Source organism: Puma concolor, chromosome C1, assembly GCF_028749965.1.
Source record: "Puma concolor isolate L17-30 chromosome C1, mPumCon1.1.hap2, whole genome shotgun sequence".
Classification (NCBI taxonomy): Eukaryota; Metazoa; Chordata; class Mammalia; order Carnivora; family Felidae; genus Puma; species Puma concolor.
Window position 1 is genome coordinate 178,765,039 of NC_141674.1, and position 68,839 is coordinate 178,833,877.

Sequence of the window (68,839 nt, forward strand, 5' to 3'; positions counted from 1 at the left end):
TCTCCGGCTGTCCTGTCATGCCGCTTGGTGTTGCTGGGTGTCCTGGAAATCACAGCATCACAGTGTGTCAGAGCTCAGTGACTTCGGACTGGCTTCTTTTACACCACTGAACATTTGCTGATTATTGCCTTTATTTTAGACTTCACATTTCATCATCCAAAAGGGCTCAGAGAAGGTACTGGGATCAGCAAATTGCTGCAATATCTTGCAGTTAGCCTCCTCTTCTTATTTTATTTTATTTTTTTAACGTTTATTTTATTTTTGGGACAGAGAGAGACAGAGCATGAACGGGCGAGGGGCAGAGAGAGAGGGAGACACAGAATCGGAAACAGGCTCCAGGCTCTGAGCCATCAGCCCAGAGCCCGACGCGGGGCTCGAACTCACGGACCGCGAGATCGTGACCTGGCTGAAGTCGGACGCTTAACCGACTGCGCCACCCAGGCGCCCCAGCCTCCTCTTCTTAAAGCGGAGGTCAAGAGAAGGTTCTAGGTGCCTGGAGAGATGGAGTCAATGGAGAAGGCCTGTCTGTTACTGCTCTTCACCCTGCAAGGAAGGAAATCCTCGAGACTCCTGAGAGTATAGAGCCCAACAGTGTAACATGGTTTTAAGTAGCAATGGGGCGCCTGGGTGGCGCAGTCGGTTGAGCGTCCGACTTCAGCCAGGTCACGATCTCGCGCTCCGTGAGTTCGAGCCCCGCGTCGGGCTCTGGGCTGATGGCTCAGAGCCTGGAGCCTGTTTCCGGTTCTGTGTCTCCCTCTCTCTCTGCCCCTCCCCCGTTCATGCTCTGTCTCTCTCTGTCCCCAAAATGAATAAACGTTGAAAAAAAAAAAAAAATTTAAGTAGCAATGTAAGCAGTACACATATTTCCTTAGAAAATATAAAATCAGGTTTGTAATGCCTTTTGCCCCAGACTGTTATCACACAAAACACTGAGTAAAGAGTGTCCCCTGGCCTGAGCTGGGCAGATCAGTCACTCTCACTGGAGTTTGGAATCGAGACAGAAATGCTCATCTGCCTGTGCACTGGGGAGGTGTGGATTAGCAGTGTTTGGGGCTATGCACCCGAAGGCAGTGAAAACATCTGCAGGGGAGAGAGGAAAAGAAAAACAAACCTACAGAGAGAAAAACAGAGAGGAGAACAAGAGAGAGAGCATGCTTCCTGGCTTCCTACGGGCTTGCTGGCTCTTGGGGCTAGTCCCTCAGGATACTGGGCTGCCTCCAACATTTGGCCTGAAGTTCACCTCTCTAATATGCAACAAAAAGTCTTTCCTAAAACATTGACTTTGCAAGTGTTTTGACAACAAAGCACAATCATAATCCTTTTACCAAGTTCAATTATCCAAACTCGCAAGAATTTGAACTACAAGAACCCAGAAGTAATCACAACACATATCCAAGTAGCAGAAAGCTGTGCTTTCGGTCCAGAATGGTGAAGAGTATCACTCCTAGCTGTGCCCAACACTTCCAGCTATCCCCTCCTCAAAACACAGTAATTCACCAAATATCTATCGGGCAGCTGCGACACGTTCTATATCAGGTCAAATGCTGAAGGTCTGAAAGCCATCACGACACAGCCCCTGTCTCCTAGGAGCTTTCAATCTAATGAAGAAGTTGGATAAGCAGAGTGCGCCATATTTCCCCAATGCACACTGGTGAGAGAATTCAGTCTTCTCTAACATCACTCTCAATGAAAACTTCAGTGTTGATTAAGAAATAATAATACTACTTTGCAGATTTTATTTTCATATTTCAAGAGGACAAGCATGAGCATTAGCTACAAAAATCTCAAGAATTTTGAAGGCATGACTAGCTTAAATTCTTTAGAAAATTTTGGACGGATGCTGCAGGGTTCTAGACAAGGAAGAAACAGTATCTTTCAAGATGCTTATGCATCCAACCTGATGAAGCAGATTACACACAATTTAACTTCCCTCTGCTGGTTGTAAGGAATGGGGCATACGGTACACTTCCAACTTTGATAGGATCATGTTGGATTTTTTATCAGGTTCTCTATGTTTACAGTATAGCAAAGTCCTTAATGTGAAGGAAACAAACCTTACTTAGACACTGTCAAAGATCACTTATAACATCAACTGATTTTATTAGATCAATGTAATGTAACTCTTCATATTAATATTTTACTATTTTTATACTAATTATGCACCAAAGGTCATATGCAGTTTTTAAGTTAATTTGGTATTCAGAGTAGGACTTATAAAAGTAACTTTTACCTGATTAGGAATTAACAAATATTTATTGCAGAATATTTAAATAAATATTGTATGACTTAATCCACAAAACCATTTTATTGCGATAGTCATAATTTTTATTTTTATGTTTTTTAGACCTTTACTTGCTCTATCAGCACAAAATCTAATACAGACTCTCCCCAAATTGTCTAAAGACTCCAGGGGCTTAGTCCAAATGTAGATAAGGCTGAGTTACAGTTCCAATGCCAGGCCTAAAGGGAATTGGTCTAGACCCTTTCACTGTTGCACAGTCCATGCTGTGGCAATGCCCATGATGGTTCTGGCCATTGTCCAGACGTAGTGGGGCCTGACCTGGGGCTCTGCAGTTACAGCTTTCTTAGAGTCCCATACTTAGAGCTTTCTTAGAGTCACATACTCACACATTGGGCCAGGGTGGCTGTGTCCTAAGGAACTTCCAGCTCAGCTGTGTGCTAAGCTTCCTCCAGTAAGGCATAGGCCCTTATGTTTAAGCCAGAACACCAACTTAGGTCTGATCATTTCTAGAGATAATTTTATTTCAGGGCTTCATTATTCTTATATGATAATGAGCTTTAACCAGATTTGGTAAATCTCAAAAAGAGCAGGAATAAGCATTTGTCCCTGCCTTCCCAGATGGTCAAAGCTCCATACTCAAACTGTCCTGCTATTTCATCAGAAATCAGTTTTATTAAGGTCACTGTAATGTGTGCCAATAGGTGGCCACCATAGAATAAGTTGACTATATAGAATATTACAACGAAAAACATCAAAATTATCCATAATTCCAACCATAGATAACCACTGTTGTGTAAAAAGATTCTTGTCCTAACTTACCTTCCCAACTCCCTATTGTACTGCTCTTCCATATCCATCCTTGACACAATTTGGACAGGTTGCTGGCTCTTTGAATGCTCTCTACTTTCTCTGTCCACTGTATTTCCTTTTCCTGGAATGCTTTCCTTACTGTTTCCCCCATTGATACATACTTCTTTCAAGGCCCAGATTGAATGTCACTTCACTCTGATCTCATCCTCTGGTGGAGGCTCTGAATATTCTAACCCCCCAATCTGTACCTCTCTGGAGGCACTTATTTTATGCCCTTGTATTCTTATTTTTGCTCTCAAGTAAGAATTTTGTTTTACTCAAATTTTCATCCTCCATGTCAATTGTGGCAATGTCTTCCTTGCAAATACTGCATACTTGACATTTATTGGAAAATATATGTATGCACAAGCTATAGAAAGATGACATACCAATTTAGTTAGCCCAAATTCTTTAACTTCATTAAAATCAAAATGATAAGTATCAAGTGCCTACTACGTGTAAGACACCAGGTATTTATTATTTCAAACTTTTCTTAAATTTACTTGGAAAAAGCGTAGATATGAAAAATTATGAAGAATAACATAATACTCATATACCCACCACCCATATTAAGAAAGAACGCTGAGGGTTATTCTTTCCAGTCATTTGTTTTAGCCATATTACACATGTATTTATAATCTGTGTTTGCTGAATTATTTAAGAATACTAGATTCTGATAGGGGCACCTGGGTGGCTCAGTTGGTTGCGTGAATGATTTCAGCTCAGGTCACGACCTCATGGTTTGTGAATTTGAGCCCCACATTGGACTCACTGCTGTCAGCACAGAGCCTGCTTTGGATCCTCTGTTCCCCTCTCTCTCTGCCCCTCTCCCGCTTGTGCTCTCAGTCAAAAATAAATATTAAAAAAAAAAGAGTATCGGATTCTGATATAGAAAATAAGAGAAGTGAATACATAGGAAGAAGAATGAAACTAAAATTGAAGCAAATAGCTAAAGGGGCGAGCAAAATATTAATATATGTTCAATAAGTAAGTTAGTAACCTATTAGATACGTTAGGTAAAGTAAGTAGAGCATTTGTGTAACGAACATAATTACAAAGGGATGGAAAGAGGAAGAGATTCCTAGTAGTCATGACACAGTAAACATATATGAGATCGTGAATCATCAAATATTCATGACACACTGAAGATAACATGAGGAATATGAGGCACTTGCTATTAACAAGGTCTTAATTCAGGCAACCACTGGCTCCTCACATCCGCTGCACAAGGAATGCAAAATAAAATCCATAGCTGCTCATCAGGCTTACATGTGAGCTACAGCCATCAAGCAGATGCACTTGATTCCAAACCTATAGAGGAAGTGTGTGTTTTGACTCCAAACACCTTCTGAGTGTAGTGTCCACTTGGTTCAAATCTCAGTTCTGGTCCTTGCAAGCATACCCTTAGCAAGGAAGACAGAAAGGACTGAAGACCGGGGAGTGTCATTTTTCCACCCTGCCTACATCATGTTTTGAATGTGTTGACCTAACCTATCTCTTTCACCTTGCCTCTTGCTGTATGTTTTCAATTGATTTAATAAACCATGAGATTTAATCATCTCCTTTTGGTCTGGAAGCCTTTCTGTTCGGCGATGTCTTGGATAGCTTGCCTGTTACTGTACTTAAAGACTTCCGTAGTGCAAAGGTAATTTCCCACACATTTGTATTTACAAATTTTAACCTGGATATAAATGGCATCACACTGTACATATTCATCTGCAACTAGATTTTTTACTCAATATCATATTTGTGAGAATCTTCCAGAGAGATATGTAGATCTATTTCATTTATTTTCACACTATATCCACTATATAAATACATCATGATCTGTTCATGAATTCTTCTGTTCATCTAATGTAGGTTGTTTACAACTTTTTACTATGGAGACCAAGGCTGCTGTGAATATTCTTGTACATATCTGCTTAGGCACATAACTCCTGAGGTTGATCTCAGAATATACCCAAGAGTACAAATTTCTGGGTCAAAGAGCATACATATCTTTAACTAGACTAAATATTGCTAAATGGCTCTGTAAAGTGATTGTTTCAATTTATACTCTTACCAGAAATATATGAGTCCCTATGTTCTTAATCCTAGCCAACATTTTGTGTTGTCAGACTTTGACATTTTTGCTAATCTGATGAATGGGTGCACTTTGGTTACAAAGAAATAATAACTGTGGCAATTAAAAACCTTTACGGTATTTCCTCAGTACTTCAATTATGAGGAAAAAATATGTGCAAATTTTGTCTCAGCTTTTTGAACTGTCCCAAGTAAAGTTTCCCCTTCCTCTTTCCAACTCTGTGAACACCAAAGAAAAAAACAGCTTTCAAACAAAAGTTGCCATTTTTTTTTTCTCTGTAGGGATTAGGGTTTGGAGGAATACTATGTTGGTTGTTTTATGTCACAAAAATATCCCTCTGGTTATAAAGAGCACAAGAAAAAGAATTTAGCTGTATCCCTGTAAATCGGCTATCCCTAAGCACATGCCACAATGATGGTGGGTCAGTAACTCAACAACTATTACTCACAGGCTGGGAATGCATTCATTCAAAAACTTCTTGAAAGCTGCTCCTTGTCCCACAATATCTATTGCAGGGGCTTCTTCCATGCCTTAAATTAGACTATTATAAATTAATGTACTGGGGGTCAAAAAATTTCATATTTAAGAAACCTCCCAAAGAAACGACATCTCAAAAAAATACATTCAGTACTTAGAAATTGCTATGCCTTATTTGTCACATATCTTTCAATAGCACAGATGGATGAGACATAGGACTTATAAGTTCTATTGGATCTAAGATGAAAGTCATCCTCAGCATCTTTCTTTTCCTAATCTAGCACATTCAGACAGGCAAATCTTTGTTCTTCATTTCTTGCTTAAACTTTTGGATCACTCCCTGACAGCCCTAGCATTCTCAAATGTGGTTTAGGGGTCCCTTTTGGCTTTAGATCCTCTAACATAATTGTTTTAAAAATGCAGATTCCTAAATCCCAGCCCAGGCCTACTCAATCAGAATGTCTGAGCCCTGGAATTTCATTTTCTACAAACTACCCAGCTTGATTTTTTTTTCTTTTTTGCAACTGAGAAATAGAACACACATTAAGAACCAAAAACAGAAATATGCAGCTCAACAAATTATTTTTTTAATTTTTTAATGTTTATTTATTTATGAGAGAGAGAGACAGAGCATGAGCAGGGGAAGGGCACAGAGAGAGGGAGACACAGAATCCGAAGCAGGCTTCAGGCTCCAAGTTGTCAGCACAGAGCCCAACGCGGGGCCCGAACCCACAAACTGAGATCATGACCTGAGCTGAAGTCAGAAGCTCAACCAACTGAGCCACCCAGGCACCCCAATAAATCATTACAAAGTAAACACCCATGGGAGTGCCCTGCCAGCGCTTCAGAATCACCCCCCCATCCCCCCACCCCCCCTTGTTCCCCTTCCAATCACCTCCCTCTTCCCAGTTCCAACTACTCACCTAATGTCTAGCACTAGTTGACTCCGGTACTCTCTGAAGCCTAGAACTACAGTGACAGACTAAAATCCATACTGGTTTGGTCTTGCAACCGTGACTTCTGCCTCTGCCCTCTTCACAAGTCATTCTCAAGTCCTTTCGAGCCAGTTACGTTTCATTTTACAATTACTGCCCTAATTCACTGCTTCTGCTTCATGCTGTTTCACTGCCTCTGTACTTGCTGGGGAGTGCCTGTATTTCCCAAGTCCTACTATTAAATCGATCCTTCAAGACCTGTCCAATTGTCACTTTCTTATAAGCCTCCTGATGTTTGCCCCTCTGCCCCATCCGGAGCAGAACCATCATAGTTTCCATTGTGTGACTAGGAACATCTTATATGTGGATTAACTATTCTTTTGCATGTCTGTTCCCCTTCCTAGACCAGGAATTAGGGCAGAGGATTTTTTTTAAATGTTTATTTATTTTGAGAGAGGGAGAGAGAGAGAGAGAGCAGGGGAGGGGCAGAGAGAGAGAGGGAGAGAGAGAATCCCAAGCAGGCTCTGTTCTGTCAGTGCAGAGCCTGATGCGGGGCTCAAACTCAGAGACCCTGGGATCATGACCCAAGAGGAAGTCAGATGCTCAACTGACTGAGCCACCTAGGTGCCCCAAGAATTTTCTTTTTTTTTCTTTTTAAAAAATTAGAAAAAAATTTTTTTAACGTTTATTAATTTTTGGTAGAGCATGAATGTGGGAGGGGCAGAGAGAGAGGGAGACACAGAATCCGAAGCAGGCTCCAGGCTCTGAGCTGTCAGCACAGAGCCTGATGCGGGCTCGAACTCACGGACCGTGAGATCATGACCTGAGCTGAGGTTGGTCGCTTAACCGACTGAGCCACCCAGACGCCCTCTTTTTTAAATTTTTTAATGTTTTTTTATTTTTGAGAGACAGAGAGAGACAGCATGAGCGGGGGTGGGGCAGAGAGAGAGGGAGACCCAGAGTATGAAGCAGGCTCCAGGCTCTGAGCTGTCAGCACAGAGCCCAACAAGGGGCTTGAACTCACAAGCCGTGAGGTCATGACCTAAGCTGAAGTCGCATGCTCAACCGACTGAGCCACCCAGGCGCCCTGAGAATTTTCTTTTTTAATTCTCTTGAGCATGTAGGCTTCGTGTGTGTGCTTCAGTAGGTGCTTAATTGTTGAACAAATAAATAATCTCCAGGCATGAACATCTGTGCCTCTACACACTAACACCTCCAGGTATATCTGAATTAGATCATGTCCTTCCTTGTCAGGAAACAAACTCAGATGTCAGGAGAGTACTGGGTGCCAGAGAGGCAGGGGAAAGCAAATGGAAGCAGTAGGGTGAAATGCAAAGTGAGAGGTGGGGAGCCAGACTTTGCCTATATCTCTGTGGAGCCCTGGGGAGAGAGGAGTAGTCCCACCACTCCAGGCAGCTAGGGTGGGGGCAGGGCGCGATCCCGCCTGGTCTGAGTCCCCCCTTTTTTCTCAGGCAGGACTTCTGGTTGTTAGAGCGTTGTGCCCTTGTGCCGTGTGGGAAGTCCAGACTGCCCAGACTTCTTTACAATACCTTTTCCTGCCTCTAATTGTCCCCAGACGATCTACCTGTTTCTGAGTGTCTGTTCTTGCTTGCCAAGTGCCACCTCGTAAGTAACCTGCCTTTTTCTTGACCTTGGCATACAAGGAAGGTAGCGCGTTCAGTTCTTCAAAACTCCTACCCATCCATAGTATGTGTGAGTGGGAGTGCAGGGCGAAAAAGGGACACACAGAAGGGCCTTGTGTAACTGCCCTGGTGCTCCGAGGATCTGGATCCTAAGCATCTGGGCAGCCTGCCACAGGAACCTTCGCAGCAATGTAAATAGTCCTTACACAAATGAACCTCCACTGTTAGGCACACTGAGAGGTCCGAAGAACAGGAATGAGAAGAATGACTCAAAACTGATATAATCCAGAAAAGATACAGTAAAATAAAATTTAAATCTATCAAAAAGTCATCTGAGAAAGAGTCATTGCCATGGTTTGATCCCTGGGATGGGGGGTAGGGATGGCTTTAGGTTTGGAGGTGAGCAAGGGCCAGCACAGAACTGGCATTCTTGGGACACAGCTGCATCTGTGAAAGGAAGTAAGACCAGAGACCTGCAAACTGAAGTCTTGGAGAGAGTGGGCTCCTCTGTCCTCCCCTAAACAACCACAGTGACCTACAGAAGGGTCTCAGGCAGGAGGGGACCAGCACTGGACCTGGTCCCCTTTCTGGCCAGCTTTCTGCAGCAAAACAGGGACAGTGAGAAACAGTGACAACAGAGGCGGCTCAGACACCAAGTGTGTCACTCTTGAGATGTGGAAACCAATAAGAAAGAAAGGAACACCACTCTTTGAATCACTGTACAAAAGCCTGGGGCTGCAGAAGTCTCTGGAGTAGGGGGAAGCCACGAGAAAAAGACACAAGCAGACACATACTTGAATGATTAATCAGACAAAAACAAAGAGATATGACTGCATTTGTAATACCAGATTAAAGAAGTGCAATCAAGCTAAGCCTATATCTCTAGATCTATCTGACACATGGTAGACTTTCAAGACATAATTATACACGATGGATTACGTACAAAGGGCTCAATACATATTTGCTGAATAAGTTCATGATTTTTGTTGCCTTCCTCAAAGAAGTAGAAAAATATAGTACAATTCTGTTTTAATTTTTATTTCATTGTAAACTGCTTTTGAACCAGAATCTTTGTTAAACATAACACTTAAATCCCCCCCCCGCGATTTTCAAAGTAATACGTTTGTTGCTGAAATTTTTGCAAATTAAGAAAGCATAAAAATAAAAATTATCTGTAATACCATCACCCAGAGATAACTATGCTAACATTTGGTAAACTTTTTCCTATATGTATTGAGGTAGAGAGATTGTGGATTATTCTGCTCTGTTCTATTTCACATTATATCATGCAAAATATCATGCTCTGTTCTATTTTAACATTATATCATGAGCATTTCCCAATATTATTAAATTGAATTAAATTAAAATGAAATTAAACATTAATTGAATTAAATTAAATTGAATGTGTTCTATCACATTGATGTGATATAACTCAACGAAATCACTATTTGGGGTGTTTTGCTTTTCAAATTTATAAATAATGCTGTGATAAATATCCTCTTCTTAAATGTTCTTCATAAACTTAGGATAATATACTAGAAGTGAATCTATTGGGTCAAATAGAATGAACACTTTGAAACTACTGGTTCGATTTGCCAAATCGCCCTGCTAAAATGTTGTTTTCCTTTTTACCAGACATGTGCATAGGAGCCTCTAACTTTACCAAGAGCAGGATGATTTGGAGAATTTTATTTAAGGAATATATTTTATGGCTGGAAAAAATTCTCACTCTGTCACTATTACAGATTGTTGTTTCAGTAGGAAATGAAAAAATATACTGACAGAAAATGAGGAAATCAAAGTCTTTATATTTTTTGACTACCATAAATTATTGCCAATCCCGGGCAAGCTGATGGTCACAAAGTATAAGTCTGGGTGTGCACAACAATATAATTCTATAAAACTATAAAGATGTAACTTGGAAATTACATGTGGACAGAACCGTGTTTGATTTACTTTTATTTCAATAATTTTAAATCTCCTATTTTTCAGTACATGCATTGCCCTTTCAAAGTGTCTGCTCCTTGAAGGCAGTCAGTGTTGAGTAATTTGTTGTGACAAGTAGCTCAACTCGTTAACACACTCAATTTCATTATATTTGAATAATCGCAGGGTGAAAGCACTTGGTGTGGTGGGTATTCTTTGAACCTATTCTGTTCTTCTTTTCTTTTTCTGATATATACATATACCCAAAATACACACCACCACTCCCAATCCAACTCAAAGATAACGTACAGGCTCTCTTTAAGTGAAGGGGACAGGAAAACCACTTTTCCTCTGTCCCTACTTCCTGAGGATCAATCCCTAATGCTCCCTTCCATCATTGCCATTTGTCCCAGGTCAAGAGCACTCTTTTGTGGAATTTATGTCGGGATGATCTCTTCTCTGTCTCTTCTTTTTCTTCTTCAGCAGAGTCATGCACTTCAGTACTTTCTTTTTTTCTACTTCTTTCAGAATCGTTATGTCCACTTGAGTCAGCTTCTCACAGGTGCATGGTTATTTTCTTTGTCTCTTTTTCTCCCTCCACTTTCTTCCAACTCTTGCCCATTTACCTTAAGAACAGCTCTCTTCCTTTACATGCTATTCCTATTCCCTTCCTCCTTTCATGAACTCAAAAAAGCCCCGTATCTTGGCTGACAAGTCAACACACTTTTGGCAAGGAAAATACCAAAGTCTTTCCTCCACCCTCATATGTAATGCTTAAAAGAGGTACTCTAGCTGGGGGTGCCCTGGGTGGCTCAGTGCACTGAGCAGTTGAATCTTGATTTTGGCTCACATCATGATCCCACAGTTTGTGGGTTTGAGCCCTGAATTGGGCTCTGAGCTGACAGTGTGGAGCCAGTTTAAGATTCTCTCTCTCCCTCTCTCTCTGCCCCTCCCCCAATTGTGTGCACACTTTTTCTCTCTCTCTCTCTGATTGAATAAATAAATTAAAAAAAAAAAAAGAGGGTCTCCTTCCTGCAAAGTGCAGACCTGAAGTAAGAGAGCAGCTCAGAGAAAGGTGGGTGACTGAGCATAGAATTCTGTCAGTCTCAGTCAATTGGGTGGAGAGCAGAAGCCAAACATGGGATTGTGAGGAATGAGAAAGCCCAGAATGAGGTGTGCATATGGAAGACAATTTGGATAAATTCCAGAGACTATGAGCAGAGTATTTCACCCATTCTCCACCCTCTGCCTTGTGTAGTTAGCTGAGAATTATTAGTGACCAGTGTCTTAGTCCATTAAGGCTGCCACAACAAAAATACCATAGACTGAGTGGCTTAAACAACAAACATTTATTTCTTCACAATCTGGAAGTCCAAGATCAAGATACTGACAGATGATTTGGTGTCTTAAAAGGAGCCATTCCTGGTTCATAGGTGGCTATCTTCTTGCTATGTCCTCACATGTTAGAAGGGGCAAGAGAACTCTCTGGTGTCTCTTTAACAAGGGCACTCACATTGATGAGGGCTTTACCATCATGACCTACTCATCTCCCAAAGGCCCACTTCCTAATAGTTGGGATTAGCATTGCAACAAATGAAATTTGGGAGGACACAAACACTCAGTTCATCACAGCCAGGGATAGGTGGACAGTAGTCAGTGTTGAGACCTGAAAACAGCATTATGAAACAGTTAACTGTACAAATCCTGCATGGACGACGTCAGAGAAGGAAAAGGATAGGAAGAGAAAGCGTAGCTGAGTTGTAATCACTACTGCCAGAGAAGATAAAGAAGGAAGAAAAACCAGTCCCAATTCCTTAAAACGTGTCCAGAAATTCTCTTTGGAAAGTCTTCTCAAAACTTTACATTTACATTCCCTTCTATCTTAAACACAAATTTTTAAAAATAAAACCAAAATTGGGGTGCCTGGGTAGCTCACTAGATTGAGTGTCTGACTTTGGCTCAGGTCATGATCTCGAGGTTTGTGGGTTCGAGCCCCACGTTGGGCTCTGTGCTGACAGCTCAGAGCCTGGAGCCTGCTTCAGATTCTGTGCCTTCCTTCCTCTCTGCTCTGCCTCTGCTCGCACGCGCTGTCTCTCTCAAAAATAAATAAACATTAAAAAAAATAAAAAACAAAACCAAAATTACTCTTCATTCAATTAAATGTTTGGTTGTATTTACTATTTAATATTATATTAGTATTTTTCTGCTGTTCATATTAGCAATGTATAGTGTAAATGTCTTTAACTGTAGAAGTCAATTGTGTTAGATGACCTCTAAGAGCCCACCTTGTCCCCCCAAAGTCTGTAATTCTGTATTTTAACTTGCACTTTATAACCATTGTAGATTCCCATGCTGGGAATCAGTCTCATTTTTTTTTTCTTCCCCAATAGGAATGGCAATACAAGTTCAAAATAACCAACTTATAAATGAGCTATTTGAACTAAACTAATTGTATGTTGAGTTTCTGCAAGGTATTTGAACATACTTTGAATATACATAAGAGGTTGAATTAGGTTGGTGAACTTCATAATCCTTTACATCTTAAGATCTGTTTACAGTGTTTTATAATAAAATGCAATGTGCGAAAATATGCTTATTTTTTGAAAAAGAGCAAGCTCTTGAAATTACCAGCTATGAAACACATTCCTATTAGCTTACCTTGAAGAAACTTGTTTTTTTTTAAATATTCAAGTCTCATTGAAATGAGAAAATACTCAACTCTCACGCATTCAAAAATCTACTTAATTTATAGTACAAGTCCAAAGCTTTAAATTTCTTATTGTAAAATAAGGATAGTTTTAATTATATTTCTGGTTATATGAATATTACACATGACTCAGTTAATTGTAGGGCCACCACCACATAGAGTGGAAAATTTGTTAAGTATAGAATTGTTCTGAGGCAGTAATAGCAAATCTGGAGGATAGCATTATATTGTATCTTAAATCTTGTAGGTCATAAGCCATAATGCTATTCTTTCTCTCCTCTAAGAACATTTTAAATATATTATGAATTCTTTTGTTTTGAATCACTGAGGCATTTTAAAGTAAAAAATCTTTCTGAAAGTAATAAAGTAATGCTCTTTCAGCAAAATTTTTCACTCAAATGTCAGAACCACTACCAACTTTTTACATTTTTTTTTTACTAAAAACTTTTTTAGTTTCATCATGTGGAAATGGTTTTGTCCAAAGAACTCCTTATTTGTGCAAATGCACTTTAATCACTGAAGTATTTTTTTTTGGTTTTTAAAAAATGTTTATTTATTTATTTTGAGAAACAGAGACTGTGCAAGCAGGGGAGGGGCAGAAGCAGAGAGAGAAAATCCCAAGCAGGCTCCACGCTCAGCTCAGAGCCCGATGCAGGACTTGATCTCAGGACTGTGAGACCATGACCTGAGCCAAAATCAAGAGTCAGAAGCTTAACTGACTGAACTATACAGGTGCTCCAATCACTGAAGAATTTCTGATAACATATTTTTTTTTTAGATCCTGTTAAACACATATGTATTGAATTCAAGAGAAGTTTAAGATACACTTACAAGATGGAATGGAATATGGAACGATCAGAATTTATAGTTTTTACCATAGGGGATGGAATGTCTTCCCTTAACAAACCACCAGGGCCTGGCAATGGGAGATAACTGTGTGTGTCTGGACATGGGGTGGGGTGGAGGTGGAACAGGAGGTGGTGTTTGGGGTAGTATGGATGACAAGTGGTATGGAGGTAAGTAAGAATCATACTTTTTTTTTTTAACATTTATTCATTTTTGAGAGACAGAGAGAGACGGAATGTGAGCAGGGGAGGGGCAGAGTGAGAGCGGGAGACACAGCATCAGAAGCAGGGGGCTATGAACCCACAAACCGTGAGATCCTAACCTGAGGTCAGATGCTTAACCGACTGAGCCACCCAGGCACCTCAAGAATCATGCTTCTTTATCAGATACAGATGAATTCTCTTTGTGAGCAGCCACACTGACTAGTTGGCTATATAGCTGTCATATAGACACTATACAAGCATAGAAATTGATGCCTAAAAGCTTAAAAATTTATCTTTTCTTCATTTTCCTTCCTCCCATCACTTACCCCAGCACCATAGAGTGTTTAAGGCAATGCAAAGATGGAAGAATAGACTACCTAAATGTGCCCACAAAACAAACAAGAAGGTTTTCAGTGTTTAACTGTAGAAATATGGTAGCCCCAGATTTCACTTTCTATAGTTTCAGTAATCCATCGTCCAGAAGTAGATGATCCTCCTTCTGATACATCAGAAGGCCAATTATGTCACAATACCTAGTCATTCACCTCAGTTCATCTCATCACCCCAAGAAGGGTTAGTATAGGACAATAAGATATTTTGAGAAAAAAAGACATTTCCATAACTTTTATTACAGTATATTATTATAATGGTTCTATTTTATTATTAGTCATAGTTGTTAACCTCTTACTGTGCCTAATTTATAAATTTATCATAGATATATACAGGAAAAAACATAATATATATAGGGTTTGGTACTATTTGCGGCTTCAAACATCCACTGGGGGGGTCTTAGAACATATCCCCATGGGTGAGGGGGAACAACTATTAGCAGTTACAAGTCGGAAGAAAAAATATCTGCTGTGACATATTTCCTTTTCAGCAGCATGTTCAAGACTGGCCAAACATACAAAGGCTCAGGAAAAGGATTTAATATCATTTCTACCAACTCTGGAAACAATTCTACTGGGAGGCTCAACAGTCCAGGTTAAGACTGCTCATTTCATGACTTATGAATCACTAACTGTACATACTTATGGAAGAAACTTATTTTTTTCTAGCTATTCAGAACCAACAATGTTTGCAAAACATGAGTATTCCAGACAGAAACTAGAATTTTGCAGATTTCATTGCCTGAAAATTTGTTAACCTGTATCTTTCCAAGAAATTGTCTTTATTTCATAACAACCTGTTAACTTTCTCTTTAGGAGAACAAGGTCCGCAACTTCAAAACCATGACAATTAGGCTAAGACAAACTTCCAGCAGTGATTTCTTCAGTTGAAGAACTTGAGGAAGCAAGCATGCTTATTCATTTGATATGTCAATGCAACTACTCCATACAGAACCTTTCAGTAACATTGGAAAAAGAAGTTTAATTCTATATATCCCGTTGTGGTAATACTCATTCTTTCAACGTGTTTTTGAAAGAAAGAAAAAAAGAAGTTCAGTACTTTAATAAGGCCTTTTTCTTTCAATGTTATCATCCCATCCGTTGCTGCAACATAAAGATGTGGTATGAAGAATTTCCCATTTCAAAGAATGCCTTGTATCCCCATCAGCGAAGTAGGCACACTGGGAACCCAGCCAGAATGTGGGAATGGCTTCCTATAAAACTGAGTTTTTATATGTATGTTAAAACGGAATTCTACCTGTATCTGCAGTAGTTTAGATTTACTAAATGTGTTCTGCCCTTCAAGAGCACGTTGCTAAACATTCGGGGAATTCTTTCATTTTCCCGTTTTTGTAAAGAGATAATAGATTCTAAAACAAATTTCCAAAAATTGTGACAGTAGTTGAGATACATTTATGGAGGTGTTTTAATACTTTGTTGGGTTAGAAAAGTTGATGCAAACCAAACCCACAAATTCTATAGCGTGCCTCGGGAACTCTGTTTAAATACACCCCAGAACTGTTCTAAGCACTATCGGATTTCTTCACCCAGGAAATAGAAAATATTAACCAGTAAAATAACACAGGCAGGTTTTTAGGAGGGTTGAGAAGGGTGGAATTAAGTTGCCGGGCAAAGCAGGACAGTCGTCAAATCCGCACTTCGGGTTTGTGGGTTCTCACTCTTCCCCTCCTCCCCCACCCCCAACGCCGAGGCAGTGCTGGGGAGGGGGCAAGATGGGCGAGGCAGAGATTCTCCAAAATCGCCAGTTTTTCTCCCACCTCTGCGCACCTGCCGCCCCCACTCAGTGCGGTCGCGGCTAACTTCCCGCAGGCCGCCTGGGACCAAAGGGCAAGGGGCGCACCTGGCGCACCCGCCTCGCCTGCGGGGGCGAGGATGGCGCCCAGATTAGTGGGCCGAGGGCGCTATTTTTTTTCAAGTCAGCCTCCCGGAGGATGTTGGATTTGGCGGGGTGTGCTCTTTGAAATACTATATTGGGAACCTCACACATTAAAAAAGAATTTTTTTTAAATTGCAAATCTTCCCGGTTCACTTGGCAGCTGGAGAGCAGGCCCGAGGCGGCGTCCCCTCCCGCCCTCCACCCCCGTTTCCCTCCTTCCCGCCCCCTCCCCCCGCCCGGAGCGGGACTCGCGGGAGCCGCCCCCTCCCGGGCGCCCACTTGGTTCCTCCCAGCTGCCGTGTGAATGGGCCGCCCTCCGGATTCCGCGGAGGGGGCGGCGGGAAGAGGCCGAGCCCGGGTCCCGGCGGCCGCCGCCCCCGCCCCCGCCCCGCGGCGGCCCACGCCGGGATCTGCGTCACTCGGCCGCGCGTGGGCGGGAGCCGGAGCGGCGAATGTAGCAAGAGCGGAATCTCCCAATGTGACAGCGCGCGGGGGGTGGAGGCGGCGGAGGCGGGCGGGGGAGGGGGAGGGTGCAGCGCGCGCCGGGAGGAGAAGGGAAGGGAGGAGGAGGGAGGACGCGGCGGGGGAGGTGCGGCTGCCACCGCCCGCGCGCCGGAGCCCTGAGGAGCCGCCGCCGCCAACGCGGCCGAGCGGAGCGCCGTCGGGGCTGGCGGGCAGGAAGGAGCGGCGGGTCCGAGCTGGGGGGGAAGCAGGGAGAGCGCGCCCACCACCTTCCCTTCCCCCCTCGATGGGAGCGGGGGCGTCCCGGCCGCCGCTGCCGCCTGAGGAGGGAGAGCTGGGGGCCGTCACTTCGGAGTTGGGGCTGAGCAGTCCTCGCGGGAGAGTGTGCCAAGACCGCTGCAGCCGCTGGCCGAGTACGTACCTGCTAGCTGTCTGCCAAGTGCGAGACGCGTTGGCGCTCGTGAGGCGGCGGGCGAACTTGGGGCGGCAGAGTCGCCGGGCCGCGCGGGCACTCGGGGGCCGGCGTCCTGGGGAGCGGGCCCCGCGCGGCCGCCACCGGAAGGAGAGGGCGGCATCTGGCTCGTGTGGGCGATTCCCGGAGAAATTCGGTGCGCCGGGGCAGCGAGAAGAGGGCGAGCAAGGCAGCGGGCCTGGGTTGTGCGTCTTTCCTCCGAGAGAGCCGGGGTTGCGAGTCCATTCTAACGCGACTGGGGTCGTCGCGCGGGGCTCGGGGGTGCGTGGTGTATTGTGCGTGGTGGGTGTTCGCGCTGGCCCCTGAGTTTTGCAGCCACCTTCCCCAGGGGGGGATCTTTTTGTTGATTTGTTTACTTTATAGAAATGTTACACTCAGTCTTAATTTTTCTCCTGGGTATCCTCTCCTTCCAAATGTAGTTTTCTTTTTAAAAGCGGAAGGAGAGTTTTGCTTGGAAGTGGCTTACAGAAACTTGGCACCAAGGTGCAGGGAAGCGAGAGACTCGTGCTCACTAAGGCCGAGTGTGGAATTTGCAAACACATGTGGGACATAAAAGCCTTGGATGCAGGCAGAGGTGTGTGATCTTATTCATGGAGAAACATTGCAAGTGCTATCAGGTTTATGGCTTTCAATCTCAGGGTTCACAAGGCTTAAGATATGAAACGACACTTCCAAGTAAGCCTAAAAATATAAAAATATTCCGAGGTCTTGGAAAAGGATAATTGAGTTGGAAGATGCAGGTATAGATTCTGCAGACCAAGTTTGCAGCCGGTGATCTGAAGGAATCTTTGACTTGCATGTAGCTTTATCCCACCACGCTCATTGAGATCCGTGAGGCATGGAAAATTTGGGGTAACTGTCAATTTCAGATTGCATCCCAAAGAATTGACTTGGAGTAACCTGTCACTACCAATTGGTTTGCCAGTGACGTGTCTGCAAACTCAAGGAGTGCAAAGATCAGAAGCTGAGAGGGAAATTCTCAGATCTTGTTTAAAAATATTTTGGCAGTTTTAATAGATAATATTAGATTGCATAGGAACAGAGGAACAGAATTTAAAATAGATTAGTCACGTAGGAAATGCTAGGCTGTTTTGTTAGAAAAGTGTGCACACAGTGAATTACCTTTTTAGATTTTCACTTTTTTGAAGATTTTCCCTTGTGAAACATACCAAATTATGACACGTCACAATTTATGTGTGGGTTTTAAGGAGAAATATTGGAAAACGATGCATAGGACTTTCTCTATTTTGGGTGAAGGCTTAAAAGAGCTGCTTCTAACCTAAGTGCCAGTAGAAGTGGGCTCTTAGATTCAAGGGTATCCTTTTTCCTCCATCTTTCAATATCATTTGAGACATTTAATATTGTCCTTTAATTAAGCTTAAAAATTATGTTATACCCCTAGGTATTAAAATACATATAAAAGTCCTCTTAAGAATGTATAGCTGTCTGGCAAGGTCAGCCTTCTTTGTTCTTGTTGGGGTGTTGGATGCTGGAAAATTAGGTCTTGAAAGAAAATAATTTCAAGGAACCATGGGAAAGTTTCTTGTTTTAATTTTATTAGTTTAGCATCTTGCACAAAAGTTAATATGCCATCCTGGTATTAGAAAAATCTCCTATTCCTTGTCTCTGGTGATTCTCTGTTATATGTGAATGAATCCATATTAATAATAATAACATTGAGGCATTGTAGACTTTTAATTTTATTTCATTCTGCCTGCTAATTGTGGATGTAATTAAAATGACAGAAATCCTTAGGAATACTAAACCTGATAAAAGAAAATTTAGTGAGTTTGTGTGTCTAATAAGTAATTTGATATATTAATTAAATCTCATCCTTTTTCAGAATTATTGATATAATTTAATCTCAGCTAAAATAATTTAAAATTTTCCTTTTTTTGTGACTATTAAGGAACACCCATTTTCCTATAGGAAAGTTAATAGATTTTCATTCCTCTGAGAATCAGTTAAAGCTTCCGATATTTTAATCACACTTTAAGGACATAATGGTTTATTATTAAGGATTTTGGGGGTTTGCATTGTGGATGCTCTGAAAGAAGAAATTAAATGTATTACAAAGTGGGAGAGACCTTTGAAGAATCTATTGCATGAGCTTTAAATATTTAAAGTAAAAGGTAGTTGAATGGAAACAAATATGGCAGGTTTGTGTGTCTCTTGACCTAGACTCTTTTCTAAGACTTGGGTCTCATCTATTCCATTAGAAGTCTGTTTATTTTTGTTGGTGCTCTTCATGTGCATTATGAATATGATGTTTTATGCTTTATATTTCTTTCATGGAAAGGACCATTTTATAATGTTTTGAACAGTTTAGATCTTGCTAATGTATAATTGTCTCGCATATGAATATTTCATCATGGAGTTCTTTAAATCTATTAAGGAATAAATAACCCCCATTCAGGCATAATAAAAGGTCCCTAGCCCCTTTGCTTTGGATTTAGTTTTATCTTACCTGCTTCTTTCATACTTTTCAGTAGAATGAAGATTAGCACAGTTACGATATTAAATGCAAATTTCCTTTTTGATCTGACATGTTCAAAAAACTAGTACAATAGTAGAATGTCTTAAACTCTCTTAAACTTAATAATGGAACAAGTGGGAAATCAGAGAAGTTGATGCTGGGAAAAAATAGTAATCCTCATCTTGTCAGAATTCTCACAGCTAAAACATACCATTAGGGTTTCAAATAGTTTGTCATTTCTCAATACATTCTGTTTAGGGGGCTGCACGTTAATTTGCACAGTACATTAATTTAATTTTAAAGAGAAATTTCTTTTTTTTTTTCTTTCTTTAACATTTCTTTATTTTTTAGTGACACAGAGAGACAGAGCATGAGCAGGGGAGGGGCAGAGAGAGAGGGAGACACAGAATCCGAAGCAGGCTCCAGGCTCCAAGGCATCAGCACAGAGCCCGACGCGGGGCTTAAACTCACGAACCGCGAGATCATGACCTGAGCCGAGATCATGACCTGAGCCGAAGTCGGACGCTTAACCGACTGAGCCACCCAGGCGCCCCAAAGAGAAATTTCTGAAAAAAGTGTTAACATTTATATACACTACATGCATTCTGTGTGCTCAGAGGACAATGTTTCTTGAATGATTTGGCTGTGAGTTAATTGAAGAATTTCCAGCCTTATCCTATAAAATACCTATGTTAATGCGTAGTTATTGTTTAATTGAAAAAATAAATATAATATACTGTTTTTCTAATTTAATAGATTAAACTTAAGCATTGGATACTTTAATTAAAACTTTAAGGGGTCTGTAAGACATTTTTCTCCAGCTTCATTCAGAAATCAGAAAAAATCAATAGGAGGGAACATTTTAAGTTTCCCAAATTACGACTAATATCCATTAGGAGCTATATGTTTAATTCAGAGCTATGACAGCAATGAGATCCAAAATACCTTAAGATCACTAAATGCTTAGTAATAAATGTGTTTAAGTAAATTATTTGGCACTTGGAACATACAGGAGTTAGTGCCTAGGCCAAGTCTGCAGTCTTAAGTGTAAGCCGTGATGTAACTAAACTTAATTATTTTAACTTGAGTTGTAGGACTAGGACGAAAGTTAGAATTCATTTCCTAGGCTTAAGGCTCATCCATTCCTAAGCCCAGTTCTGGCTTTTCGTAAACCTTTTGTGTTTCAACCTGTGTCCTAACCCACTGAGCCCTTCTCCCCAGGCCCTATACCTTTAAGCTACAGTCTTCCGAACTTGGTGGTACTTCAGAGGCTTTAAATGCGGTCTCTACCCTCAAGTTTCCTGTTTTTTCCTTACCATTTCCAGTCCCTATCTTTCATTCCTTTGGCACACACTGGATCTCATCTAGATGTTAAGAGGAAAACAGTCTGGTGGAACTAATTCACCTTAATCTGTAAATGACTCATGAGCTAACTTCCCAAGTTTTTTTCACATTTTTTATAAATCTGTAAGAAGCTGCTGTTAACTTAGACAATTTTAAAGTAAAAATTTCAGGCTGTGTTGGGAGGAAGGAATTTATAGTCCTTTGCATAAAAAATCAGTCACATTTTACTGGGATTTTGCCCTTGCTTTCTCCTCACTGCTGGAAGAGTCTCTCCTCTTTGGAATGCCACAGACTTCACAAAAGTGTGTATATTTCCTATGACATGAAGAGGAGGATTCAAGAGTAGTGATTATGAATCCATTTGGTATTTGTTATTTGAGGATAGCTTCGATTGCATTTTTATTTGTGGAAATGGAGGGAAAAGACTTTTCTTTCGTGATCTCTTAAAATGCTGGTGCTGGGTCTGGACTAACACATGAAGTATATTCTAACACTAATCATGTGTAGTTTCTGCATCAGGGAATGCATCCTTTGATCTCTTGGAAAAATAGCCATGTTATGGGAATCAACCATACAGCCTTATGAGAAATAAATATTGAGGATGAGAGAATGTAGGAGATTATAGGGAAAGTAACAGCTAAAGCACTGTTACTAGATTCGAAATTCTTCAGGACACCAATTTACACAGAGAGCATCCCTTTTGGTATGTGAAAGGGGGCCAATGATCATATTTTGTCTCAAATGTTGGTTTCATTCAACAGCAGCCTTCATAAAGACTTTATTCTACATTGAGCACTTTGCTAGGAACAGAGGGGGATAACAAGGCCTGTTCCTACCCTCAGGGAGCTTATAGCCTGACAGTAACCTGTTCCGCAGAGCCAGGTGGGGTTGCTTCTCTGTTCTGTGGCTTCTTATGTATAACACTTAGAATGGCATTTGTCACAGTGTTTAAGTGTCTGCTTATCTGTCTTCCTACTCCCTCTTAATTCATTCCCCATGAAGGTCATCTTTCTTCCAGATCCCCAGGACTAGGTCAGTAACTGGCATATTTGAATAAGTGGGGGAAAAATGAGACAGGAAGTAGTGTGGGGTTCAGAGAAGGGAGAGGACACCTACGCCAAGGGGGTGTGGGAAAGGCTTTATGGAAAAGGCTAGTGGAGGTGGGTGGGAGGGAGCGTGCCTGGCACAGGGGCAGGGAAGTGGGAGGCACATTCGAGGAATGCCCGGTGTATCAGTTTGGCATGAGCACAGGGGCATGTTTGGGACCAGAGAGAAGGCTGGAAAGGTAGGTTTGGGTCTGGGATGCCTGTATGAGTAGTTTGGATTTCTTTCCCTTGCAGTGGGGGCATTTGCACAGGTGGAGTAAAGAGGAAGATCTTTAGGAAGATAAAGTTGGTATTGCAGTATGGGATGTATTGGAGGTAAGGGGGAGCTGTTTTCAATGTTGAAGCAAGAAGCAGTCAAAACTAGAATTGGGTGCTTTTGAGGCAGAGAAAGAAAAAGGGTGGTGATGTGGTTTAAAGAGATGAGGATTTGAGAAAGGAAGAGGAAAACAAAGATGAAAGAGTAGTGGCGCAACTAAAGAAATAAGAGTTGGGAAGAGTAGATTTGGGAGTGTGGAAGAAGGGAGGAAAATGTGAAGTTTTGACAATTTCCAGGTAGTAGTTGAAATGCGAAATTACCAGAAAAATGATTTGGTCTGATGGTTCTCAAACTTTTCAGTTACGAAGATTATTTTTTTAATTAAAAAATTGCACATGTTCATTGATATTTTTTAGTATTTTTGAGTGAGAAACGTATACTGTAATGACAACAGCTACTGTGACCACTTCGACCACTACTGTGAATTTGGTTACACTTTTTTTTTTTTTTTAATTTTTTTTTTCAACGTTTATTTATTTTTGGGACAGAGAGAGACAGAGCATGAACGGGCGAGGGGCAGAGAGAGAGGGAGACACAGAATCGGAAACAGGCTCCAGGCTCTGAGCCATCAGCCCAGAGCCCGACGCGGGGCTCGAACTCAAGGACTGCGAGATCGTGACCTGGCTGAAGTCGGATGCTTAACCGACTGCGCCACCCAGGCGCCCCGGTTACACTTTTAAATAAGTTTATTATTTTATTAAATCACAAGGTGTTTACTTTCATTCACAAAGTAGGCCTGTGTGAAAGGCATGTTTTTTACTCACTAGCCAGTGCTTGTTGCACATTTGCCAGTAACCCCACGGTCCCTGGCACTGGTCCAATCTTCAGATAACGATTTGGAGGTCAGTCTGCTTTTTGTGATAATTGAAGCCTGGGAGTGGTTGAGATTCTCTTTTGATGGAGAATATGGAAAGACAATAGAAAAGAGATTTAATGTAAAAGTTGAGAGAACTCTTGTACTTAAGGAAGGCATTGCCATTACCAAAGTCAGGTATAGAGTGTTTCATGGAGTTCTGTCAAGCTGCAGAGAGGTTAAAGAGAGAGGCTAATGATAATAGCTGCTTGAGAGTTTTGATAGAGTTGTAGGACCAGGAGGCAGGCTGAAACTTCTTGGAATGGATTCAGGCAGGTTTAAGGGAAAGGTTCGTTTCTCTAGTGACCAGTAAAGGCCTCTGTCCTACACTAAATGCCAGAGAAGTTTTGTTTCCTGTAGCCGTATTAAGTGCTTCGTTGTGGTTCAAGGACAAAATGGTAGGAGTTGACCTGTCAAGTTTTCTGGGCCAAGCTAACCCCTTATTTTATTGAGCATAATTCGAATCTGACAGGTGACTGATGGTATCCAGTAAGGAAGCAAAGTGAGTTTGTTTTTAAGGTTCTGTAACAATTATTACCATTAAAAATAGATTAATGAATAACAAATGGCCTTAATTGAATCCATTGTTGTTTAATTCCTCTTCCTCTTGAACTGACCAGGCTGAGAACATTCAAGCTAGTACAAGTGGAGGTTTGCTGTATATAGGCAGCAGGCCTTTGGTTGAGATTTTGAATGCAGTAAAAATTAGTAACCGGTTTCTCTTAACTTTGGAATTCATAAAAAGGTCAGACTCACCATGGTTGTTTCAGCATCCTGCAAAGGCCAGGTAGCAGTAGTTTTCAGCTGAGTAGATTTACTATACTATTAGCTACCTGCTTATCGTGTTGTCGTTCGGATCTTTTTATATTTACTAAAGATTGGAGAGATGTAGATAGATGCTTGTTCTTGACTTGTTTGACCTTCATATTGAAGCATGAATAGATACAGCGTTTGTAAAAACAGAAAAACTCATAAGAATTTTCTTTTAAATCAAATCAAGTTAATGTATGAAGTGGTGGGTGTTTAAATTATCACAACTGGCTTTTGTAAGAAACTGAAACATTCTCCTAAAGCAAAAGCTTAAGGTGAAAACTCCTTTCCCAGCAGTCAGTGTGGGCCTTTAGAAGCCTCCTGGGACTCTAAATAGTTGACTTATTTATCTTTCATCTGGTATCTTGACTTTGGAAATGCACATTTGGTCCTATCAGTCATTACGGAGGCAGTATAATAATTACTGCTTTCTTAATGGCACTGCTTTCTTACCCCCTTAGGAACTAGAGGGTTTCTTTTCTTTCTAGGTAAAGATGAGAAAGGATAGACATTTTAAATTAATATTTTCCAAACTTATAGACTTAATGTCAGAAGAATAAAACTTAAGTTTGGGTCTTTAGTTCTCCTTAAGTTTTTTCTCTTTTATATTTGTCTAACATATATTCCTTTCCTTTCTTATTGCTAATAAAAAGATTCAAAAACTATTCTTACAGATTTTCTCATGTAGTCTTTCCTTTATTGTATAATTTGGGGGAGCACATATGATGAAATCATCACAAACCCTGCAAAGTTATAGTCCGTTTATTAAAAAGATTGTGTGTGTACCTGTATTTTTTTTTTGTATACTCTTGAGCTGAAAGTCTTTGAAGCTCTTGCATTAGGTGCATGATGGGAAAGGAGGTTTCCTTTTTTCTACCTCAGACACTTTCTAGAAGTCCTTCTATTTGGTATAATGTAGTTCAATACGGACTTTATCTTGCGTCTGTAGTTCCAAAGAACTGTGTTCTTAGGTTTTAGTGTCCAGCTGGATGAAACGCTCTCTCCCTGGAGAGGCTCCCTGGAGTGGGAGGGCAAGCAGATCCTCTTGTGGGTGATTTGGAAGATGTGAGAATGTTTTTATCCAGAGGGCTGAGGTGGCATGAATATGAAGGTAGACTTAAAAAATCTGGATGATCACAATATGTAGGAGTTTGTGGTACCCAGAAGGTATACTAAATAGGGATCTTCTAGTGTATGTTGCCAAATTTATCAAATCATGAGTCTCCTAGGGTACAACTCTGTGACATAGGAAATTGTATTTTTTAGTAGCACCCCAAGTGATGGCTGCTGCTCCCCAATTAAATTGTTTTTTTTATATCCCTTATAAAGGGATATAACCCTTGGGGACAGGTCATCAAGTCACCTGGCAATACCCTTGTAAAATAAAGAACCATAAAATTTGAGGAAGTCACTAGTTGATCCAAGCAGATTGTGGATGACACAGAGGTCCCCTTAGAAGTCAGTCCTTAGGGTGTTAGGGAGCTACATTCTTCTTCAATGGGATGACTGAGACAGGATTTTGTATAGCATTCTGGTGAATGACATAAAACAGAAGTCCCAAAAATTGAATGACCTCCTGGCCTTTAGAGATGTTCCTAAGACTCCTCTGCTTGCCTTATCTCCCAGTTAACTGTTGTTCTGTACAATTTTGAGTTGCAAGTGGAGCTTCCGTTTTCCTCTGATGTACATACTCTTTTGGCTTTCGATAACTTTCTCCATGGAGGGCTATAGGATACTTTTTAATCCTAAAGGAGTAGGTTGATTACAACATGTTTGTTTCTCTTATATGGAAGTACTTGGCCAACTCCTCTTTGTATGTGGGAGGTCTCCAGGCAACTGTGAATAACTTTTAAAGGCTGCTAAGAGGTCAAGAAGTGCTTTGCTGGGTCTTGTTCTGTCTCTTTAAAAGCAGGCTTCTCTGTCTTGATTGGGTTCTAAGAGTATGTTTCTTCCTGGACTCTGTCTTAGGCTCTCCTCTGTTTCTTTGGAGGGCTGTTCCACTCTCCCTTTTTCCATTCTGTATCTCTAACCGTTATACACACTTAGGCTCCAGTCTGTTACTTTGCATGCAGGGCATATCTATTTAAGCATTCTACCTTACGCCATCTTCAAGTGCCATATGTTTGAAAGAGAATCTCATCATCCTGATTTTTCTGTATCCCCAATGCCTGTCGCGGTTCTTAGACTGTAATCCTGTAGTCCTCCATTAACTCTTTTCGTGGAATCACAGAAAGTGTCAAAAAATGGTAGCCATTTCCTTTCCTTCATCACTTACATCTAAGTGATCACCAAATCCTGTCATTTATTTGTTTGAATTTTTCCTCCTTCTCTTTTTCTTGGTTCTTAAATTACCACCACCTTCTATCTTCTCACCTCCAATTCATACTGAAATCTATCTTCCTCTGCCTGCCAGACTAATCTTGCTAATTTTTCTTCATAAAATGGGAATTACTATACCAATTTCGCAGGGCTGTTGAGAGGATTAAAGATCTTCTTTGACTTATAGTTGGGGTAACATTCCAGAAAGTTGTAACATGTCATGTGTTGAAAACGGGTTTAATACACCAAACCTAACTGAACATCATTGGTTAGCCTAGCCTACCTTAAACGTGCTCAGAACACTTACATTGGCTTACAGTTGGGCACAATCATCTAACATAAAGCCTAGTTTATAATAAAGTGTTGAATATCCATGTAATTTATTGAATACTAAAAGTCAAAACCAGTGGTTGGCATGGGCACAGAATGATGGTAAGCATATTGGTTGTTATCCTCATGATTGTGTGGCTGACTGTGAGCGTTGGCTCACTGCTGCTGCCCAGCATTACAAGAGAGTATTGCTAGCCCAGGAAAAGATCAAAATTCAAAATCTGAAGCATGGTTTCTACTGAATGCATATGGCTTTCGCACCATCGCAAAGTTGAAAAATCGTAAGTCAAACCTGTAAGTTGGGGACCATCTGTAGATGTAATGTAAAGTATTTGTCATATTGTCTGAGGCAAAATAAGTATTCGGCAAATGGCAGTATAACATACTTATTATGTCCTTCTGAATTTGATTATCCTTCACTTCACCTCTGTATTCATACCATGGAAGCAGCAACGTGAAAAGTCAAAAATAGAGGATATAGAGCCCTGTAAGCCTTGGTTTGAGTCTTAGACTTCTGCTTAACTAGTTGTGAGATTTTAGGCAAATTACTTGCATTCTTTATAGTTTTCACTTTAAAATGGAAACAATTATATTGACCACTAGGATTGGTAGGAGAATAAAATGAGAGAACTTACGTAGAGGGGGGATGCTTCCTTAACAGTTGCTATGCAAATGCTCCTTGTCTTTGTTCTTCCCACACTGTATTTGTAAATCCTGTGGTGTCTGAAAAACAGGTTTAAGAATTTTGGAGCAAGTGAGATGAGTATTTCCTCTCTTCTTCTTGCAGGTTAAGACCATCCACAGTAATGGCTGCAGCCTTACCCAGGACCCTGGGGGAGTTGCAGTTGTATAGAATATTACAAAAAGCCAATCTGCTGTCTTACTTTGATGCCTTTATTCAACAAGGTGGTGATGATGTCCAGCAGCTCTGTGAAGCTGGAGAAGAGGAATTCTTGGAAATCATGGCGCTCGTGGGCATGGCTAGCAAACCCCTTCATGTCAGAAGGCTACAGAAAGCTTTGAGAGACTGGGTTACAAACCCTGGCCTTTTCAATCAGCCACTGACTTCCCTGCCTGTCAGTAGCATACCCATCTATAAGTTACCAGAGGGATCACCAACGTGGCTGGGGATATCCTGCAGCAGTTATGACAGGAGTAGCAGTGCCCGGGAACCTCACTTAAAAATCCCCAAGTGCGCTGCCACCACTTGTGTGCAGAGTTTGGGACAGGGGAAATCAGATGTGGTGGGGAGCTTAGTGCTGCAGGGTATCGGGGAGTCCAGACTCTGGCAAGGCCACCACGCCACCGAGAGTGAGCACAGCCTCTCTCCGGCAGACCTTGGCTCCCCGGCTTCCCCGAAGGAAAGCAGCGAGGCCCTGGACGCTGCCGCCGCGCTGTCTGTGGCCGAGTGTGTGGAGCGGATGGCCCCCACGCTGCCAAAAAGTGACTTGAATGAAGTGAAAGAGCTGCTAAAAACCAACAAGAAGTTGGCCAAAATGATCGGGCACATCTTTGAGATGAGTGACGATGATCCACACAAAGAGGAGGAAATTCGAAAGTACAGTGCAATATATGGCAGGTTTGACTCAAAGAGAAAGGATGGGAAACATCTCACGCTTCATGAGGTAAAAGCCCACATTTTTCTTTGTATGTGTGTGGTAGGTTTTGTTCCTTAGAGGTAAGTTGGGTAATATTTTGCAGCGAAGGAGATACACTCCCTGAAAGCAGTGTTAAGAACCTTTAGGTGTTCGCAAAATATGAACTCTTTTATGAAAATAGACCTTGTTTATTGTGTTGGGGTGTTTTTGTGTTGGACTCAAACATGTTGAGCTTTGGAACTACGGTGTAGGGGAAGAATTTAAGCAGGGAAAGCATAAAGTCTGTGCACTTAGAAGGCAGTTTGTATTTTAATGAAGAAATAAAACAGGGTTTTAAATACAACCATTTATAAAGCATTTTTGTAGACATTTTTTAGAAAAAAAATTTGTAAAAAATAGCTGGAACTTAAAAGGAATTTTCAGCTAGCATAGAAAATAAAATTATATTAGATGAACGTTATTATTATAGGTTTGAAAATTGTTTTGGTTTGACATTTGGCATTCAAATTCTCATCATTGTATATTTGTAGCACTCTGTCCAGAAATATCTTCCTTAATTAGAAGAATGCATATATATCTCTTTTGCACGTACTTCCTTTCTCTTCTTGTCCATCTGGTCAGTGCATCATCTTTAAGATTTCACTCAAGCATAAGCTTAAGTCTGTTCTGATATGTTTTCCCACAAGTAGAATGATCTCCCTTTCCGTTTCCATTTTTATCCCTACGTATACTACTGTCATAGTAACTTCGGCACTTCATTGTACTTATTTGAATACTAGTCTGTCCCTCACAGTTTACTTTGGGTTCCTTCAAGGCAGAGGTAATGTCTCATTCATTTTTATATCTTCAGAGTCTAACACACTCAATATGTGCTTAGAAAATAAACACATTTTCAAGAGTTAAAAAGGCGATTTTATTGCTGATTTTTTAAATAGCTTTTATCCTGTAAAGATTGAAAAAATGTTCAGTTGAATATAGTATTCCATGTAAGAAACGTTAGATTTTTCTCCTAAGATTTGTACTTTAACACAGAAAAGAATGTATACTTACTGCAAAAATATTCAGTCCTTACAAAAGGATGTAAAGTAATTGAATCTGTAAACTTTCAGATAGTTTTCTTTACACATACAAATAAGGGATCATATTTTGCACACTGTTCTCCAAATTCCTTTTTTTTTTTAATTTTCACATTGGTATTCCTTTTTTTTTTTTTTTTTTTTTTAAAGTTTATTTGAGAGAGACAGAGCAAGTGGGGTAGGGGCAGAGAGAGAGGAGACAGAGAATCCCAAAAAGGCTCCATGCTGCCAGCGTGGAGAGCCGGATGCAGGGCTTGAACTCAGGAAACTGTGAGATCACGACCTGAGCGGAAACCAAGAGCCGGATGCTTAACCGACTGAGCCACCCAGGTGGCTCTCCAAATTCCTTTTTTTTTTTTTTTTCCAAAAAACTTAACAGTACACTCACAGTAGAATATACTGTTAGATATCTTTCCAAGTAAGTAAACGTAGAGGTGCCTTTTTAATTTTTGTGTTGCATTATATTCCATAATGTGAATGTGCCATTATTTATTTATCTGAACCATTCACTTGTTGGTGTCATTTAGGTCATTCTATTTTTTTGATACTATGTATGGTGGTACATGAATATTATACACTTGGTCCTTTACAGACAGACTCATGCATATTTTTCTATGGAATAGCTTCCAACATCTAAAATTATGGGATCAGAGAATATCTAGATTTAATATTTTAGTAGATACTGCTAAATTGCTTTCTGCAACTTCTATACTGCCATTACTATATGCAGGTATCCATTTCTCCACACTCTTGCTAATACTACAATATCATTCTTTTTAATCTTTGCCAGTCTAACAGATGAAAAATTTTCATTGCTCATATTTACTTTCCTTAGGGAGGATGAGTATCTTTCTATATGTGTAATGGACATCCAATTTTATGTTCTTATCCTTTGTTTTAATGTTGGGGTTTTTCTTAGCCTCTAAAAAATTGATTGGATAGAACTTTTTATATTTTAAGGATATTAACCTTTTGTCTCACGTTGTAAACATTTTCACAGATTATCATTTGTCCTTTGACCTTTCAGACTCATTGCCATACTGAAGTTTGATTTTATGTAGTGTTATTTACTGATCTTGTCCTGTTTGATTTCATTAGTCTAACTCTCTATTCCTATACCAGTGTAGAGTTACATTAATTAGTATAGCTAAATAATATATTTTGGTATCTGGAAAGGCAAGTGTTCCTTCAGTAGTCTTGTTGCTTCTGTTTTTTTAGGTAGCCATATGCATTTCTCCTTTCAAATGAAATTTTTAATGCATTTGTTAAATTTCCCAAAATTTTCTGTTGGTATTTTTATTAGAAATTCCTTAAAGGTATGGATTCACTTGGGAAAAATTGACATATTTACAATAATGAAAACGCCCATACAATAAGTATAGTGTCTACATATTCCTCAGTAATTTTATAGTTCTTTATTCACATATCACATAGGTTTTGCACATTTTTTGTTAGGTCAAGTACTGCGTATTATATATATGCATGTTAAATGTTTATTATATATTTAAATTTATTTTGTTTAATACAGGGTATGCAAATATATAGGATTTAAAAGGGATATAATTGTAAATGAAATTTTTTTCCCCACTTTTTTTTAATTACTATCACTGGCTGATTTTTGTATATTAATCTTTTTTTCAGCAATTTCACTACCTCATCTTTTTAAATGCTTTAGATTTGGATGCATAATGGAGCTCAGAATAAGGAAATTGGTTAGTAAAATGTCTTAAAGTAACAGTGAATCTGTAATTTGATATATGTTGGGCATATCCTTTTGCAATTGTTATTTGTATTGTGGCCATACAATAACAGACTCACAAGGATTTAGGAATAGATCCAGAAAATACACTTAGTGTTATAATTCTGATACACTTTGACGTTTTCACTACCTATGAATTAATAGAGGAGTTGTTGTGGTTGTCATTAGTAGAAAACAAAGGGCAAAACATGTTGGCAGTTTTAGTTTCATGCTTTAATCTAGTTTTTATGTGATTTTTTTTAAACATAGCAGATGAAACACAGAATTGAGCCAGTATTATTATCAAAGCAAACGTATGTTAAAGAGATGACTTTAATAAACCAAATCAACCTCACTTTTTTCTTTTAGAAGTCCTAACCTACTTTTAAAAGAGAGAAAAATTATTTCACACTTGGTTTTTGCTAAAGGGTTCTTTGCTTCTGTAGATAAATAGGTACAGATGGTATTTAGGTAATGAGATTATCGTGGGTTTCCCAAAATAAGAGAACACTCAAAATGAATGCTAGTAGGCTGAGATGTGGGGGTGGGGGCTTTAGAATATGTGGCTTGTATTTTTGAAACTTAGACCACTTGTTATTTGTAACTCAAGTATGTGAATCTGGTCCAAAATTATAGCTTAGGATAGATGTTTATGAATCAGGATGCTTCCTTCAAACTAGTAACCATTCAACAGCTTGGTGGAAATTATGAAATCTTGAGAGAATTAAAAGAGAAGGTGCTACATTAAGTGTACCATCTAAGTATGATAATTTCACATTTTCTCACTTGACTGTTTAAAATGAATGAAAGATATTTGAGTTTTTTCTAAATTCCTAAGATTAAAGAACGATACTGGTTTGTCTTCAATTTCCAAATATAGAAATACATGATTTACTGTTAATTCACTGTTCCTGTTTGTGAGTTTTCTTCATATACACGCAGTGGATACTGTTCTTTCAATCTTTCAAGACATAGAGCTGTATGTAGGTCTTTAGTGGATGAAAATCAAAAAGTTATCTACACCTGAAAACATTTTTTCAACTTTCTCAGGTACTTAAAATTCTTTTTTCTTGTATGTATTTTTATATTTCTTTCCAAATGCACTATACATGGGCAGTAAAGAATTACAGAATTAATCATTGTTATAAACTTTTTTTTTAAGCTAAAGAATCAGCAGTGGTCTTAAGACCTGGTTATATTGATTTAGCATAATTCCCAAAGTTTTGATATGAAGTTATTTTTTTCCAATTCTGATTACTTCTCTTTTTATTTATGATTTCGTACCCATGAACTATTTATATGTTTTTTTATTTCCAAATATGAGGGGTTTCCCTTAATTATTTTTCTAATGATTTTTAACTGAATTACAGTGTGGTCAGAACACAAGGTTTGCATGATGCCAAAGCTTTAAGATTTGTTGAGATTTTAGTTACAGTTCAGTATGTGGTGTTTTTTTATGTGCTTCTGTAGCTGTTGGTAGAGCGTTCTGTGTCTGTTTTAACAAGCTTATTAACTTCACTAGATCTTCTAAAGTAGTATTTTATTTCATTTCATTTCATTTCATTTCATTTCATTTCATTTCATTTCATTTCATTTCATTTCGGTCTGCTTGCTCTATCAGGAAGACTTTTGTTTGAAAATCACCTACTGTGATTGTGGAGTTGTCTGTTTCTCTTTGTATTTTGCAGTAACTATATCAATCTTTAATAACACATTTTGCTTTAAAAGCCTATTTTGGGCACACCTGGGTGGCTCAGTTCGTTGAGCATCAGATTTTGTTTCCGGTCATGATCTTGCAGTTTGTGAGTTGTGCCCCACATTGGGGTCTGCAATGACAGCCTGCCAGTGCAGAGACGGCTTCAGATCCTCTGTCCCCCTCTCTCTGCCCTTCCCCCGCTTGCGCTCTGCCAAAAAATAAATATTAAAAAAAAAGCCCATTTTGTTTGATATTAATATAAATACATGTGCTTTCTTTTTGTTAGTAATCGCTTTATGTTTTCCGCATCCTTTTACTTTCAGTTTTTCTGAATCCATGTTTTACATACATCTCTTGTAAATACCAATAGTTGGATTTCTTAAAAAAATCGAGTCAAATTTTGTCTTCTCACTGTAATATTTGACCTTTTTACATTTATTATAATGACTAATATTTTGAATTCATTCCCCTTATTTTATATTTCTATCCTGCCTCCCCCTCTTCAGATCTCAGGTTTACTATTTGGAATTAAGTTTCCTTTAGCCTGAGGTACATGTTGTAGAATTTCTTCAAAAAAATTTTTTTTAATGTTTATTTTTGAGAGACAGAGACAGAGTGTGAGCGGGGGAGGGGCAGAGAGAGAGGGAGACACAGAATCCGAAGCAGGCTCCAGGCTCTGAACTGTCAGCACAGAGCCTGACTCAGGGCTCCAACTCACTAACCACGAGATCATGACCTGAGCTGAAGTCGGAAGCTTAATCGACTGAGCCACCCAGGCACCCCATATTGTAGAATTTCTTAATGAAAGCCTACTGACCTACCCCAACCACTGGAATATAGCTTAATTTTGCCCTCATTCTTAACTGCTGTTTATTCTGTGTATCAAATTCTATATTGTTATCTTCCCTTAGTAATTGAAGATACTTCCTTGGCTTTTGGTTTTCATTATTATGTTTGCAAGTCAGTGGTCATCTGACTACTGGCTGCTTTTGAAATCTTCTGTTTGCCTCTCCCTGGTTTTTTTCTCTCCTGATTTCTCAGTTTTTCTTGGTCTTTTCTTTACTGTATTATTCATGTCATGTTTTCAACTCTTTTTATTTCTTTAAATGAAATCTTTGAGAGCTCATTCTGCTGTCATTTCTGCTGATTATTACTTTTGATGCCTTGTTTCTTTGGATGTTTTATGATTTCTACCATTCATATTTCTTGGAACTGTGGGAATGTTTGGAGGTCTGGGAAGAAAATGGATTCTCCTAGAGGTTATTTGCTTTTGCTTCCACTAGGCACCTGTTTTCTGCACAATACAAGTCTGGGACCCCCTGAAAAAAATTCTCAGCCCACTTAGTGTGAATTAGGGCTAAAAATCATGTGAGGGCTGATTTGGAGTTATGAAATCTCCAGAGAGTATCTTCTGTTTTCTCCCACTCATAGTAACAAGGGTCAAAACAGGTAATTTCCCCAGCACTCTCCTGGGAGTACAGGTGTATTTTTAATTCAGGCTAATAGTGGGTATGTAGTGCTTTGGGATTTCAGCTTTGTGGAGGAGGGGTCTTAGATGCCTCACCTTTAGTGGATCCTGCGTTTTTCTTCTTCTCTTCCCAGAGAGATGTTCCCACACTTCAGGCCGTGAAGACTGAAACTCAGGGTCATCTGGTTTAGCAACTGTCCTCAATTTACTCCTTTGAGATACTGTCTTCATTCATTTGAGCCTGACTAACCCTTACTGTTGTCTTGCTGGCTTATTGATGCATTTAAGATATTTTTCCCCTCCATTTCATCCAACATTTTTTAGTTGTTTCCTTTGAGGGGGCCAGTCATTCCCTCCCTCTGCTGGAAAATGAAAGCCTTGAATGCCTTTGAGCCTCCCTATCACACAGCGTTCTCATGGTATTTTTATGCTAACAATGCTCAGTGGAAAGTCAAATCATGTGATTGTTAAAGATTATAATTTTAACTACCAGTAAAGGAAATTTTAAGTCTAGTTATAAATGATAGAAAGCTAACTTCAAGAAATATTTTACATCAAGATTGAATGGAATTTTGGTGTTTTTAGCCACAAAAAGAGGAATTGGAGGAAGTAAACAATTAGAATATTTTATACTTTTAACAAAATTAGACACTTGGAATTTTTAAAAAGCTAGTATGGTACTGCAGTGACTACTGTATTAGAGTATTTGTATAAGTTTTCGAAATATATCATAATATTTATTGATTTAATTATTAATTAGTATGAAGTCTAGAAAACACAGAAAATACATTTTTGAGGGGTAACCTTGATGAGTCAGCTTCTTATTATAACTTGGAGTGGGCCATAGTTATTTCTGCAACCTCAGTTTTAATACCAGAGGTCTCCCTAAGAGCCTGGAGTGCTCAGTCTACTTTTTTTTTTTTATCTTTTAAGCCTGAATTCAAGTAACGAAGGATGTGTTATGTTTGTTTGCTTTTTTGGTTCCTGATAGGATGGTGGAAAGAATACCAAATACTGTTTTCAGTTTATGTTGAAAGGTTATTTTCTCTGGTTGTGCATAAGGTGGTACCTCTAAAGTGTTGTCAACTAAAATATCTTAATGACAATCAGAAGTTCTCCATACTAATTTAGGGTTATCAATACAGGAAAGACCAGGCTACATAAGAAGGAGCTTGAGAAGGACTTCAAGGTCATTGTAGCTACTACTAAGCCAAAATTGAAGTAAATTTATTTAGGAAATCATTCTTTAAGTATATTTCACTTTTAGCTCCATTAACACTGTGCCTTTCAAAAGCACTTAGGGAAGAAATTGGTCTATTGATGATTCTTTAGGAAGAGGGGAGAAGACTGAAAATACATTGCTTCTATTATGCTCTCCTATTCAGTTGTGGATTTAAAATAGGAAGCCTGGGGTTGGGGGGGAGGGTGTGCCCCAGCAGAGCTCAGTTGGTTAAGCAACCAGTTCTTGACTTAGGCACAGGTCCTGATCTCACAGTGGTTTATGAGCTCAAGCCTCGCTTTGGGCTCTGCACTAACAGTGCAGAGCCTGCTTGGGATTCTCTCTCTGCCTCTCCCCTGCTCACTTACTGGCTCTCTCAAAATAAATAAATAAACATTACAAATAAAATAGGATACTTGGGTTTATTATAACATTGTCAGTAGCAAAATTATTTGAGAATAAGCCAGTGTAAATTACAGGTGGAAATCTGGGGAGGAGGATGTAAGGTATGTAATTTATATCATATAACATACTCTTTTTAAAAATATTTTTTATTTTTTTTGAGACAGAGAGAGACAAAGCATGAGCAGGGGAGGGGCAGAGAGAGAGCAAGACACAGAATCTGAAGCAGGCTCTAGGCTCTGAGCTTCAGCACAGAGCCTGACACGGGGCTCGAACTCACGGACTGTGAGATCATGACCTTAGCTGAAGTCGGATGCCTAATCGACTGAGCCACCCAGGCTCCCCTATCATAACATATTCTAAATGGTTTCAGTACTTAAGTGGAAAAAATAAAGCTGTTAGACTAAATTACAGGAAAACATTTATGTATTATTAGGGTGTGAACGGAATTTCTATGCTTGGCACCCAAGACAAAAATTATAAGGCTGATGATAAACTGAAAAAGGAAAATACCTCTGCACATGAAGAGTTAATGTTCTTAAGTTCCTGAAGTCCATAAGAAACAAAATAGTTCAATGGAAGAAACAGGCAACTGCCATGAGCAAGCAGATTTTAAAACAACTTAAAAACATTAAAAAAGGTTCAGCTTAGGGTGCCTGGGTGGTGCAGTCGGTTAAGCGTCCGACTTCAGCCAGGTCACGATCTCGCGGTCCGTGAGTTCGAGCCCCGCGTCAGGCTCTGGGCTGATGGCTCGGAGCCTGGAGCCTGTTTCCGATTCTGTGTCTCCCTCTCTCTCTGCCCCTCCCCCGTTCATGCTCTGTCTCTCTCTGTCCCAAAAATAAAAAAAAAACAAACGTTGAAAAGAAAAAAAAAAAAAAAAGGTTCAGCTTTATAGTTAAAGAAATGTGAATTATAATCAAATGTCACTGAAAATACATTAAATTGGTAAAGCTTTTAAAATAAAATAACCAGTGTTAGTTAATTCTGAGTAATGGATCTTCATATAATTGTTGATAGCATTATGATTTGGAGCAATTTTTCTGGAGAGTAATATGGTGAAATATGTAAGTTTTAAAATGTAGTATGTTTTGTGGCCTTACGAGTTTATTCATAGGAATTTATTCCAAGAAAATAATTGAATATGTGTGCAGAGATATACAATTAAGAATGTTCTTTGCAGCTTTCTTTGTAGTACATGAAAAACTGGGGAGTTTAATGTTCAGAGTGAGGTTGATTTAAATAATATATTACTCTTAACTATAATGGAATATTTCTAGTTAGTAAAAATGAGATCATAAAGAATACTTAAATTCATTTATCAGTTTACATGCCACGTGCTGATGTAAACAAACCACCTTTCTGCCTTAATACGTGATGTACAAAAATGTAGCGTATGTGAGAAAAGGCAATTGCAAATCTATATTCACGTGTATGTTTATATGTTCACAGACAGATAGTAGACTATATACATTAAAATGTTAGTAGATGGAAGGTGTGCATTCTGCATTTATTTTCTTGTTTTGCTTCTATTTTTGAAAATTTAAATGCAGATGATTTTTATGAATAAAGTGGGATGCCTGGGTAGGGAGAAAGTAAATGCCTGCCTTTTTATGAAAGGAAACCAAGAACTAAGAACAACTTTGTGCCACGTGTGTCTCCTCATTTATCTCTTGTTAAAATCCCTTGAGGTAGTTCCCGTTTTGATTATCCTGTTTTTGCCTCTGAGAAAACTGAGGCTCTGAGAAGATTTTACATGCCCAAAGTCCTACAGATGCTAAGTGATGGAGCAAGACTCCTCTCAGATCTGTCTGCCATCAAAGCCCATTCTCATCTTGCCATCAGTCATGTGTGGAACCAGCATGTTTCTTGCTTTTTAAAAAAGTGTGATATACCTCTTCGCAGTTCCCTCCATCAATTTAAGTTGGTAAAATTATGTGAAAAAAACTTTTTCTGATTTATGAAAAAATTAATAGGTTTTGAATTTAAAAGGTAACATTTGCTACTTTAAATTTCATTACAGAATGTTTTGTCAGGTAGCAACTCTGTATTGGCATTATTTAACACTTTGATGAAAAAGTAGAATTTGATGAATTTTAGAGAATTACTGACTCCAAGACAGTGATTTTCCTTTTTGGTCCTAATTTGTGATAACTCTGGTACTAAGTGATTTGATAAATATTTAACTCCAGTCATCTAATTTTTATTCCTTTCTAAGAATTTTCATATCCGTTCACTTTGAAAAATATGTCAGACCATGTATACTCATTTTTAGTTAGGGGAATGTTATCACCAAATCATATCGTATACCCTGGCTTTTCATAAAAATGAGATACAGAACATTTTTTACTTTTTGTTTTTATTTTATTTTGCTTACTTTCTATAAATTCTCATACCTAAACAAAAGTATTTTAAGCCTATAAATACCTAAAACCAAGATGACTATTTTGATTAATTTGAGTCCTGAGAGATGGTAGATGATGTGATTTTCTTGTGAAATTAGGCATTAGGACTAATAAGGAATAAAGAAAGGCCTATCCTGATTTTTATAAATTACGATCTCATTATATAATGACCTGACATTTTTGTATCCTTAAGTGAAGCATTTTTCACACTGGTGAAATGAGGGTGTTTATAACTTTTAAACTTGGTTTTGGATCCACAGCTCACTGTTAATGAAGCGGCTGCTCAGCTCTGTGTGAAGGATAACGCCCTGCTGACGAGAAGAGATGAACTATTTGCCCTGGCTAGGCAGATTTCTCGAGAAGTCACCTACAAATATACCTACAGAACCACCAAGTAAGTGTCTAACTAATTGGCAATATTTTTACATTGCTTTATGGGAGTAGGACATTTTTCCAGACATTGCTAAAGTGGTTTTTCTTGTTTTGTTTAAATCCTCTTTTGTCTTTCTTTTGAAACGCAGTTCCCTAGTATTACAGCATCGTTCTGGTAGTGGTTTTAGACGTTCTTCGCACACAGATGCTTTGGTTTTGAGTGTGAGGATGGGATTTAGTCAGTCAGCATGTGTAGGCTTTTTTGTATACTCACTTACCATATGAACTTGTTGAACTCTCTGAGGAAGCAAAGGGGTTCCTTTTGCTGCAGGGTGTTTGCAAGCTAATGAGATTAGCAGAATAGATAAAAAAGACTCCATTGATGAGTATTTAAGGGAAAATTGAAAGATACCAGATGATGTGGAATATGGACATGTAAAATATGGAAGTGCAATATGGAATATTTGAAATAAAAAACTTAATTGTTGAAAAGCAGTGTGGCTTTAAAATTTGATATAAATATCTTATTCCTCTTATCTCATCCTCACTTAAACCCTAAGCAAAATGGTTGTAGTACCATTTTGATTGTATTCTTCGGTTCCACATGGACCCTAACTTCTCATTCACCATCAGTTGTGTGTGCGACTGCTTCTCTGAGGAGATGCCAATGACCACTGGCATTGGAGTAATTGAATGTGTATTCAGAAACCACATCCTGAGCACCCTCCCCGGCCCTAATAAATCACAGTTTCTGGATGGAACCTTGGAATCCACATTTTCACAAGTATCTCAGATTATTCTGGTGCCTGCTCCAGATTGAAAAACCACTGTTGTAGGCATTTGCTGTCATTGTCATGATTTCCCCCTAGCTCCTAGCAGCCTCTTTTGCTACCCTGCCTAAAGAAAGATCCCACATGTTTACAAACTGACACAAAGTAAAATTCTGCAGACTAAATGAACAAGCTAATCAAGAGCCGATTCAGTGATATATTTATTTTTTTCACTGTATTCTACAAAATTTCTGACTGCTTAATTTAATTTTTTTAATGTTTATTTTTGAGAGAGAGACTGAGCACGAGTCGGGGGAGGAGCAGAGAGAGAGAGGGAGGGAGACACAGAATCCAAAGGAGTCTCCAGGCTCTGAGCTGTCAGCACAGAGCCCGACTGAACCCATGAACCTCAAGATCATGGCCTGAGCCGAAGTTGGATGCTTAACTGACTGAGCCACCCAGGCTCAGCAGTTTCTCTGCTCCACACCTTCCCCCTTCTGAGTACCACATCACATCTTAGAGGCAGCTGCTTTCAACAGTTTTTAGCTATTTCTTGTAGTATGTACATTTATATGTTTTTTAAGTTAAATATATTTTTAAATATATAAGACTTTTACATCATGTGAAAGTCAAAACCATGTGAATATGTAATATAAAAAAGTTGCACTCTGGTTCTTGTCTTTTTACCCTCTTCCTCTCCTCAGTGTGTAAATGGTTTTATTAGGTTTTTTTTCAGCCTTCTAGTGTATGTTTATGCACTTGCAAACAAATATAAATATATTTTCTCATTTTTACCTTTTTTCCAAAAAACAATAGGCAGCGTATATTTACATTATTCTATATCTTGCTTTTAACATATCTTGGAGATCTTGTCGTGTTAGTACGTACACATCTAGCATTATTTTTTGCATCTGCATGGTATTGCATTGTGTGGATATACCATGATTTATTTAACCAGTCCCCTATTGATGGATACTGGAGTTATTTCTAGTCTTTTATCATTATAAATAGCACCATAATAGATAACATCATACGTATTTTGTTGGTTCTGAGATATACTTTTTTTTTTTTACATTTTAACGTCTTTATTTTGAGGGATAACTTAGAATTGATGGCTTATTGTAGTTTAAGTGGCCATAGTATTTAAAATATCTGTAGGTACCTTTGGGAGATTTCCCAGAAGAGGGATCTGTAGGTCAAGGGAAAATGCCTCTGTAGTTTCAATAGATAGACAAAATGTATTTTAATCTTATGTAGCCTTAAGCATTCATCTTAAAGAGCCACTGGTCATTTTATCTGAAGTGTTTCTACTGATTCATAAAAGGATATCATGCAGTGTAAACCTCCTTGATTTTGTTTTCTTTTTCATTATGTGATCATTACAGATTTATTAAGTAATTTCTTTGTGGGTAGTTCTTAGGTAGTGGCCTTTTAAAGTGTATAAGTGTGTCTGCGTATTTTTCTAATTTTATTTAGAAGTGATAAAAAGTCTCTTCTTTATTATGTCCATGTTCACTATGAATCTCTTACTTCCAGTGTAAAGGTTCCAGTGGTATATGTTTTGGTGGAAGTTTATAGATTGAGATGTCTTCAGGATAAAATTTTTTACCTTCTCAAGTTTTTTTCTTCAGGTCAAAATGTGGAGAAAGAGATGAATTATCTCCGAAGAGAATTAAAGTGGAGGTAAGATTATGCATTATATATTTTCATGCTAATAATGTTTATTTACTAATTCAAACCAAAAAAAAGGATATTCCATGAACAAGTGAAAAATGGGAATTTTGGAATCTTTAAAACAATATAGAATTTTGTTGCTTTGAAGTATCTAATTTGAACTAGGAAACTGAAGAAATTCTTAGAAAACAATGATGAGATTGATGTCCAGTCATTTTATTACAGCTTGATATGTCAGTGGGTGTTGCTTATAAATTTAAAACTCTCCTGGTTACATGATTTCTTTCTTTTTTTTTTTTTTTTAACTTTATCTATCTATCTATTTTTTTGAGAGAGAGCGAGCACAAGCAGGGGAGGGGCAGAGAGAAGGAGAGACAGAATCCAAACCAGTCTCTGCACCATCAGCGCAGAGCTCAATGTGGGGCTCGAAGTCACAAACTGTGAGATCATGACCTGAGCCACAATCAAGAGTCGGACACTTAAGCAACTGAACCACCCAGGGGCTCCAAATGATTTCTTTTATAATCTTATTTACATCATTTAGTCATCTTATCAAATACATTTAGAGGAGCCAAGGTTTATTTATATTAACAATCTGAGAGAAATGACAATTTAGTAGCTGCAAGTAATGGAGACTTGCCTATAATTAAGCCTCTTAGAGGATTGTGGTTGAGGCTGTCCCTTCAGATTTTAGGCTTGCAAGAGGTAAGGTGGGAGTTGAGCAAGAAAAACGAGCTTTTGTTAGGGCTGTCAGAACTATAGAATGGTTTCAAAACCACTGTTCCTTAATTTGGAATAAATACTTTTGAAAGGCCAGTCTGAAGCAGAGTAGAAATTTGAAGTCCGAGAGCTCCTTCCTTTTTTTCTTGGGCAGGGGATTGACAAGGGGGGGAGGGGAGGGGGTCATTAATTCTCTTAGCCATCCATTATTTAATTTCAAGTTCAAACAAATAAACTATGTTTGACTATCCTAAATTCTCTCATTATTTTAACTAAGCATCTGTTTGGACTAATCTTTCAGCCATACCAAAGCCACAGTTATCTTTTAAAAACATAAATCCTGGGGCACCTGGGTGGCTCGGTTGAGCATCCAACTTTGGCTAGGATCATGATCTCACAGTTAGTGAGTTCGAGCCCCACATCAGGTTCACTGCTGACAGTGTAGAGACTGCTTCCGATCCTCTGTCCCCCTCTCCCCCGCTTGTGCTCTGTCAAAAATAAAAAAAATAATAAAAATTAAAAAAAAAAAACAATTACAAAAGAAAAAAAGAAAGAAACAAACAAACATAAATCCCTTCCTTGCTTAAATCTTTCCAGGGCTTTCTACTGTACCTAGAATAAAATCTACACTTTTTCCTGAGGCATCTAAGATCCTCTATGATCTGACTCTAACTTTGTATCTCTGGCCTCATCTGCTACCACACTTCCCCATTCTTACTGTGTCCCAGCTACACTGACCCACTTTCTGTTGCTGGAACATGCCAAACTCATTTGTGCCTCATCACTCACTGTTTGTTCCCCTACCTAGATCTTTAGCTCTTCACCTGGCTTTAGCTCATAGCTGAGAATTTGCTCTGACATACCTGCTTCCCTTTCTAAAAGGGCACCTTTACCTCAAAATCACATTCAGGCTCATTTTCCTGGTTTGTTTCTTTTCATAGCACTTACTGGTACCTGAAACTATTATGTATTTATTTTTATTATCAGTCTTCCCCATTAGATGAGAGTACAGCTCTTATCTGTCCACTACTTTTTACTCAGATTTTATAATAGTGCCTTGCACTTAATAGGCACTTAATAAAATCTGTTAGATGAAATAATGAATGGCCATGGTTAAGCATCTTTGATTTCTTAAAAACTTTAGCCTAAAGCAGTGGTTCTTGAAGAAGGGAAGAATTTAAAACGTTGTGCTTATATTTGTAATCAACCTCTTATTAGGTCTTGAGTAATGTTTAAGATGGGTTAGCTTCAGATACTATACAAAAAAAATTGTTCAAATGATCCAAAAGTAACAAACCTATACAATTTTTAATTTTATTTGAGAGAGAGAACATGCAAGTGGGGTAGAGGGACAGAAGGAGTATTGTATAGTATACAAGACTTTTCATGAAGTGTTAATGCTTTGTCTAGATCTACTTTCTATGTGGCTACTGCGAAGGGGAGAGTTTCTGGCATGAGAAGAGATTAAGGGAGGCTCTGTTGAGTAGATAACTGTTTGAGCTGGTTTATTTTATTTTTAAAAAAATTTTTTAATCTTTATTTATTTCTGAGAAAGAGAGAGAGTGTGAGTGGAGGAGGAACAGAGAGAGAGGGAGACACAGAATCCAAAGCAGGCTCCAGGCTCCGAGCTGTCAGCACAGGGCCCGATGCGGGGTTCGAACCCATGAACCGCGAGTTCATGACCTGAAGTTGGATGCTCAACCAACCAACTGAGCCACCCAGGGCTGGGTTTTAAAATAAGGGTAGGATTTCAGAAGGTAAAGATGTGGGGTGGAGGGTAGAGGGGCATCACAAAGGTAGTCTGTCTAGCATGGGCAAAGACACAGAGGAGAAAATCCTGTGCACTTTTAGAGAACAGTGAGAACAGTTTGTTCAGAATATATGACTGACACCAAAGACTTCATAAGTACAACTAGAAAGATTTTAGAATTCTTTGAACATAGTGTTTCTTATTTCATTTGAATTACTAATTCTCTATTAAAAGAATATACTATAAAGATAACCTTAGCACGTTGTAAATTATAGCAAATTACTAATTACTAGGTCCATATGAATGAGAATTTAGTCTTTAATTTTCATGTTTCTGAAATCCTTGACAGTAACCAATTGGCATACATGCCAAGTTGCTGACTTCTTTTCATTTTAAAAAGATAATTAAGAAAAAAAAATTTAAGCTTATTTATTTTTCTTGAGAGAGAGGGAGAAGAGTGCATGAGCAGGGGAGGGGCAGAGAGAGAGGAAGAGAGAATCCCAAGCAGGTTCTGCACTGTCAGCACAGAGCCTGCCTGCCCAACACAGGGCTTAAAGTAAGGATCCTTGAGACCATGACCTGAGCCAAAACCAAGAGTTGGACGCTCACCCAACTGAGCTACCCAGACACCCCTTAAAAAAGATAATTTTTATAATGAACAAAAAGAAATGTAATGTCAGTAGATAAAATAGAAATGACATCACAAATAGACACGTAAGGGAAAGAAAAAATTTCTTGCGTGCAATTATCAGTGCATTAGGATAAACTAACGAAACTAAACGAAAGTGTTTTCTTGTTGCTGAATTATGTAATTTCCTGAATTGTTTGTGAAGGATTGGCTAGAACTTTTAAAATCCTTGTCTGATATTTTTCCTCTTATTATGTAGTGAGTTGTTCCCTTTTAAAGATTTTTTTTTAATATAAAATTTATTGTCAAATTGGTTTCCATACAACACCCAGTGCTCATCCCAGCCGGTGCCCTCCTCAATGCCCATCACCCACCCTCCCCTCCCTCCCACCCTAAAGATATTTTGTAATGGTAGTTTTGAGAGTGTGAGCCAGTGCGAGTGGGGAAGGGTCAGAGAGAGAGAGAGAGAGAAAGGGAATCCCAAGCAGGCTTCTTGCTGTCAGGATGGAGCCCGGCTCTGGGTTCTGTCTCGGGAACTGGGAGATCCTGCCCCGAGCTGAAATCAAGAGTCAGACTTGCAACAGACTGAGCCACCCAAGCACCCCAGTTGTTCCCCTTGAAGGATAGTTAGCTATTTATTTGATTGTTTTTGTTTAATACAGGATACGTATTGTAGTAAAGTACTCAGCATAATCTGTTGTCCTTAAGTAGCACTCCTTTCTACAGGGAAAGTTTGACATTAAAAAACCTAGAGATTTTAGGGGCGCCTGAGTGGCTCAGTTAGTTGAGCATCTGACTCTTGATTTCAGCTCAGGTCATGATCCAGGGTCATGGCATGGAGCCCCAGGTCAGGCCACCCCACACTGAGTGTGGAGCCTGCTTAAGATTCTCTCTCTCCTTCTGTCCCTCTACCCCACTTGCATGTTCTCTCTCTCAAATAAAATTAAAAAAACAAAACAACATAAAGATCTTGAACTTTCTTTCTTTAATTCCTAGAATAATGAAGTGGACACAGAGGAAAAAGGTTGCTAGCTTGGGGAGGCCTTAGGGTAACTCAGTGGAGCCTCTAGGGAAGGCACCTCTTCAACCCTGTAGGTTAGTAAGCAAGGCTTGGGAATATTTCTCCTGTCAAGGCTAGATGAATAACTTGTCCACCTGGAATACAACCCTTTGTGTAAATCCACTTTCAGCTAAAATAAAAATGAATTATGTTTATTCTTTCCTTTTTCATCAGAAACCCCAAACCTAATTTCTGGGACACTTGGAAAAATAACTGCTTTTTCCTGAATGTATTGTATGCCTGTCCCTGCTAGGCATTTGAAATTCATGATCACAAACCTTCCTGTCTCTCATTATATGGAGGCTTTATGATTTCTGTGTATAGCCAAGGAGACACCCGTGAAGTCTCAGGAGCTTGCTCAAGTTGCCGCATTGCTATCTAGTGGCAGAGCCAGGGCTCCTAATCTAGGTCTGACTCCTAAACTGCAAAGCAGAACTACCTTCCTGGGTGCTCATGAACCTTGGCTATAAAAACACTGTTAGAATTATACCTTTTCTCCTGCTAGTCTGGTATGAAAAGCCAAGCGTGTATAGCAACTGAAGTCTTTGAAGAAAGGGGAAAGGGTGGCAGTTACCATTTTCTGTTTCAAGGAAGCTTATCCGAACAATTAAGTTTTGAGTAGGAAATTTAACAACATAAATTACAAAATGTATTTAAATATAAGACGTTACCATTTGTCAAACTAAATGCTTAGCATGAGGAAAAGCACTGTCTTTGGAAGGAGGTTAAACCGAGTAAATCAAGAAAAATTAGCTTGATTTACGTATACTGTACCTATGACAGTGTGTTTAAGACAGCTTGACAACTAAAGGAGGTGAAAAACCAACAGCCAAAGTCCCTGGCACTCATATCTTTCCCTCATTTTTAAAAAATATTAATTAGGGGCACCTGGGTGGCTCAGTCGGTTAGGTGTCCGACTTTGGCTCAGGTCATGATCTCACAGTTCGTGGGTTCGAGCCCCGCGTCGGGCTTTGGGCTGACAGCTCAGGGCCTGGAGCCTGCCTTGGATTCTGTGTCTCCCCCTCTCTCTACCCCTCCCCTGCTCACACTGTGTCTCTCTCTCAAAATAAAGATTAAAAAAAAAATTTTTTTTAAATATTAATTAAAATAGATTTCACTTGATAGCCTTTCTTTTTCATTAAGAACATAACATGTTCTCAGAACAAACCTTGTCATTACCTTCAGTGTCGTAAGTAGTGTCTTGGAAGAGAGGAAGGATATGGTGGTTACTGTTCCAATCTCATCTGTAAGTTTTCTTCGTTCACTGACATTGCTGGAAACTAGGGAGAGAGATGGGAGGTGACAGCATTCTTGATCCTGTGTGGGCTGGGAGTGCCAAGCAATCAGAGATAACTGCATGAAAGAAATGCAGTTTGTTAATAGAGTCCAGAAAGTCAGAGAATTGGGGTTTTGAAGAAGAAAGACTTAGAGGAAACATCTGCTAGCAGTTCCAGGGGGGTGGGGGTGGGAGAGGGAGGCAGGGGGAGGGAAGAGGGTCAGAACATCCACCTACGCTGTTACTAAGCTATTGAGAGAAAGCTGGTCTAATTTGATGTAGACTCTTCCCCTTTGGATCAGAAAAACAGAAGCATTACAATCTGCTATTCATATAGAAAGTGTGAGTAGAAAAAAAAAAAAGGAAAATGCACGTGTGAGGCTGAGAACATCTGTTGGAACAAGTCATTTTAAAGACAGCTAAGCAGTGACTTTAAAGTTTGCCGGTATTTGGTGGGAAAGTTGAGGAGGAATGGGGGTGGAGACCAATGGGATGAGAGTAATTAGGTCACGAACAGCATCCCACCCTGTGTCTTTTATTTTCTCAGTGCTCAGAATCAGAGTCTCACCAGTAAGGGAACACTGTGATTAATGGCAGCAGCCAAGAATATGACATGAAGATAAATTGCTCATAGCGTGGTACAGCTGGTTCTTGGGAAAAAAGCTTGAGAGACATATAACAAAAGTCCTGCACCAAACATAATATGAAAGACACCAGTTTCTTGGGAATGTTCTCACTTTTATTTCTAAGCCACATATTTTGGGTACCTGAAACCTAGATCATGTAGTGATAGCTCCTCAGTCCTGTATTTTTCCGTAAAGAACTGTCAAAGACTGTGGGAGAAAATCAGAATGACTAATGTCTTCATTACAGAGACAGACCACTCATTACTTGGATATTGTTGTTTATTGCTTATTGCATGTTTTTATGTCTCTTTATTAATGAAGGAGCAGTGTCCATTTCCCAAAAACTTGCACATACATGTAGAGTTTGAAGTTACCCCTTCCAGCTTTTCCAAATTCTCATGGTTGAATAATCCAGACAGTGATGCCACTGTATGTTTGTATAGCAATGTGGGCTTTTCCAAGAGTCACTGTTTGCATGACTTCATGGAATCCCCACAAATCTCCACTGGGCAGATAAAGCAGATGGTTTAAATCTCCATTGAACAATAATGAAGTTAACTTTCCTACCTGGGATCACACATCTAGTTCTTAACATAAGAAGACTAGATCACTCTTTCTTCTGTGAGTTCCTTTAAAAATACCGGAATATAGGCGATTCTGGCCTGGGCACCAGCCCCACCCAGGGCTTGTTGAGAAGCTGGAATTTTCTAGTGTGGTTATCCAACCTGACTCTTGCCCCAAGTTCACAACTCCGTGAACCTGCCTTGCAAACTTACCTGCACAGAGGTCTCCAGAGGGTAAGATGTAGCCTGTCCCCTACTGAATTCATCAACCTTCTGCTCCCTCCCAAGCCTCCTTCTTGGTGCTGAATTCATTACTTTAGAGAATGTTACCACCAAACTCCTGGTTGCCAAAGCCATATCTTAGGAATTCGTGTGTTTCTCTGTTGTAAGGCCACTATTCTCTGTCTTGGTCACAGCCTTCTAACCAGTCTCCCTACCACCATCCTTGCCCCCCCAGTACATTGCCCCCATCACATTCAGATTGGACTTTCAGAAACACAGGTCGGGTTCATTTTCTCCCTGAGAGCTATGTTTCTCCCTGAGCTATGTTAAATATTCTCCAGCCTCTCAAGTGTGTCCTCCTGTTCTTTTTGCCTCCAGGCTTTTATATAAGCTGCTCTCTTTCCCTAGAGCCTTTTCTTCTTTCAAGTCTCAGCCTAGATGTCATGCCTTCTGGGAAGCCTTCCCTGACGGCGTCTGTGCTCGGGATGTCTTCGTCCTTGCCTTCTCTAGACTGTTTGCTAGAAGGGCAGGAGGCATGGAGTCCAGGCATCGAGTACCGAGTCTAGAACCTATTATGCAAACAAGAGATTTTGTATGAATGAACAAACAAGTATTTCCAGATTTCCACTGTTCTTTCCACTAGAACAGTTCCCTTCCAGTATGGTCAATATTGTCCTGCTGGTTTTAGTGTTAAAAACCCAAGATGTCTAGTATGTAAGTAATCTCTGAGCTGCCTGTGCTATATCATAGAAATGCAGTAAGTCACTTAACAGCGTGTTCTCTATTTTACTGTGGTTAAATCCGGTAGCTTTTAATTTTTTTTTTTTCAACGTTTATTTATTTTTGGGACAGAGAGAGACAGAGCATGAACGGGGGAGGGGCAGAGAGAGAGGGAGACACAGAATCGGAAACAGGCGCCAGGCTCTGAGCCATCAGCCCAGAGCCTGATGCGGGGCTCGAACTCACGGACCGCGAGATCGTGACCTGGCTGAAGTCGGCCGCTTAACTGACTGCACCACCCAGGCGCCCCATAATCCGGTAGCTTTTAAAGGGAACTTAATAAATGTCAGTAGCAGACATTTGTTAGGTAATATCTGTGTGCCAAACATTGTGCTAAGTGTTCTTTATCAATTTTTGCTTCTTTAAAATGGTTCTAGGGGCACCTGGGTGGCTCGGTCGGTTAAGCGTCCGACTTCAGCTCAGGTCATGATCTCACGGTCCGTGAGTTCGAGCCCCGCGTCGGGCTCTGGGCTGACAGCTCAGAGCCTGGAGTTTGTTTCAGATTCTGTGTCTCCCTCTCTCTCTGCCCCTCCCCTGTTCATGCTCTGTCTCTCTGCCTCAAAAATAAATAAATGTTAAAAAAAAAAAGGTTCTAAAGTTAGCAGAGTAGACAGAGTAGACAGAAACATGAAATGGTCTGTTCAGTATCACAGCAAATAAGTAGTACAATTGGATTTGGAACTCAGTATAAATCAGAGGGTTAAACCCGTTCAGCTTATGAAAATCCAAGAGATGTGCCTCTGTTTATTGTTAGGAGTTTCATAAGTATGTAAGTCTAGGACTTTCTTGTTTGAGCATAGGCTTTGAAGCCAATGTCCGTAGCTGTAAAATGAGAGAAACCCAGGGTTGTTTGTGGTGGGGATTAAATGAGATAATATATGTCAAATGATAGTTGGGAATTGGTGGTACATGGTAGTCACCTGGAAAATGATAGCTTCTCTTTTCCAAGTCTTCTACTACCTTACCTTGTTGAACTTCAGAACTTAAAGGAGAGATCGCTAAAAAGAGAAAGTTAGATTTTTAGGTCTAAATAAGTTCTTAGAGAAAAACTGAATGGCTAAAAAAGTGTACTTTTGATTTAGACTTAGATTATATACACTTGCATAAAGTTCATTCTGGCTCCGTTAATGATTATATTCCATACATTCTTCTGAGCCAAGTGTCTTTGGTCTTGTAGGGGCCTAGACAGGAAGCTTTTTTCAATACTAAAAAAATTCTACGGTGCCTGGGTGGCTCGTCGGTTAAGCGTCCTACTCTTGATTTTGGCTCAAGTCATGGTCTCACAGTTGTGAGATTGAGCCCCACATTGGGCTCCACGCAGAGTGTGGAGCCTGCTTGGCATTCCCTCTCTGTCTCTGTCTCTGTCTCTCTCTCTCTCTCTCTCTCTCTCTCTCTCTCTCTCTCTGTCTCTCTACCTGGGCCCCTGCCCTGCTCACATTCTCTCTCTTTCTCCCAAAATAAATAAATAACTATTAAAAAATAAAAATGTTGATTATATGTTTACCCACCATAAAGCTACATGAGATTATCTCAAGATGTCAAATTTATTTGCTTCTGACTCCGTTTCATTTCATGTCTTTGAATTTTAAAATAGTAAATTACTGCTTACGAAAAGAAGTTTGGTAGATGAAATCTTTGAAAACATGAGTTCTGCAGTGGAAAAATAAGACCTTGTTGGGGAAAAACTTTTGAATCCGTATCTCTTATTTCAAATAAGATAAAATATTTTGTTATTATCACATCTCTTTCTGCTGTTATTATAAGAACTTTGGTTTTTAATGATTTACCCTTTGTTACACAAATATATAGTTCATGAAACAAGGGGAGAAATGTTTTGGAGGTCAATGACCATTTCTGTGAAGAGTCCTTTAGTAGTTTTTAGTAAGGTTACTAAAACCATGCTGTCATGATATTTGTAGATAACAATTTCATGTGGAGCAATAAATTACCAAAAAACCCACAAAATAACTGAGAAAAGTAGTAGATTGACACTTTTATATATACATAAAGTGGACAGTGGTAATAATGTAAGTTGGTATATTGTCCAGGAATAGAGTGCCCGAGGTAGGCTCTGTTTTATGTAAGAATTAAGTATGCATTGATACACTTATTTAGCAGTGATTACATGCTGAAGGCAGTACCTCATTTGCTCCTCACAACAACCCTAACAGATAGTTGCTCTTATCTTTATTTTTCATATGAGGAAACTAACCTTCTGAAAGGTTAAATTACTCATCCAGTGTTAAGTGGTAGAATTGGAACTTGAGTGCAGGTGTTGAGAATTCAAATCCCCATTGCCTCTTATATGAAATGCTGAAGGAGAAATCACAAGTCAACATGGGAGAATTCTGAAATTCTGGTCGGGATTATTGGGTAGCACTTCGAAGGAAATTTACATTGGTTCTTTACAACATTACATATAACAAAATAAAATCCTGATGGACTAGAGAGTTAAATTTAAAAAACAAAGCAAACAAGATAAAGCTTTAGAAAAACTGGAGGGTAGAGTTGAGTATTTATCAAATCTGTAAAGCAGAGTGCCTTTCTGAAGTTTATAGTGATAGAAGAATTTACAAAATAAATGTATACACAACTACAGTAGATAAAATGTAATAAAAATTTTTGAATATTGATACCAAAATGCAAATTGGCAAAAATTAAGAAGCCAACACCACCCAGTGCTGGCAAAGAAAACTTATGGTAAGATTAACCAGTGAAGGCCCTTGGGTAGAGGATGTGAAAGAAAAATGTTCATAAAAATGTCCATCCCTTTGCTGTAATTGTACTTCTGCAATCTATTGTATCGGAAAATCTAAGCTATGGAAAATGCTATTTCCATGAAAATATTTTTGTGGTGGTTTTCAAACCAAAAATAAGAAAAAGAAAAGAATGTCCAGTATGAAGATAGTGAATATTACTAGTTGAACCACTAGATGAAATGCTATGTGAAATGTATAAACATATAAATCTTTTTCTCTTTTTCATTTGTATTTTTACTGATGTTACAGCTGTAGAAATAAACTTCGTACCATAAAAGTCTGAAGTGAAGTATTATACATTAAAATTTTAATCATGATTACTTGAACTGTAGGATTAAAGCTGTTTACTTGGCCCTGTCTTCCCAGTTCTGATATTTTATTTACAAACTCCAACTAAAAAGGACTTATGCTTTGGCCCATAGGATGGATTTCCAGATTTCCAGGATTCTGTGCAGACACTCTTCCAGCAGGCTAAAGCTAAGAGTGAAGAACTTGCTGCTCTTAGTTCACAGGTAACGTAAACCACCAGTTAACATTTCTTAATAATGTCTGTCGATGAACAACAAATGGCTGCTTCGGCTAGCTTCGGTTTTAAGCATCCAGGGATTGGATTTCTTTCTGGTGGTTTTTTAAATGTCATCTGATCCACAGCTGTATCAACAAGATAGCAACAACAATGTAGTTTGATTTGGTTATGAGCAGAATTTGATAGAGTGATATTTATTCTTTGTAGTTTTGTAGGAAGAAAGACAGATTCTCTACCTAAGAAAACTCAATTTGGTACCAGGAAAACAGCCATGTTGACTATGGCTGTGTGTAATACAACTCTGAGATAAACTAGAACTCGTTCTCAACACAACATCAATTGCCATGGTAGCTATTGTTAAATCATTTCAATTCGTGTATGGTAAAAAAAATCCTTAAATTAATGTGTAGCTTCAGGTGCTTTTGCTATTGAGTTATTTTATTGTTGTATGTGAAAATTAACATTTAATTTAAATCTAATTTAACATTTCTAAAAGGTGTTAAAAGGTCTAATTTAACCTTTTAGAAAACACTGGAAGTTTTATTCCTGTTGATCTTCTGCCTAGTGACTGCTTTGGGTCAAATTCAGTAGTGCCAAGTCTTGTTTTTGTCTTGTTCAGAGGATGAAAACTCCATTTCCTCCTTAGAAATCTTACTGAAGTTTTATCAATTAATAAGCTCGAGTGAATCGACATTACTGTTCCTTTTGATCTGGTTTATGTGCATTCAGAAAAATAGCATAAGCTTTTATCCCAGTCTCTGAATTAATATTTTTCACCTGTTGATTTTTACTACTGTGAATCAGGATTTTTCGTAACTAATTTTATATAGGAGCTTCCTTGTGCTACTGTTTTATATGGAATGGTAGTGATTCCTGTCTGCATTGATTATTACCTGCTTAGCAAAATACATAAATACAGTGCTTTCAGTGTCACATGTAAGTAACTTAAAGCAATACATAAAGAAGAAACTTACAAAACACACACAGAGATAATTTGTATGTCAGCCAACTTAATTGTGATTTTAAAGCATGTCTTTTTACGATTGGTTGGGAAATACTGCAGTCTCATTCCACGAGCAAGGTGAAGATTCTTGTTGGCACTCATGTTTTTCCTGCATAATTTGCATTGTTTGATTTTGGTGGGAGATGTATTTGTCTTGTTCTTCTAGACAGCCATTTTACACCTTTTCTCCCCCAAACATACTGTCATCATATCAGAGCATGTGTAGTGCCAGATCCTAAAATAAAAAATGCCAAGATGTCACCCTGTGTGTTAGAAGCAGATTATAGCAGATGTTGCTGTTGCTCTGAGGTTCCTTTTTAAAAAAAATATTTTAAAGGACTCAGTACTTTGGGAAACAAAGCTAAGGTTATTGTGCCTTTGAGCTGAAGTGGAATTCTCTTTCAAGGATGAGCAGGAAGGTTTTTTTCTTTTGCACAAAATCCAACATTTTATGTTTTAACATGATGATATAGACATCTAAGCATATTTATGGAATGTGTATACCACATGAAGTGCGAACTAATTTAATGAATACTAAATATATTTGCTGGAGTCTGAAATTGGCATCTTTAAACCATTAAAACCATGTAGAATGTTTTAGTTACTGATTTTATTTTTGCTTTACTTACTAGCAGCCTGAAAAGGTGATGGCAAAGCAGATCGAGTTCCTTTGCGCCCCAGCTGGCTGTGAGAGACTGCAGCATGCTGAGAGAAGACTGTCCACGGGGCTGTACAGGCAGACGTCGGAAGAGCACAGCCCTAACGGCCTGGCTGCTGACAGCTCTGACGGACAAGGTACCTCTCAAGAGTGGCCTATGCTTCTAGCGCAGTTGCTAGGTGCACATCAGAGAGAAACAAAAGTTTGCCTACTTTTAAATCTTAATATTTTAGAGAGATTATTTTATACATTCTGTGTAAAAATTAATTGGTAAATTGTCTCTTTTTTAAAAAGAAGGAATTCATCCTGCAAATGTAACTCGTAATTATTTTGGGGTTTTTTTTTGTTTGTATGTTTGGTTTTTACCTTATTATCCCTAAACAGTAGCCGACACATGGATTTGCCATGTATTTTGTAAAGGGTGAGTGGGAATGGGAAATGTAAACATTACAGATCATTTCCCCCCAAGAAACTGATTCCATGGGAGACGTTTGTCATTTTTTAAAAGACCACAACTTCATACTTTTTTAGACTTCAAAAACAGATTTATCTATGAAATTTATAACATTTGGTTTCTAAGGGAATATGGTTAACTGCTTCTAAAGTACTGTGACGAGAGTTGAGATTTGTAGAGATAGTATACAAATGGAGAGACTTGAAGAAATTTTGTATTCTCTCAGGCTTTAGATTGGCCTGCAGTCCCTATGAAAATATTTTGTGTGGTATGTTGGAGATTGTTCTCTTAGACACTTAGGTTTCGAAAGCTGTGATTCATGAGTATTTTTATCATTTTAAAAATTATTTTCATTTTTTTGTATTCACACATGAAGAAAATCTCAAGTCATTGTCATTTACTCATAGTATTTCCTGGGTGCTGCCAGGCATCCTTCTGGGCACTGAAGATGCATCGGTGAAGTTAAGTCCCTGCTGGCTTGGAGCTTATGCTGCAGTGGAGGAAGATAATAACTAGTTTCAAATAGTGATATGTGTCTGAAGAAAAACAATAATTTTTGTAGGACCGTCTTTTTTGTTTTGTTTACATATTATTACAGTTTTCTAGAGAGTGGTTACTACTGTCAAAATACTAGATTTCTTTCTAAGTAACAGTACCATGTTTTTTTGTTTTGTTTTTTTTTTGGAGAGAGAGAGAGGGCGCAAGTGAGCGAGGGGGCAGAAAGAGAATCCCAGGAAAGGCAGAGAAAGAAAGAGAAGTAGGCTTCACCCGAAGAGGGCCTTGAACTCAGAACTGTGAGATCATGACCAGAGCCAAAGTCAGATGCTTAACAACTGAGCCACCCAGGTGCCCCAGTAACAATACCATCTTAATAAGCATTCGCCAAATGTAGAGTAAAATATGTCAGCTGATTTCAGAGTACTGGAGGAGAAGAACATTCTTCCTTTTTAAAATATTATGGAAACTTTATAGTTGAGGTCTTGTTTAACTTCTCTAAGTCATCCTTGACAGTTAAGACTCAAAAGGGTTAATTTTGCAAAAGCAAAATTAATGAAAGATTTGGTGACTCTTAATTTGTGAAACCAGGACAGTGCACTGTGGGGTAGCAGTCAGCTCTGTGTGATGGATTTAGGATTATGACAGAGAATAGGATTTGGTGCATTAAGCGTTATTACCATATCTGTGCTAATTCTGTCTTCATGGATTTACCATAGACTTTGTTGTTAACAGGAAGTTGCTTGAAGCCTTCTCTGTCTCTAGTGTTATTATATAGTGAATGACATGTCTTGGTAAATAAAATGGTTGCACTGCTAAGAAAATGCCTTACTCGGGGGATGTATTACATGCTAAAGCTGGAGTGCTTACTGGAAATCCCAGTCTTTTGTTTAGTTCATGTTTCAGTCTTAATGTCCTGGCAGATTCATAAACCTTGGAACTAGCATGAATTGCCATTTCCCTCTTAAGTTATCATTTAAGATATTTCTCTAACTCTTATTCAAATTGTTCAGTGCCTGTTGGCTTTCCTTACTTCTTTCCTAAGGAGTGTTCAGGCAATTTGTGAAAACTTATTTTTAAGAAAAACCACAAAGTGTTTTTAGTATTGTTCATGTTGCTTTTTTCCCCCTTTTCATTAGGAGAAAGACCTTTGAATCTCCGAATGCCTAATTTACAGAACAGACAACCCCATCATTTTGTGGTGGATGGAGAGCTGAGTAGACTTTATCCCAGTGAGGCAAAGTCCCAGTCAGGTAAGAATATGGGATATTATTAGAGTAACACTGGAATAAAATATCTTTAAATTCTGTTTTCCTGCCCTCCACTGTCATTCCCTACTCCCCCCCCACCCCGTGTCCACCCCCTACCCGCCAAAAAAAAAAAAAAAAAAGGTAATTTACTAACAATGTTACTAGTCAGTTTTTCTCCTTTTGGAAATAATAGATTGCTCGAATAATAGCAAGTCTTTTGTTTGTTTTTATAAAGTAGGCTTGAATTCATGACCCTGGGATGCTGGACTCGGGATGCTTGACCCCGAGTTAGGGTCTTAACTGGCTGAGCCACTCAGGTGCCCCATTAGCCAATCTTTTTTAGAAAATGGTATTCCAAAGAATTGACAGAAGCTTATGAAGGTTGATACTATTTTGATTAGCTATTACACTAATGGTTACTTTTATACAAGATTTAAAACCAAATAATACATAGCTGATTTATGTAATTACCTTTTTCCAGCCTTTCATAATGTGAAATTGAGGGATTACATGTTTCTTTTCATACTAAGAAAACCCTGTACACCAAGTCTAAACTTTTCTTACAGATGCATTTTGGGGGTGATATTTATATTTCAGAAGTAAACTGAACTCCATAAAGGAAAAGTTATTCCTTATTACTGTTAGATGTTTACCTATTTTCACCCAAGAAAAAGTGAGTTAGACACAGTATTAGAGAACAACACCATTTGAAAATATGTAGTATCACTCAGCCTTTGACTTAAAGTAACGTCACTTGAAGTCCGTTGCTTCATCTGTAAAACAAGTATCATTTCTACCGCATGGAGTTAATGGGTGTTCCACAGGTAGCATATATATAGAATTGTCTGGTTGATAGCATATATATATAGAATTGCCTGGCTGATAGGAATTCAGTAAATGGTAGCTACTGTTTTTATACTCTTGCTAAATTTAAAATCTACTTTTTCATAGAGTAAATTCATAAATTGAACTAATTTCGGATCAGCTATTCGTATTGGTTACATTTCTAGAATCCTTTTCAAAGTGTGTGCATATATATTTGTCTTTTAGTGCTAGTGCTTCCTATCAATGCTCTATGCTGTCATTCTCTGGTGTTTTTGTGAGGTTGAAATAACTGCACACACCTGACTCCAGGAAATGGTTCCTTATGAAAGTAGTCTTCGTTCTTCTATCATGTGTCATGGCTGGAGATACTTTTAAAGATAGTTCTATGTTGAAATGTGGAAGATTTTTTTTGTCTCTTTTTTTCATTGATAGTGATTAAATATTTTAGCCAGTAACTTTGTATACATGTGACCCATTTTATTTCGCATATATTTTTTTATCATGTTGAACCAAATGTTTAATAAAAATATGGTCTATTTGTTAAATGCTTTTTTGTGCCTTTCATCGTTTAACTCTCATGCCACACTATATAGATACTATCCCCATATTACAGATGAAGAAAGATACTAAGGCTTAGAGAGGTGTGTACGTTGCTTGGAGATGTACACAGCTAGTAATTGGCAGAGATGGAATTTAAATCCAGAATCGAAGCTCTTAATCACAAACTCTATAAACATAAAATGTTTTTATGGAATTGCTGAATTATGAATAGTTGATACTGTTTGCTGTGGATTTTGGGGATTTGTTTCATATGTTTGAATTTGTTTTTTGTGATCCATTGATTTAAAGTATCAACACACCCTGTTTCCATTTTTATGCAGAGAGTCTTGGGATTTTAAAAGACTACCCTCACTCAGCTTTTACTTTAGAAAAGAAAGTCATCAAAACAGAGCCTGAAGATTCAAGATAGCTGTGATTCTCCCACTGTTCTCTGGAAATGGCATTCAGTTTAAGGATAATGCTCCATCATAGAAATAAGCCTTAATAACCAACGTTGCCTCATTCAGCTCAAACAGATTTCATAGCCAAAGCATAAGGATTGATACAGTAGTCTGTGGAAACCAGGAAGACAAAACAACAGCCACAAAAGAGAAAATTGAGAGAATGTTGCAATCTGTAACAGAAATATTGATCCATTCACATTCCTGTGTAAGTCATTTTATGTGGAAAAGCTTACAAATTAATATTGTAAGCATTCATTATTTAAGAATGTACAATGTATTTGTGTAATTTATAGAAGTAAAAGCTAGATGTGGAGACCTGTTTGGTCCAATAGATGTGGATACAGTTTATTTTACTTGAAATTTCACTGTCTACTTTTAAGTGTATTTAGCATAGATATTATTATTTGTTAGAGTTTAGATCTTTGCAGTCGTAAAGAAAGTTTAAGTGATGTAGTTATTGGCAAGGTTGCAATGACTTTGGAAAAATGGAAAGCAAATGGCTTAATTTAAACCAAGAAAAATATTGTGTATTTAATATTTGATAAAACTGATTTTAATAGGAAATGTGTCTTTTTTAGTAGTAAAATGTCACTTTTGCTGGCTTAATCAGGCACATTTATGCAATTAATAAATACTAAAGTAAGTTTAAAAATGGGCACTAGAGTAGCAAATCTCTTACTTAGTCGACTCAGATTGCATTATATCATTATATCGTAACAAAAATAGGAAGCTATTACTTGGACAGAGTATTTGAAACAAGTGAACTGATGTGTAAAAGCCTTGACTTAAACATTGTTATTTAAGAATGTGTTGAATAGATTAAGGCATAATAAGTTAACCCCAAATGTGATAAGGATGGTGACTAGTAAAAAGGCTATAATATATAATATTATAGAGTAAGAACCATTTTATATCCAGAAATTCTTCTTTATGTCCTAGATAGAGTCTGAGAAAGTAGGTGGCTCTCCCTGGGGAATGTCTCACCACCCAGACCGTAACAAGTGTGGACAATCACTACATCCACATTTGCAGGCATAATTCTGTGGACATTTAGTTGACACCTGTATTTGTTATTTATTTTACAATTTTGTGGACCTTTCATATTTGTGTCTGCAGTTTTTTTCTTAAAATTCATTTTAGCTTGAAAGTATGTTTTAATTTCTTCCCCCTAATTAGTGGGCTGTGTGCATATTTATGGGGGTGTGCTTAAATGTTAATAATGTACTTGCATACTTAGGAGAATTTCACATTGGAATCCATAGTTTAAAAAAACCAAATACTATTTCTACCAATTTACATTTTTTCTTTTGGTTTAAAAGAAGACATTTGACTGCTTTACCTACTTCCTCCAGATTCATCTAAACCCAGATATTGCTGACAACAGCATACTGAGTTGAATATGTGGGTTTTTTTGTTTTTAATTCTGCTCTAGGTCATAATTGTGTACAAAATACTCAGTTGTACTCTGTTATACTAAAATTCATCAGCCAAATGTTGGATGAAATGTCGGGACTGTAGTCTCTGATCACTGTCACATATATAATTGCTTTTTCATTTTGATATGTAGAATAGCTTTACAGTAGAAACACCAGTAAACAACTTTTATACTATTGAAAGGCTCTTTCCCCTACCTAAATGTTTTAATTGTACCATAGTGTTTAGCCCACTGAAGAAGCTTTTTATGGACCTTGCAACTTCGTTGCTAGCGTGAGGTTGATTATTGTGGTGGTATTGTTCACTGTGTAGAAATAGTAGGAGTATGATTTAAATAGATTGTTCAGTTTTTAATATTAGCCATAGAACTGGTTAGTATCTCAGTAGTTTCATGAAACGTTTCCTGTATTCTAATCTATTTTGAGAAATTTTGTGGGTTTTTTTTAATTGTGTCTTACAGTTCAAGTTTGTAGATTTTAATAAGCAACAATTTTTAAAGATGCGGTAATCTTCCAACTAATATTTATCCATCTTTCATGGCCCCACAAACTGCATCTTTAAATCCATAAATAAGTTTCCGTAAGTATCATACTTTCCTGGTCTTTCAAGCTTAGTGATAAGGGGGAAGCACAAGAAAAATTTCAGTAGAATACAGTTTTTATTTTGTAAACACTAATGTATTAAATTTGCTATACATTGAAGCAAATAATATATATTTTTATTTGAATTGTATATATGAATTGGATGTTATAATTAGTTGATTTTTTTCATTGTGTTGGAGGTATTTTCACTGAACAAGGTCAATTGGTTACCTCAGTATTACAGCCAATATAGTCCAAGGGACCATTTCTCCCCAAGTCTGTGTTGTACTTTATTATGTGAAGTCTGCGTTTCTGTGACTCTTAAATCTGTTGGTGAGGTGGGACGAGTGCACTTGCTTCCTGTGGCAATAAAGATTTTCTGTGCCTCACACATTTATGTGTATAGAACTTTCTGCATAGCACTTTTCACAGTAGGTATTAGTAGCCTTCTCTGCCTCCCCTCTGTGATTTTTTGGGCTGGACTTGGGTGTTAGGAGCCAGGGCCAGGACTTCTCTCTTTAAGTCAAAACTAAATATCATTGTCTGCCTTCATTTCTAGAAACTAAATATTATTGTCTGCCTTCATTTCTAGAAAGTTACTTGGCAAACAGGTACTTAATTTGACTCTGTCGGGGATGGCGTTTGGTTTATATTGTTCTCACTTAAGAGAAGTTTACAAAGACATTGTAAAAACTATCCACCATATCTAACCAACTAATAAATTAAAGGAGGAACATTAGGATTTAACATTTATGATACACTAATATTTATAAAGTGTTAATGTGATTTGGCCTCAGTGTTACAGCTAATTACATGATATTGAGCCAAACTGTGGTAGAGTATTAGCAAAAGCTTTGCAGTGAAGTTTTAATTGATGAGTTTGGTGGGTTAATAAAGAGCTTCATTGTGTCCCAACACTGTGCTAGATGGTAGGATGAGGGTGGAGGCCACAGAGGAAACCTAAGACATGATCCTTGCCCTTTGTGAATCCAATACCTAGTTGAATTGGAACTAATACCACTCAGATAAAAATACAGATTTTCATGCGTTACAGACTTGGGATGAATAAGGAGCTGACATTTATGTGTATTCTGTGTTTAGTAGGCATTATGGGAGTAGGCACTGCACAGGTGAAAGAAAGCATATTTAGTGATTGAGATGCAGAAGAGATCAGCCACGACTAGAATAGTTAACAGAAGGCCATGAGATGTGATGAAAAGCCATAGCGGTTGCGCATTTCTCTTTGAGGCCACTTAAAAAAAAAATTATTAGGTTGTTTTTTTTTTTTTTTTTTAAGTTGAATGCCAGTTACGTCTGCTTGCCAGGATAGTAATTCTTTTGACCGGCCCACTGAACCTGTCAAAAGGCAGGGGGAAATTGTGTTTTTTCTTGTCCTTAATTAGCAAAACCACTTGGGTAAAAGCTTTAGGACGCGGTGATTATGAGGCTACTAGCACCTAGTGTACCTTTACAATTATAGTTGGCGGCATTTAAGACTTAAAACCTAAATAAGCATGCAAGGAATTTTCTCACATACTTGGTTGCTCAAATGTTAAAAAGTATTATTGACACGATACCTCTTTTACTTGTATGCTTGTAACTTCACTTTTTGCACTGAGACTTCAAAAGAAAATCAACGTAGTAACCTACTGAAATTGAGGAGGTCTGTCTCTTATAGGAAATGAATTCGGTTAAGTAAACAGCTAAAGTTAGAGTCGAGTAAATGTTTTGTGTTTGTAACAGCTTAAAGCATATAACCAAATATGGTAGCTGCTATTTAACTAAAAACCACCTTATGGTCCAGCTGTGTGCCTGGGTGTTGTTTCAGGGAATCCAGGCTTATTTATTTATTATTATCCGTGGGTGTCCTCATAAATGAGATTCTCAAGTGGGCCTCCAAAATTAATAAAAGAATGAGCCAATGTTCAGAAATTTATTTTTATTGTAAACCCGTTTAATCTTAAAAAAACCCTACTGTTAACTATTTCCTTACTGACTCTGTAAGATGATTCTTATTTTACATAGAAGTGACCAAAAGCTAAATGCTAGGGCCAGAGTTTTTCTTACTTTTTGAGTATGCACTGGTTAAAGCTTTAAAACCTCTTCTCTGACTTCCATTTCTACCGACCTTTGAAAAAATTTTTTTTATTACCTTGAAGGTCTTTTTATTTTTTGTATGTGTGCAGAAAAAGCTAATCGGAAATTTAGTTTTTAAGTTCCAACTTGCAAGTCTTTATCAGTGGAGAAAATTTTAACAATCACTTTTAAGGGAACAATGAATAATGACTGGTTCTGCTTACAGAATTGGTTAACTAAGCTTCTTTCTTTCTTTATTCTTTCATATCCTCCCTGTCTTTTAAAGGCCATGAAACTTCTAAGTATTAAAACAACATCTTATTGAATTCTGGGTCTCCTGGTTGTGTCTGTTTGGTCACAGTTTCCAAGGTTATTCTTCTGACAGCTAAATACCTATTTTCAAAGTTTAGTTCATCTTCAGCTAAAGGAGATTTTTCTGACATTTTCGTAGCGATTGGATAAAACTCTCAAACAAGAACCTTGAAAATGAATCACATAAAATACTAATCTTAGGTTTTTTTCAACATACATACGAAATGTGTATTTACGTCCTCTTTCTATTTTATTCTTATTGACCGATTCCAGACACTTTAGAGAGAAGTTTCCTCTTAACTTTTTTATTTTATTATACAACTGCTGTCTACTTAAGTTTTCCAGTGGAACTTCTCCAAAACAACTGACTTCTTCACAAACTCAGAGAAATAGAGTTAATTGAATATTGCCACCAAACATGTTGCAGATGCAGGTTACATAAACAGAACAGTTGTTCAAGGTAAGAGGGTAGTGCCACACAAATGTTAACACCAGCCCGAGAATTTTTCTCACCAACTCAGGAAGGGTGGCCAATTTTGTGAATGTCCTGGCAGTGCAAACAGTTTGGTAAACAGCCCAGTTTTGCTGTGGGTGAGCACCAGTGACAGGGTAAGTTAGATTGTGCTTCATATTTACACATTCTGAAACTCTATGAGTCATCTTTGCATTAGAAGTTTGCACCTCATAAATTTATGTTTAAAGCGCCATGTTCAACACCCACATACAATCCTAAGCAAGCAAGGCCATTCTCTTACGACTGTCACAGATACCCTCTGCTGACAGGTCACTTAGGCTCAAGTATGTGGGAAGATATTGAAGTAGTGCATACGTAGGTGGGATCTTACCGGTAACTGGCTCAGCAGAAGCATTTTCTAATTTTCTGAGATGACCTACCATCGTCAACTGTGAACTGTTAAACCAGACACTCGTGGTCTAGCCCCATACCCTATTTATTACCCTTCCCACAAGACAGTGATTTCTTTGGTAGCATCTTCTTCTACTGTAGGCCCTCCAGAAGTCATTTTACTTAGTTGTTTTTTTTTTTTTTTTAAAGCACACACTTTCCACCCTCAGGTTCCCAACAGCATAAGGTAAGGATGTTTTCCATCAGCAGTTAAAATGAACTGGGTCATCCTTTTCCTTTCTGAATTCAGCCAGTTAACTCTGTCATCAGAACACATCCATATACGGATTGAGTGAATTTCTTTTGCGTGCATTGGCTAAGTCTCAGATTGGACCACATCTTTCTGATTTTTACTGATGAGAAGACAAGACAGCTTGTACAATGAGAAGGATACCACAGAAACAGCCACCTACTTAACTCCAACGCTGAGGGTATTAAAAAAGCAATTTGCACTTATTTAAAAATTAACTTTTCAAAAATTAACAGTTCAAGGTAAGAAATTTGAGGTTACCTAATTTATTCAAAGAGAATAAAAAATGTATTTTTTAAAGTTTATATATTTATTAATTTGGAGACAGCGTGCAAGTTGGGGAGGGGCAGAGAGAGAAAATCCCAGCTCCGCACCATCAGCGCAGAATCCGATGTGGGGCTTGAACTCACAAACTGTACGATCATGACCTGAACCAAAGCCAGATGCTTAACCAACTGGGCCACTCGGGTGCCTCTGTTGTAATATTTAAAAGTAAGAAGAAAGATCGAATTTCCCACAACTTTCAACAGGAGAAATAAGTCACTTTCTATGTTCCCTTATTAAAAAGACAACTAGTTCTGCTTTGGAAAGCAAATGACCTAAAAACAGGCTTATACTCTTAATCCTGTGGTAATTGTGTTACTGCCATGTATCACATTTACCATTTCCTAGCACTGGGCCATTTGCTGTACATTTAATCCAACTCCAGGAAGTAACTATCAACCCATTTTGCAGATGAGAAAACAGGTCTTAAGATTAGGTAATTAGTTATCACAGAGCTAGTAAGTAGTAACTTGGGCCATTCTGCTTATTCGATGGCAAGACCGCATGCACCCTGTTCTGTTAAATTTCCTTTGAACCAAGTGATCAGCTGGTTAAGTTGTTAGTGGTGTCTAGATTCCAGCAGAAACCTCCTAAAGGAAGGAAATATCGAGCCATTCTGAAGGCAGGTATTTAAGCAGAGAAGTAAAAGGACATTGCACTGCTTTGGGATAGGCCCACGATGGGGAAGCAGAAAAGTCACATTCAAGTACCGTTAGAAAATTTAACAGACTAGAGCAAAGACTTCAAACAAAAATTTTATTAGAGAGGAAACATCTAGAAAGGATATCATGTCCATTCAATGAAATCTTTCGAAACTCCCACAAAGTTCTGGTTTAATTTGGGAAGCAATTAGAAGCTTTTCGGGAGGGTAGTGAAACAGTCCAAAAATGTCTGGAACATAAGAGCAAAGTAATACAAATTGGATCCTTAAGGTGTTTCAAGGAGCCCCCAAAGAGTGTGATTCTGGCTCTGAGGTATGGAAGGAGCGACTAGGATACTATAGCAGTGTCCAACATTCAGGTGGCCAAAGTGAGCAGTGAGAATCAGGACCAGGGAGAACAAGAATGAAAGCTACCCAATCATGCATTCATTAAGCCACCTGCTTAAAAATACCCAGGCACAATATTAGGAACTAGGAACACAAAGATCTCGAGGCACGGTCCCTGCCCTTGAGGGACACCCACTATTTAGTAGAGGAAGACAGCAATCAAGATCATTGATGATAAAGTGGCAGTACTTGACAACAGATTAAAATAAATGTCTGGCTCATGAGAAAGGAACATATTAACCAATCGGATGAAAACTATCCATGCCTTTGACCCTGGGAAAAGGAATAGTAGTGCCACTTTCCAAAAAAGAACTTAGGAAAGAGTTTAGTGTTCAATAATAATTTGTTTCACATACATTCCATTTTGGTGTTGATCTGTGTGACTAGGGCTGCCTTACAGGCAACAAGAAATATCAAAACAAAGATCATGTAAAAGGTCCAGGATGGAGTTCTGGATTTTTGAGAATTTGAAGTCCTGTTCCCAGAGAGACTCCACCAAGAGCAAAGTTTGTATAGACAAACTGATAAACCCACAAAGAAAAACACCATGATGAAAGGCTAAGGTGTGTTTACAGTGTATTTAGATGGAAGAGAGGAAGGGTTCGGTGAAGGAAACAAATTAGCTAGATTAGGAACTGCTTCATTTAACTTCATTTACATCTCCAAATTTCACCTACAAATTATTAATTACAAAGAGAAAAAGCGAATTTTACTATTGTGAAATCTATTCTTTCCTGAACTGAGTGGAAAAATTCTAGAAATAGCGCCTTCACTTAAAGCTTGCAAGGCTATCTTTATCATTACAATTGTGACCTAATTAAATCCTTTTCACACCCTGCAAATTTGGCATTATTTTCCTTGTTCTCTGAAAGAAAAAAACTGCACCACGAGCTTTAGGAACCCATTGATACCTAGAGAAGGAATTAGTTTGCAGGTGATAGTTATTTCTGCTGTGGTTTCTGTCCTTAAGAAAAATTAGACTGTACATTTAAAAAAAATACAGGTTGCCGCCAGCTCTTTTATGAGAGCCAATGTGAGGCACTAATGAGACAATTACAGAAGATTTGAGGAAGAAGCATGGGCACTGTGGCTTAAGATACTCAAAGTCAAATATAAATATATACTGTGTTTTTTAAATTGAGGGTCTTTTCTTAATGTTTATTATTTTTGAGAGAGAGCACAAGAAGGGGAGGGGCAGAGAGAGAGGAGGACAGAGGATCTGAAGTCGGCTCTGGGCTGGGGCTCAAGCTCATGAACCTCAAGATCATGACCTGAGCTGAAGTCAGACGCTTAACTGGCTGAGCCACCCAGACACCCCCATTGAGGATTTTTGTGTTTTGTTTTGTTAAAATATTTTTTTAAGAACTCAAAGGTTTCTCAAATACAACAAAAATTATCATCTGAACAAATGCAAAGAATAAGAACTACAAACTGTGTCCACCACCCAGACCCAGGCTCTGCCTCCACTCAAGGGCATGAGTACCCAAAACAGTATCACTGAAGGCCATGGTGAGAGCTGACTTCCACAGTGAGCCCTGTTTGACATGTTGAGTTTGAGGTTCTCTGCCTGTCTTAGCGGTGGTACTTAGGATTTACTTGGAAACAAAAATCTGGACATTGAAAAATATGGAGCTCAGGTCAAGACTGGCATCATAGATTTTGGAGGTACTGGTGTCTCACAGATGGTAGTTGAAGCCCTGAGAGTGAAGAGAACAAAAATAGAAGATAGTTAAAGATAGAATCCTGAGAAATATTAGCTCATATGGAACAGGTGGGATGACAGGAGCCACCAAAGATACTCAGAGCAGTCAGAGAGAGAGGAGGACTAAGTAACATCAAGCAGCCACTGAGTAGAGGTCAGCAGTAAGGTCAAATTAGACAAGAATCAATTAGGATGAGAACAGGCTGGATTTGATTATTGCTGAGTAGGTCACTGTTAACCTTTAAGATAGTGCTACCAAAGAGGGTAATTGGGAAGGTAATTGATGCAATTGTTTAATGCCATTAAAGTAAAACAACATAGTGATAAAAGTAAACAAAGAGTATGAAAATTACCAACTGGCTTCATACAGGCCTTTTCTATTCAAATCTAAGGTTGTTTAAACCTTGATAAAACACCACATCCTTCCTTCATCACAGAAACATTTTTTTTTAATGTTTAGTTTTGAGAGAGAGAGCGCGGGCAGGGGAGGGGCAGACAGAGAGGCAGACACAATCCGAAGCAGGCTCTGAGCTGTCGGCACAGAGCTCGACACAGGGCTCGAACTCATGAACCGAACCATGAGATCATGACCTGTGCCGAAGTCATCCAGGTGCCCCTTTCATCGCAGAAACTTAAGATAGATTTACTTAAAACTATGGGACACATTTAAGCTTACTATGCAAGCCAGAAGGCAGGGCACTAGAATCCTTAAGCAACTCACCCCAGCTGCCATCACAGTCTGCATCTCAAAAGGCTGCAGTAGAATCCTGTAACAACTAATTGGAAACACCAGACCTTACAGCAGAACAGATTTGTATAAAAGAAAAAATTTGTTGTGTTTTCGGTTTTTCTATGTGTTTCAGTAAAATGACCTTTTTTTTAAAAAAAATTTTTTTTTTCAACGTTTATTTATTTTTGGGACAGAGAGAGACAGAGCATGAACGGGGGAGGGGCAGAGAGAGAGGGAGACACAGAATCGGAAACAGGCTCCAGGCTCTGAGCCATCAGCCCAGAGCCTGACGCGGGGCTCGAACTCACAGACCGCGAGATCGTGACCTGGCTGAAGTCGGACGCTTAACCAACTGCGCTACCCAGGCGCCCCTAAAATGACCTTTTAACAGTAAAATACTACTGATTCTCACCCCATGATGCCAGGCCACCATCACAAACATCTGGCTGTTTATTATAATCTTGTGTTTCTTTTTGAACACTGCTTTTATTTCATCCCTGCTTATTTGTGGTTTTTATGGTTTCAGAAACAGGTAGCCATCGCTTCTCAGCCTTTTGGCTAAGATGAAGTAGCGAGACAGGTAGAAACAAGTAGTGAAAATCAAGAATGAAGAGAATGTTTAAAAGAAAACAGTAATAGGGCACCTGGGTGGCTCAGTCAGTTATGCATCCGACTCTTGGTTTCAGCTCAGGTTAGGATCTCACAGTTATGTGAGTTCGAGCTCCATATCAGTGCTCGGCACTGAACTTGGAACCTGTTTGGGATTCTCTCTCCCTCTCTCTGCCCCTCCCCCACTCACACTGTGTCTCTCTCAAAATAAACAAACTTAAAAAAAACCCAAATCATTCATCAAGCGATATATTTTTTAAAGATTTGTTGAAGTACGTTTTAACCTCTAGAATGTGCTTGTTTTCCTCATGCTAAAGGCAGCTTTGAGGTATGAATAGAACACTCTGATAGCTGTAGTTCAGCCTAAACATATTCTCCCTGATCTCACATGCCCTGAACTTCGATGCCTTTAATTCCATGAAAGTGAACTTGACTCATCTGCTCTTTGCTTCTGCCACCAAAGGGAGGGGGTGTATGTTGACACAACAGACCCTAAAAAGAGGTATGTGCCCTGGCAGTTTGGAAAGATAGGCCTGCTCAAACTCAAAGAACATAAGAATCGAGACTACAGAGCTGTAAAAATTAAAATTTTAGTAGTCTACAAGGTAATTAACTTCTATAAAAACCTCCGAGTTAAGGAAATCAGCCTCATTCTTTGAAATTTGCTTTTTTTTTTTTTCTTTCACTTAATAAAAGCATCTTTTAAAATTCACTTGATTCTCAGGACACCTGGCTCAGTCAGTTAAGCGGCCAACTTTTCTCAGGTCATGATCTCACAGTTCGTGGGTTCAAACCCCACATCGAGCTCTTTGCTGACTACTCAGAGCCTAGAGCCTGCTTTGGATTCTGTGTCTCCCTCTCTCTACCCCTACCCCCTACCCCACTTCTCTCTCTCTCTCAAAAATAAATAAAGCATAAAAATGTTTTTAAATTCACTTGATTCTCTCAAAATCTCTCACAAGATGTCTATTCTATGTTTGCTTGAGTGCAGATGGGGACCTGAATTCTAACATGGTGAATGTTATCATGAGTGCGATACACACACATAGATGGAAGAATCTAAGGAATCTTTTCTGCTGAAAGAGTCCAGAATGTTGAGATCACATGCCCAGTTCTCAGAATGAACTGAGGTGCACCTGTTTGGTGACTTGTTAAAGGTCCCACCTCCCC

The 68,839-nt window shown here is 38.7% G+C and overlaps 1 protein-coding gene across 3 annotated transcripts; it reads left to right on the forward strand.

Annotated features, from left to right (window-relative positions):
• Positions 1-16,934: 16,934 nt before the first annotated feature.
• Positions 16,935-60,105, forward strand: NAB1 (NGFI-A binding protein 1). Of its 3 annotated transcripts, none has more exons than XM_086719158.1 (8): positions 16,935-17,072; positions 27,473-28,310; positions 38,545-38,678; positions 41,058-41,109; positions 51,907-51,996; positions 53,646-53,808; positions 55,760-55,873; positions 57,577-60,105. In XM_086719158.1, the coding sequence occupies exons 2-8, from the start codon at positions 27,492-27,494 to the stop codon at positions 57,663-57,665; spliced, it is 1,461 nt and encodes a 486-aa protein (XP_086575284.1). In that variant the 5' UTR covers positions 16,935-17,072; positions 27,473-27,491; the 3' UTR covers positions 57,666-60,105. The 3 variants fall into 3 exon arrangements, with proteins under 3 accessions (XP_086575284.1, XP_086575285.1, XP_086575286.1); XM_086719159.1 differs by having other exon boundaries at positions 53,649-53,808; XM_086719160.1 differs by lacking the exon at positions 16,935-17,072 and adding an exon at positions 17,111-17,267.
• The last annotated feature ends 8,734 nt before the right edge of the window (positions 60,106-68,839 follow it).

What these genes read in the sequence shown, in the direction of transcription:
- NAB1 (XM_086719158.1), top strand. Translation starts at nt 27,492, where the DNA reads ATGGCTGCAGCCTTACCCAGGACCCTGGGGGAGTTGCAGTTGTATAGA. An exon ending in TATACCTACAGAACCACCAA is followed by an intron (nt 38,679 to 41,057) that starts GTAAGTGTCTAA and finishes TTTTTTCTTCAG; the next exon opens with GTCAAAATGTGGAGAAAGAG. An exon ending in TGACAGCTCTGACGGACAAG is followed by an intron (nt 53,809 to 55,759) that starts GTACCTCTCAAG and finishes CCTTTTCATTAG; the next exon opens with GAGAAAGACCTTTGAATCTC.